Source organism: Misgurnus anguillicaudatus, chromosome 12 (assembly GCF_027580225.2).
Source record: "Misgurnus anguillicaudatus chromosome 12, ASM2758022v2, whole genome shotgun sequence".
NCBI classification, from domain to species: Eukaryota; Metazoa; Chordata; class Actinopteri; order Cypriniformes; family Cobitidae; genus Misgurnus; species Misgurnus anguillicaudatus.
In genome coordinates this window covers 26,031,127-26,103,215 of record NC_073348.2, presented here as the reverse complement: position 1 = coordinate 26,103,215, position 72,089 = coordinate 26,031,127, and positions in this window count along the sequence as shown.

Below are 72,089 nucleotides of genomic sequence, written 5' to 3'. Positions count from 1 at the left end.
GAGTCTACAACTTAGGTCCTCAAGCAAGCCTGGGGAATAAAGAGATTGAATTTAGCAGATGGACAGAATGATCACATAACCAAGAATTCCCACTTTATCAGCTTTACTGGGATCTGAGACCAAGAACAAGGAAAGTGAAAACAGAGCTAACGATATTCCCAGTCACATCCCACCCTCCGCCCGGCAGAAAGAGGAATAGGTCTTAAACGTGCATGAGTGGTCGATCATGAGTGAAATTACTCTGTATACATTGCACTTTATCTAGACTGGTCCACCAGTGCTGGCCGCCTCTGCCAGCCAAAGCCAAATAAAGATTCCCAATGACTATGTCAAATCTTATTAGGCCGAGGGAGTTGCTCACTCCCCACATCCAAAGATGCAATTTTCTTTCATGAGAGTTTATTTATTTTGTAAACCCAATTCTATTTTTACTATTGTTATTTATCAGGCCTTTCTTCTATTCAGGGATTAACAGCAAATGTGTTTACAGTAAGATTACCGCCCTTGACAGACGACCTCATCCTGATTTAAAGACTAAAATTGCACTGCACGGACCGAAAGACAACCCGGCCAAACTCCGAGCTCTGATGGAAAATGAAAAGCGTTTAGATGCTGTCACAGGCTCAGTAGCTAATAAATAAAATGTGACGAGCGCACGGCATGCTAATGTATATTTGGTGAGAATTATTCGAGAAGGGAAAGTTCTTGCCACATTTAGAACATCTAGACCTGAACCCTGAGATGAAAAGAATCTCTTGCTGAATTTAACCTTGGTTGTTAAAAACTTTCTTGATACTTTATTTTAGCTTTTTTATTTTGCTGATGGCAATACTTATACTTAGTACAGAAAGAGGATTTAAAGCTTGTACCTAATCATTATTGCTTACCTGAGATGAAAATACAGGCATAAAAGCATTTCAGCTTAATATAAAAGTCAGATCTTCAAAACACGCTATGAACATACTTCTAAGGCATCATCTTTAAGTAGTACTTCTATATCCAAACAGGAAAATGTTAATTAATTATAACATAATTAACATGAAATCAACCAAAGCAAAGGTTTAAATGTCAACTCCAGCACCCATCTGAATCTTCAATAACTAACTGATAGCATGACAAATTAGAATTAAGTTAATTTATTTCACACTAAAAACAAAAGTGACTTTTAGGCCTGTGATATAGGCAGTGTTTAGCAGAAAATGTGTTCTGTACACTGTAAAAAATACTTTGCTGCCTTAATTTTTTTTGTTAAATCAACTCAGATTTACAAGTCATGTCAACAGAGATGAGTTGTCATAACTTATAAAATATAGTTGAGAAAAGTCAACTTAATTATTAATCACCTGTAGTTTTAACAACTCATCTCTAGTCAAGATAAATAATAGTAAGTTGAAATGACTTGTAAATCCGAGTTGATTCAACAAAAAATTTTAAGGCAGCAAATTATTTTTTACAGTGTAGTAAATGTAAAGGCCAATTCACACTGATACAAAAAACCTAAAAAGTGTTTGTTGGAGTATTTTGGGTCAGTATGTAACCCCTGTTGGCAATTGTTGGATCCAACATATTCTCACGGCAAGTCGTGTAATAGTCACAAAAATTTGATCAATCTATTCGTGTCCTTGGCACGAAATTAGGCTTTTATTCGTGCCTTGAGCACAAATGTCTTTTTCGTGTCACTCGCGCAAATTTCCATAAATAGTTTTTCGTGTCCGTGGCACGATTTTCTTTTTCGTGTCATTCTATTTATTGTTTTTTTTTATTTTTTCCCCCCTATTTTTAAATCATTGTCGATTGTGGTTGGGGTTAGATTTGGGGTTTGGGTTAGGATGTACTTTTTTGTATAGGTTTCTACATGTTTTCTTCCGCTTTTAAAACTATTCTCACCTGGAGTTGGGGTTAGAGTTGGGGTTTGGGTTAGGATGTCTAAAAATGTAACAGAAAGTGATTCTAACCCCAACCCCAAGCGACAATGGTAAGAAAAAAACTGAGAAAACAATACATAAAATGACACAAGAAGAAAGTTGTGCCATGGATACGAAAAACTATTTACAGTATAGAAATTTGTGCGAGTGACATGAAAAAGACATTCGTCCACAAGGCACAAAAAAGCTGAATTTCATGCCATGGACAGGAATAAATGAATAAAATTGTTTGTGACTATAACACACCTTCCTGTGAGAACCGTCTGGTTGGATCAAAGTAAATGAGACTTTAGAATGTTGGGATTTGTTGGAATTGGTTGTTAAGCCGCCTTTCCACTGCATGCGACAAACGACGGCCGATAAGCCGGAAGTCATTCATTTCCTATGGGGAATCGCAAAGGTGTTGCGTGAGGGGCCGACCATCTGCGGATGCGTAAATATCGGATCCGTTTTGAGCGTTGGATCCGTTAAAAAATTTGAACTTGTGCGACTAAACCGCATGCGATATGCTGACCGGAAGTTATGATTTTCATTGTATTCCAATCACAAACTGTGTGTGAAGTGAAAATTATTAATCATTTTGGTTTAACTTTATTAGTAACACTTGAATCCTTAAAAAAACACTTTTGATTACTGATAAGTAATACATTATTAATTTAATTTGTGTACCTTATTATTTTAATCTTGTCTTTATATGTTCTCTCTAAAAAATATTTGCAATCTTTGTCATATATGCATAGCTGTTTATTGTTTCATTCATTTGCGTTCATTTATTTATTTCACCATGGTAAACATATTAGAATGAAGCCTCTTGCGTTGGAATGAGCTTCTGTCCATATACGATTAAACTGAAACTTCATTACGACTGCCACTAGGGGGAGAACTCCGACTGTCGTTTCCGTATGTCGTGTGCAGTGGAAAGGCGGCTTTATTGGATCAGTGTGAATTGGCCTTAAAGATACAATTTTTTAAGATATTTGCAGTAAATATCCAAAAACCACTAGTTTGATTACTAACAATATCTATAATGTTTTCAACTACTTGTGAATTATGAGAAAATTGCTTCCCTAAACAGTGACATGGGGCAGTGCAGTCGCCTGTAAATGACATTAATATCCACGTTACCCTTTGTTACCACCTTTACTGACGTAAAAACCACATGACAACAGTGTCGTGGACAAATGCGGGAGTAATAGCGTATTTCGGGCCACTCGCTTTTTATAAGTTTGTTAATCTGAACACTTAATTCTGTGCTGTGTTAACGCACCATCGTATTGGACTAATACTGTAACATCTATGACTAACAATTGCGTTTTAAACAATGCATGAAACCTTACATAATGAAAAAAAACAATGTCATCAAACACAACATTTATAAAACTTGATTACTTTACCTTATGTGTAACATGATTTCTCGTTCCCGTCTGATTGATGGCTATCAGCGTTTGAGGTAAAGACAACAAATCCCATCAGTCCACGCTCCTTCAGAGCATCATTAATGTACGTCATTGTTATTGATTTGATCTGGTGCCCTCTAGTGGTGCGGATTATACAAATTGCCTCTTTAGCACTGCATGTTGATTTGACAGAAATAATGTCATTGTTTCATGTGAACTGTGTCATTTTTTCATCTTTAGCAGATAACTGAAGAGGTCTTTAATGTAAAATTTTTCCCCTCACACCATTTCAGTTCACTCATTTAATTTGGCAACCACAGCATTCCCAATTCTTCTTATGCAATTCTTCATCCAGGAACGCAAAGTTATTTTATAAAGACCTTCTCAGATACACAATAACACTGCTTAATTACTACTACATGTAATTTAATCAAACCCATGTGTTTTTAGCTCTTTATAAGTGAAAATTTTCACAGTTGCTCTTGACTGTTGACACCACAAAGGCTTACAAGAATCATCAGTATGCATTACTTTACATTACATTGATGCATGTGGCAGATGCCAAAGGGCATATGTCACGTTGTGTATGCAAGTTGTGTTTATCAAAACATGTGCCAGTAAAATAATTGTACTTTTTAATATTAACACATATTCCTTTTAGCATAAGAGTTCATAAGCAACACTTTTCTTTCTTTGTGCTTTTGTTACTTTTGTTCATCAGTCAAAATCTTTTTGTATTGGCTCTTTTTTGTATGGATGTTGATTAAATCTCAGAACAAAGCATGCTTTTGTGCACCACTTGTCTGGAGTCAGTCTTTCCTATTATGCATAATCTGTTAACAGTGGATTTAAAACTTAGACCTGTCACGCAAAAAACCTTGATAAAGGCAAAGAAAGGCCATACATACAATATAACCTCATTTGTTTTAACTTCTTTTTTTTTTTAAATGTCCCTTTTGCTTTAAATTTGTTTTAATGGCAAATTTCTTAGAATTAGTGCAAGAAGAGTTAGACAAAAAAAGGTATTGTGCTTCTGACTAAAAACATTTGAATACATGTGAAAAAAATGACAAGAATTATCTAAGAACAAAAAGTAGACCTGCATTTCTAAACCTACAGTGCAAAAGCAACGAAAGTGTGATTGCAGACCCCTGGAAAAAACGCGCTAATTTTAAGCCTGTAACAAGCCACAAAGAGTAACTATTTTAAACACCCATTTGAGAGATGAAAAATAATTTAACGCCTCCTCTTAGAACCAGATTTATTTGCTGCAGGCAAAGGTTACGGTTTCAACCCCTGATGGAAAAAACAGCAGAAGGTGATGTTTTATGGATCAGACCGATGCAATAAACACTGATGTTTAAGGTATCCCACAGCTCAGAAAAACCCATCTCTGACATAGTAATTGTACTGTAGGCTGATTTCCTCTCACCCTTCCATGTCAGAAGCTCTGTTAGGGAACAATCATGGAAAACGGCTTTCCGTGCATTAATTGATTCACTTGAGGCAGCAGCTGTTCTCACATCTGCCAACTAAACTTAACATTTCCACTTGCTACACTTAGCGAGATATTCCATGTGGACCTACTTGTTATTGTGCTATGCTGTTTCCACATTGCTCTCTACCATCATTACATATACAAGTGAAGGTTTTCAGATCTAAATCCAAACTAGTTTAAAGACATGTACTGTATCAAGATCTGACTCAAACTGGTTTAAAGAAGGAGCTGTATCAATTCTGATTTCAAACTGGATGAAAATGCATCAGTGTCTGAATCCAGACCTGTTAACCAAGTGAATTAAGATCTGAACTGGTTAAAGCTGTATCAAGATTTAAAGATCTGTATCAGGATCTGAATCAAGATTTAAAGAAATGTATCAAGATCTGAATTCAAACTGGTTTAAAGAAATGTATAAAGATATGAATTCAAACAAGTTGAAAGAAGTGTATCATGCTCTGAATTCAAACCAGTTTAAAGTGTATATAATTCTGATTACAAAACGGACCGTTCTGGTTCTTCATTCTGATTGGTTGAAACGCGTTCTAAATCATGATAAAATACACCGGTAAACCCACGGTTCAGACCGTATTACATAAGTATCACTGCACCACTGTTTAGCAACAGTACTGATTTATAAACACCACAGTCTTTTAATCATATTCTTAATAAACACCACAGTCTTTAATCATATTCTTAATAAACACCACAGTCTTTAATCATATTTTTAATAAACACCACAGTCTTTAATCATATTCTTAATTTTTCTTCAGTTGCACATTTAATGGCGATATCCAGATAAATGTCAATAAATATTATTGAGTCATCTCGTCAATAAAGAGAAAATGCTTCTCTTTATTGTTCTTAAATCTCAAATACATATTTCCGCTAACACTGACACATTCACTCAACACTAAAAACACAGTGTAAGATTTGATCAGGCTCTGAATCTGATCTAAAGTTTTTCACAAACATTTTCAAAAAAAAAAAAAAAGTTTAGCTGAAAATTTGAGAGGTGATAAGAGGACAAATGAAGGTAGGATGTATTGCTTGAGAACTTTGTTGCAGCCACACTTGATTCTGAGGAACTACTTTGTTTGGCGGAAGAGTAATAGTTGTACTAATATACGGACAACCGGCACATCCGGGAACTTGACTGTAAATTTCGTCACCGCCCCTTTTCGGGGGATAAAAAAGCAGCGCTTACATTGGCTTCCATTCAAAATAGCGAAACAAAGCAACGTTTCCACACAGCCGGCAGGCGTAAACAACTTATGAAATCACTCAGATCAAACATGCCGAGCATCCATCCGTCCATCCTGCCCGCCATAGAGCGCGAAAGGTACATCAACACATCCAATTTGGTCAACACAAAAACATGTCCCCTTCATTCTCACAGCGTCAAATTTTGTGTAACAACGCCATCCAGTGATTGCTGGAAATATCGCTAAGCCAGTTAGTTGTATGGCTGGACGGAAAAGTGCACTCATTACTCTAAATATAAAGACATAATAAATAAATACGAAGTAACTTTCAAATACGAAGTAAAATCATTCACTTGCTTCCCTGTTGACTCGATGAGGTACGAGTAAATGTCCGGGTAAGACACCTCTGGCCAATAGGGAGCGTTGTTACACAGATTTGATGCTGGGAGAATGGAGGAGACATGTTTTTATATTGACCAGGTTGGGTATGTTGATTTATCTTTCGCGCTCTATGGCAGGCAGGATGGACAGATAAATACTCAACATGTTTAATCTGAGTGATTTCATAAGTTATTTACGCCTGCCGGCTGTGTACGAAGGTTGCTTTGTTCCGCTATTTTGAATGGAAGCCAATGGAACGTCTAGTGCGATTTCCCCCAAAAGTGGGCGTGAACCTGTTCAGAGACATTCTATGACGTTGCGCCGGTTGTGCGTATAATTACCACTTATTTGTGTTTTATTTTATGTTTTATTCCTGCTATGCATATAAAGTAACCGTTTTATAAAAGCAATAAGCCCCGTGAAGCAGTGGTGTTACAGTGCATTTTATAACAGCTAAGGCTTCGCGTCGTGCATAACAACACCCCTTAGCTGTTATAAAATGCACTGTTAACCCACTGCTTTGCGGGGCTCTTTGCTTTAATCCACAACAGCTGAAAGAAGTGTATCAAAATCTGAAGTTAAACTCGTTTAAATAAGTGTATAAAAGATCTAAATCCTAACCAATTTAAAAATCTTTTAAAAGACTTTTATTGTGACATCTTCAACCGGCATTCACTGTATGTTTTAAAAGGGGAATTCTGTTAAGGAAAATGTATCGCTTGACAGTGAACTTTGAGCTTTATCATTTTGCAGGTATTATTTATGCTCTAACAGCAACATTACACACTAACTAAAGTTTGAAAAATGGGATCAGGAAAAACTGGACCTAAGAACACTAATTCACTGAGCTATGAACAATAACTTTTGTGGCCAAGAGCAAGGTACCAAACCTATACTGTAAAATATTGCATCAGCCCTGATACTGTAGCCTTTTTAAAGAATAAAAAAATGCCCCCACAGTATGTACAGCAATGAAAACATACACAATTGGTACTTCGTTTCATGTCAGTTGTACCAAAAGCACCTCATAAAGATTCTTTGATAAATTGTAAGTTTTTCTCAGAAAAGACCAAAGATCAATTTCTTCTGCCTGCTGAGCAAAGGGTTACCGATTGCTCCTCAGAGACAGGTTTGTTCTGTTCTGCTCAGCTCGTATCATTTCAACATGATTCGCAAGTGTGTTTTTGCTGTGTTTCGGTAGATTTCATCACTCACCCGGATGCTTAATGCGAGGAAACATATTTTGGGTGAGAAATTTTGCTGGAAGGTTCTAGGCACTGAGCATCTGGGTTACCACAAAGATCCTGATGCAACGCAAATCAAATATTTATCTTGATTGAACGCTCGGGGAATACAATGGAGACAAACTTCTGAGCCTAAACCAAAAGTCTGGATCTTGAACATTTAGGGAATACAATATAATTTTAATAAAACAATTTTAATATTGCAATATTTCCTCTTTCATTTCCAGAGAGAGTAATGGCAAATATAGACATACAGACACCCAGAAACACAGAAGTGAAATATAAAAAGATAAAACATTGTTATCTCACCCAAAATAGTATCATTTCCAAAATGCAAAAAGTAATCATTCCTGCCTTTAATCATTCAGCAACCGCTATACAGTAAATGTCAGACGCCATTGTGACGGCAATTCATCTCCGCAAAAACTTGATTATCAGCATGATGTCATTGACCACGGCCGTGAACAGATATCAAAGCAAAGTACGTGTCATTGTCAGCGTATGAGGGCCGTCCCATATCAAAGCCGGTTTCAAACGGTTCTTCAGCAAAACGAAGACATCAAGAGGGTGAAGCAATTGTTGAATCGCCTCAGATTAAATTGGCTGTTTAATGTGGCGGGCCACTTTAGAGGAGACGGTTTTCGAGTGTCATTACCAACGCGGAAGAGGGGTCGCCATAAGCGCGGGATGCTTCAGAGATGCTAATGGCTACAGATAATAAATAGTTGAGAGCCACGGGAAGGCCACAAGCTTGTCTGAGCGTCTGTCGGCCATGCAAATATTCCCTCCTGCTTTAACTTGTACTGCACACTACCTCCTACGCAAAAGAGAAACTTTTTATACGTTAACCTCTGAAAAAGATAAATGTAAGGTGCATTTGACAATAAAAGATTTGTTCATTTTTTGTATCAAGTAAAGGGCTACATTTTGACCGCAGGATAGTGATGTGCAAACACAATAGAGGATCAAGAGCTTAAACATCACAGTATTCTGTAAGTGTGTAGGTGTGATGACTAAGATAATATGCAATTAACCAGTGAAATATGAAAATATATTTTTGTTGCACATCTTTATAAGTAAAGTCCCTAAAAGACTTACAGAAGTCAGTGGGGAATTCTTATCATGCACATATCAAAACAACGACCTTCATATCCTAAAAAAGAACAACCACCAAAAATCCTCCAGCAAAACAATGCAACTTTTTTCGCTTGGATGCACCGAAGGAATATCTGAAGTGAGGTGTACACGTCTATGAGCCGAGCATTGGATATATCAATCTTTTTAGATAAAAAGATCAGGAGACAGATGCACCTGTGTGTATGTTAGTGTGTATTAAAAGTGGAAACTCAGTCAGTGGTTGTTGGAAACAGCTATCAGTCGATGATGACTGGTGTGATGTATGATTCTCTGCTGACCCTCTACAGGGTAAAACCGGCTCTGATGGGCAACACATGCCAGGGTCCATTACTCAACCCTCTCTCTTTGACAGCTGAAAAGCATCCACCCTAACTGATTTAACACAAACAGGGAGCTCTGCCTTTGCAAGAATGTTTTTTTTACTTTCTAGTAAACACGCGGGTTTATGGCTGATGTTGTCTTGACATAGGTGTTATGATGGAGCACTCTTTATTAACTACATCGGGACAAAAGGCATGCACCGCTTGCGCCTGATGCTGCGTGCACCGGCACAAATGGGTTAAATCTTCCTGCATTTTTAAAGGTGAAATATGTGGGGATGACTAAAATTGCGTGCTAATCTGTGCCATATGACAGGCTTTAAAAAAGGTGATAGTCAACCAGCATCCAGTACCAAAACAAGCTCTTAAAGGACAAGTTCGGGCCCTGTTTTCAGATTGGTTATGATGATATAGAATGGTTTTGACTGAAATTTCGACATATGCGGCTGCCCCGAGAATTTTCGGGTGTTTGTTGTTTCAACTCTCACCTCTACAATGGGTGTATAGGTGCACTGGAACAATCCTTCCTAAAATGCATTAAACTTTCGTTTACAAAGACGTGAAACTCACCGAGTGGTCAGGGGGTGTTCACTGATATGCTCACACAAAAATCGCTGCAAACGATGCTTTCCAACAGGTGTTTTAGCATTTATTGTAAACTAGTGGACCTATTTTTCCAAATGCCTCACACCTGTATATTCTTCCATTGAGAGCTTGAATAATAGACACTCCAGCCCAGTTGGTGGCGATAATTGTGTAGCTGTGTTGCATATGCATTTCTTGCATTTTTATAGACGTATACTGTGTCTTCCTGTCCATCTTATGTCCACTCACAATGCAGTACAATGTGTTGCTTTTGGCTACAACCTAAAATGATGAAAATGCTTGGATATGAAATTTTACTTTCCCTATTTCTCACTCTCTCTCACACACTCATACACACACAAACACACACACCATAGGTTTTGTGGTAACTCATGGTTTTACAAATAGTAATCAATACACCAGTTTACCATGATTACTACACTTTTACTATAATACAACCATTGTTATTTTTTGTAAGGGATATAATGGTAAAATGTAGAATGGTTCCTGTTAGACAAAAGGTAAAGTGTTTGGGACAGTGGGGGCAGACAAGTGTTCATTCTTGATATATAACATGTTGTATCCTTGCGCTGTTACAGCAAGTGCCGAAGGCCAAAACTCCGACATGCATCCATCACATATGTACAGAAATATATACAAACACACTCATGCACTCACAGGAGTCCCAGATAGGAGAAAAATAAAGTGAAGTTACATAGCACATTCAATTTTCACTCTCTCATTACCTCCGGGTCCAGTGGACCCGAACACCACACATGTAATATAAATGTGTAGGGGGGGTGTACAGTCATTATAAAGTTGTTTATTTTTATGTTCTTTATAGAAAATGAGCCAAGGCCAATGAATCTGAGGTTGAAACAACAATTAATTGCATAATTTTTCTTTTAGTAAACATTAAAAACGGGTCCCACAGACCCGAACACCACACAAGGGTTAAAAAAATGCATATTTCTATCGTAAAAATGTCAAGCTCTGGCCTGCCATCTCCGTTTCAAACTAAAAATGTTCCTGCTAATGCATGCACGCACGCATAGAGTGCGTAATTCTACATGACTATGTTCAGTTTAATTCAGTGCATTATTTCTTTAAATATAATAAATTGAACTGAAAAGTCACTTGCATTACTTATTTTAAAAAGTAACTTAAAAATTAATGTGTACATTTATAAAGTAATGGGTTACTTTACTTGTTACTTCAGAAAAGTAATATTATTACGTAATGCACATTAATTGTAATGCGTTACCCCCAACACTGTTCAATACTAGCACACAACATATACCCAACTACAACCATGAATAAAAACCAAATTTGTTCTTGCTGCAGTGCTGGCTGGGCGCACACATTCCTTTACAAATCAAGATTTATTATAAAGCTCTCTGAGGATAGTTGGGGAGAGCCAATTAAATTTACACTAACTAAAATGTGCCAACTACAAACCATAACATACTTCACAGTATATCATGAACATAACTATCCTTGACTTACCAAATTTCCAGATGAATTTCTATAGAGGAAAAACAATCCGGAAGAAAGGTCAATGAAACAAATAGCAAAAAAGCAAAATAACAAAACTAATTAACACAATTAGGAAAGGAAACAAGACTGCATTAAATACTAAAAACTTCAAAATAAAAGCACAAATGAAATGTCAAAATAAAAGAATAATTTACATTTATGTATTAGGCATGGCAGATCTTTATCACCTGTGTTTATTACCTTGGATACCAAACTCATGACCGTTGCATTGTAAATGCAGTTCTCTACCACCTGAGTCACAGGAACGCGTGTTTGGGGGAGGGTCCCGGATAGGCCTTAATACCTTGTTCACACTGTCAGTCCAAATCCGGGCAAAAAACACATGAAATACGTTTTTTCTACATCCAGAGCTGGTTTGAAATCCTTTTCACATCGCATTTCTGGAAATCCAATTCAGACTTATTGCATTTGTGTGGCTTTTCAGTTATGTCATGCTATCACGTCATGTAAAACGTAAACACGTCAGACGTCGCTAATTGTCCTGCCAGTGCGACGTCATTGCCATAGAAACAGAGCAAATAACCCAGAAGCAGCAGAATGCTCCAGGACGCAAAGATCGGATCTGCAAAGTTGTGATACACAATATGGACTTTTTGGAGCGGTTTCCCGGACCAGGATTAGCTTAATCCAGGACAAGGCCTTAGTTTAATTTGGAAATATAACTAGTTTTAACAAACATGCCTTTCTAAAACATTACCTGTGTGCATTTTGAGGTAAAACAAAGGGCACTGATGTATTTTAAGATATGCAAGTGCAAGTTGTTTTTAGTTTGAAGAGCTCTTAAAAGTGTTTAAGTCTAGGACTAGTCTAATCCCTGTCCGGGAAACCGCCCCTTAGAGTTTGTCAAATCTGTTATGCACCAAAATCAGATTTTGGACTGACAGTGTGAACAAGGTATAAGTCTAGTCCAAGACTAAAATGCTTATTTGTGCTGCCCTAAGCAATTTATGCCAATATTTTTTCTCAAGATGCACACATTAACGTTTTTGCAAGGTATGTTTTCAAATCTACTTTATTGTCTAGTCCTAGACTAAAACAATTAAGAGCTGTCCAAACTGAAAACAACTTGCACTGACATATCTTAAAATACATCAGTGTCCTTTGTTTTGCCTCAAAATGCACACAAGTAATGTTTTTAGTCATGCATGTTTGTTAAAACTAGTTATATTTCCCGATTAAACTAAGGCCTAGTCCTGGCTTAAGCTAATCTCTGTCCAGAAAACCACCCCACAAGGTTTAAATGAATCCAAGACTAGGCCTTAGTTATATTAGGACATTTAAGTAGTTTTACAAACAAACCTTACAAAAAACAATACTGGTGTGTGAATCTAGAGACAAAACAATGGCACTGATCTATGTTAAGATATGGTGTTTCTAAATTAAGACAGCTCAAACAAAATGAATGCATTTTAGTCTGGGACTAGGATAAGTCATGTCTGGGAAACCGCCCCTTAATCTAAATCCTGTCCAGGAAGCCATCCTATTAAAATCCTGTTAAGTTTGCAGCTAAATAAACAGAGCTTCACTTATCTAAGCTGGTATATTGTTACAGCTACATAAGAATTATAAAACACAGGACATGATGGTAAACTGTCCTTTGTGCCAATGGGTGATATGCACATGAGGTTTGCCTTAATGTTGAGAGTGGCGTGAGAGCTGTATCTCAGTCGTGGGAAAGCTGTAAACTGGGGCACATCATCAGTAGTGTTCCTTTGAATCATCTGGAGTCTTACTTTACAGCACTTGAATTCTTCTGTGAGGCTTGTAATTGGCAGCTCAACGATCCCTTTACCATAAAGACTGATGTTAGTCAGACATCGTGGGAGTCCTAACCATTTCTTCACATAAGAAGTCATGGTTCGTTCCATCTTCTCCACAGTTGTTATTGGAACCTCGTATATAGTAAGTGGCCACATTACTCGAGGGAGAAGTCCAAATTGCAGGCACCAGAGCTTGAGCTTCCCTGGCAGTAGGGTCCTGTTAATGTTCTCAAGACTGTTAGTGATGTCCTGCCTTACTTGCTGCACTTGGTTTTTGTCCCTGAGACTTGCGTCGAACCATCTCCCCAGGCTTTTGACAGGTTGCTCAGCCACTGTTGGTATTGGGTCGTCACCAATGCAAAACTTCACGTTTTTAAGCTGTCCCTTGACTATTGAGATGCTTCGTGACTTGTTCGGCTTGATTTTCATCCGGGCCCACTTGATGTTCTCCTGCAGTTTTCCCAGTAACCTCCTGGTACATGCTGCAGTAGTAGTCAAAATGGTCATGCCATCCATGTATGCTCGGATAGGTGGAAGGCGGATCCCGTTCTTAATCCGCTCCCCCCCACTACCCATCTTGATGCCCTGATGATTACCTCCATGGCCATTGTGAAAGGCAGGGGTGAGATTGTACAGCCTGCCATTATGCCTTGCTCTAAGCACTGCCATGAGATTGTAAAGTCAGCTGTTGTGAAGCACAGTTGCAGGTCTTCATAATAGGCTTTTACTAGCCTAGTGACTGATGATGGAACTTGAAAGAAGTTAAAGGATTCCCAAAGGAGGTTATGGGGAACTGCTCCAAAGGCATTGGCCAAGTCAAGGAAGACGACATGGATGTCTCTTTTGTCTTTCTTCGCTGCTTGAATCTGATGCCAGATCATACTGGTATGCTCTAAGCAACCAGCATACCCAGGAATGCCAGCCTTCTGTACTGATGTATCAATGTACCCATTCTTCTCCAGGTAAGTGGATAACCTCCGTGCTATCACACTAAAAAAGATTTTCCCCTCAACATTAAGAAGGCAGATTGGCCGGAATTGACTTATATCAGTCGCATCCTTCTCCTTAGGAATTAACACTCCCCCGGCCCTTCGCCACGCCTTGGGTATTGTTCCTTTCTGCCACACTATCCCAATTAGCCTCCAAAGATAGCGTAGTACATCTGGTGCATTCTTGTAGAGCTTATACGGTACTCCATTTGGCCCAGGGGCTGATGCTGATCTTGCACGACGTACTGTACTCTCCACTTCCTTCCATTTTGGAGGGCAAGATTCCAGATTGTATTCAGGAGGTTTAATAGGTGGTATATCATGTGGGATAACTAACTGTCCATGCCTTTTCATGTCATGATGCATTTCTCTCAGATATTCTTCCAATTCCTGCTTTGGAATTTTCAGGATTCCGCTTTTTTCCTTAGCAAAGAGGTCTTTGATGAACTTGAAGGGGTTTTTATAGAACCTTGTTCTTGTGTGTTCCTTCTTCCTACGACGTTTCCTTAAGTTCTCTGCTCTTCGCAAGGTTGCCAATCGACACTTAATGTCCCCCTGGAGTAGCATGAGCCCCTCTTTCTCTGCATCAGAGGCCTTCTTCCACTGCTTCCTCAGCTGCCTTCTCTCCTTAACCAGCCTATCGATCTCTTGCTGCCTCCTGGATTTGGCTGGTGTTGATTTTTTGTAGTTTCTCCTTATCTTCACTCCAAAGCACTCTTCTCCATAATGATAGATAATGTCACCCATCCTTTCCAGCTTTTTCTCTGCTGTGCCCACCTGTTGCTCCAGGATTTTCGCCAGGTCATTGTTGATTATCTCCCACTCTCTCTTCTCAACAGCTTTAGGCCATTTCACACACGGTCTGTGCCCTTTGATCTTTTCCTCCTTAGGAGGTCTCTGTGGTTGGGTGGGTTCCTCCACCAATCTTTCTGTGCTTGTGTTCTCTTCAGTTACAAGAGTACTGATGCTCTGCGAACTATGGTTTTTTTCCCGTCGCTGTGCTTCAATCGACTGACTTGACTGGTTGCTTCGTAAGAAGTACTGGTCAATGCGAGGCCCTTGTCTCTGCTCTCTCAAGCACCCTCTCCTTCCCTGGTGGGTCCTCAACCCCCTGAATGATGTCATTTTTGCCCAGCCACAGGTGCACACTTGCAGTGAGTGTCCTGCTGCTGTTGTGGTTGTCTCATGTGCCAAGTTCTTGCTCGTAGTCATATCCATTCCTGGGTCTGTAACCATATTATCAGTCATCGAGCCATCTTGCGCCCCCGCTCTCGCAGGCTCTAGGGGTATGTTCCTTTGTTCACTTTCTGTAGCATTTGGCGGGTGTCTCCAATAAGCTGAAATAGCATTGGAGACTGCCGCCATGGGTAGCTAGCCCATGACAGCCCCAGTGGGGACTATTCCCTCCAGTCAGCTGTCTCTCCAAGCTGTCACACAGACTTTCCTATGTTGTCAGCTGTTCTTTCACAGCGGTCACTGGACAAGTCCAGATACTCAGAATTATAAAACACAGGACATGATGGTAAACTGTCCTTTGTGCCAATGGGTGATATGCACATGAGGTTTGCCTTAATGTTGAGAGTGGCGTGAGAGCTGTATCTCAGTCGTGGGAAAGCTGTAAACTGGGGCACATCATCAGTAGTGTTCCTTTGAATCAGGGGGTGTTTCGGCCTTTCAACACTAGACACCCTCATCAAAGGTGGCCAGCTACAGGGTGATCAAACCTGAGCTTGTGTCCCATCCCCACTCATGAGATTGCCTAGATGTTTGAGTGGCGCAACCCACGGGCCTATGCAAGGCAGGGGGGTCCTTTTCCCTGAGTCAAGCCTAAAGCTGACCGCATACCTAGAGTAAAATTATTGCTTATTATTTATTTCGTGTTAATTTATAGTAAGGAAACTTCATCAGTAATTGAAATTTAAAAATGAAATCAGTTGTACTATAGATAGTCCTAGGGTGGCCATTCATGCCAGTTCCGCCGGACACGTCCCGAACATGTTTTCGGGTTCGTTCTCCGGAAGTCGCGTTGCTCGACCGCATACGTCATCGAAGTTCTCACATTTCAGTTAAAATACATTAGAAAATTAAGATTTATTTCTTTTAAGACATACAATCATTGTAGTTTAATTCTTACCTTGAAATGTAACGGTTGCTTTTCTGAAATGAAACCAGAAATATTAAACCTTGATGACGTATGCGGTCGACCAACGCAACTTCCGGAGAACGAACCCAAAAACATGTTCGGGATGTGTCCGGCGGAACTGGCAGGAATGGCCACCCTAGATAGTCCTTTGTTTACATCACTATATGTTAGAATGTACAAATTTTTAATGGAACCCTTGTAATTGGCAGGCTCCAAACGATCCCTTCCCTTAACAGCCGAATGTATTTAAAGATTCTTCGCTCTATACATCCCCACCTAACACACACACACACCTGGTGGACAGGTGTTTGGTGATGAGAGCTGACAGATAGGGGGAAAGAAGCAGAAGAAAACAAAGCACTTTAAGAAGGTCCATCATTGCTTTCAATCTCTCGGGGGGCACCTCGGAGATTGTCACAGATCGATAGCTGCTCTGGAGAGACATCAGGGCGGGACGATACATCCTTAAGTTGTTCTGCTCAGCTTTGCACAGACTATTACCAAGCTAAGAACATACCGGAGATTTACTGACAGGAGAAATAACACCGTGACACTGAGAAAGACCAAGAGAGAGAGAAAAGATTGGAAAAAGTGACTGACTTAGTGACTGATTGTGAAGAGCAGGAGAAAAACAGTTTAACTGTGAGCGTTCGGAAGTAAGAGCATCATTTTAAAATCTCCATAGTGAAACTGATCTTTAGTGATAAGCTCGGAGATGATTAAACCATGACAGAAAAGTCAAGCTATAAAATGTTTTTCATATATATATATATATATATATTTTGTGAAGGTACAATTTCACACCCTGCATTCCTTTATGAGTATATTAAGTGCATTAGTCACATGACATTTAGGTTAAGCTAATTAGCTCAAAACAAACAGCAGAAGATGCAGTTACCATGGAAACGGGAATTACAGCAATCCTCACTGCAAAAGCTAGCTAGGTCATGTTAGCTAACTTTCCACCTAACATGAGAACTTTTAAAACTTTATTAAACTAGATGTGTTTTCTGATAATAAAATACATTGAAACAGCTCAAAGCTGCAGAGCTTAATGGAACAGACTGGGTACAGACATGGTAGCTTATTTATTTTTTAATAGCTCAAATATTGTTTGCTTTTATAATCTTGTGACTCATGTCATAGCTGTTTAATTGGCATGAATCATTTTCTGAACTGCTTAGTAAATAGATAATAAATATATTTCAGAAGCCCAGATGGTCAAAAACTCTTATGCTCCATACAGAGTTAATGTATTGTGCCTGTGTGTCGTATAATTACAGAAGCTACATGTGGCAGGTACACGTAGAGCATGCCAGACGGAGACGTTTATGGATTAGCATGAGTTTAATTTAGAGCGAACGAACAATCTCGTCTCTATTTAGTGAGGGAGTAAAGTTCAGATAGACACGTTTCATCTTGGACGTGGCATCAAAGCTTTAATTATATTTTATTCCTATCAAAGCTCTCCTGCCGCTGAACTGCCCTAACACCTTCTGTCTGAGCTCAGCCGGTCACATCTTATGTGACAAAGAGTAAATGACCCTGAGTGTTAACAGATGATGGTCACACTACAGTGTCCTCATATGCCGGTGTGTAAAACATGAACACGACCTTGTCTGTGAAAACCCAGCTAAGGTTTACTTTACATCACTAAAAATGGATGTTTACTTAAATAGTGCCCTATTTAAGGGTATAGGGAGCTATTTCGGACGCAGCCATAATTAAATCACATTAAAAAGTGTGCTTTAACTTTACATGAGGGCAGCCTTTTAATACACTGACCCAGAGCTCCCGGCTATAGATCTGGAAATGTGTGTGTAGACCATATATATGAAGGGTTTAAGTTGTTTAGATTTCACCCACTCTGTACACACACACACATACATCTTTCGGTTCCCACACACCTTCAGTGTGAAAAGGACCCTAGAAATCCCGACGTTTCTCCTCGCTTCCTTCAGACTCCAGTTAACAGTTTTTTGATTTCCCCCGAGATGACGAATATACCCCTGAACCAGCTGTCTGCATCCACTGAGGTATCTCTCAACAAACAGAAGCACACAAAAAATGAATGTATCCACACAGAGAATTAAACATGGCCTTGCTGGAGAGCTTGCTTGGAGATCTGTGGGTCACCCGGGACTCGGTATTGATCATGTTTGACTGCTAAAAGTCTTTGAGCATCTAGTGTTCCTGATGTTTTTAAAATGCAATATCACTACACAGGGCGCTAAAATATTCATGTCTGAATAAATGAGGTTCGGGGTTGTTGGTCTTGGTGGAAAAACACAGAGTTGATTTTGACTAATGTTTATAGGGGGGTTTTAATATACGGTATTTGCAACCAAACATAAGGTGGGCTTTGGGAAATCAATTGGCAACATTGATTACAAAGACCATGAAAGAGAATCTCATAAAACATTGAAAGTGTTCGCTTGCACCCATGAGCGTGTGCATATGTATGTGTTCAATAGTGCTGACGTAATGTATGCTGATCTCTTGTTTAGCCACCTGTTTGGAGTTGTAGACTAAATCAGGTCTATGGAGACACGTACTGATTGTCAATGAGATGCTGAGATGATTTCATGATAATTCAAATTTTTTTCTCCCATAATGCATCTAAAAGTAAACTATGGCGGTGTTTCAAGAAATAACATGCTGTAACAGGGTTTGTTATGTGAGTGCATTTGCATATTTATATCTGCGATAAAATCCTACACTCTTTAGTGCTAAATAGCATTAAAAGTGGTTCACTGGCCCGTAATCATAGGGGAACCATTTTAAGTGCCATATAGCACCTATGCAGTACCTGTGTAGAACCATATTGTGTTATATAGAACCTTATCTGGTGCTATAGTGGTGCTATATTAGCCCCAGATGGTTTTTCATAGGTGACCACAAAAAATTGTTCCCCTATAATTAAGAGCTTTTAATGATATTTATCATCTTTTTTTTAGTGTACCTGGCTGGATTAAATGCGACAAGTAAATGAAGTGTAAACAGATGAACATGAAGAAAGGTTGATCTCACAGAAATTCATCTTTGACAAGTTGGCTAATTTATATAAACTTGTACATAAGTTAATCATGCAAAAACGTACGTTTATCATAAACAATAACGAAAACCCACCCCTAAATCTTAAAGTCACAGGGGCAAAGGCAAATCGTAAAATTTGGTTGTACGAGTTAATACAAATGGTAATTAATATGAAAAATAGCCACCTCTTAAAATACGTACAAATTACAATGAGCATTGGTTACACAGCTATGCAATTTAAACTTATTAAAGCAACATCTGCCTTATTTTCATAATGCATGTTTACTTAATTGTGATAACATTGTAACTAAACAAAAGCATGTTATTTTCCATTATTATATTTTTATTATTTTATCCAGACATATTCAAGATTGGAGTTATGAAAATGTGCTTAGTAGTAACAAAAACCAATTAAAAAAACTCATCTCACGAGAATTCATACATATTTTACAAGTCGGCTAATTCGTATGAATTCGTACAAAGTTAAACGTGCAAAAACGTACAATTATCATACAAAAAAAACCCAATAACGAAACCCCACCCCTAACCCCAACGTCACAGGGGTCAAGGCAAATCATACAAAAATGTACAAAGTGGTGGTATTAATTAATATGGAAGTGACATATTTGCCAATATATGGAAACCCATACTTGAAATGTGACCTCTGCATTTAACCCATCCAGTGAATAGTGAACACACACACTCCAAGTCATAAACCCCCCCCCCACACACACACACCCGGAGCAGTGGGTAGCTATCACTGCAGCACCCAGGGAGCAATTGGGGTTAAGGTGCCTTGCTCAAGGGCACCACAGTCACAACCCGCCAGTCGTGAGCCTCAAACCGGCAACTCACAGGTTACAAGCCCAATTACCACTAGGCTACAACTGCCCTGTATTAGCCACCTCGTAAAATATGTATGAATTGCTATGAGATATAGCGTTGAAAAAGCACAACTATAATCTAACTGTAACTACAGCTAAAACAAGGCACAAACAGTGCATAAATAACATTATACTGTAAATGCAATTTTCTACAGTGAGTACAATATATTAATTGCCCATCCAATCAAAACAAGTTCCCGAGCTCACTTCTCACTTCTCTATTGTACTACCATCACCCATGGTACAGTCCAGCAAATTATTTTTGAGAAAGAGACTTAGACAAGAGCCCAACACACACAGATTACACAACTCCACCTTGCCTACGGGAGAATGTGAGAATCGAGAAAATTACACTGTGAGAGATACAGCAGAGTCTACAACAGAATATTCTGCAGGAAGGCGAGAGAAAATTTGATTTTTGGCTGAAGTTCAACACCATCAGTTTCCATATGTTAAACCTAGCCACTCACCCTCCCCATTAAAATCCCTCTCTGGATCCCCTCTGCAGGCTTAAAAGAGATTCGTATGGCAGCCAATTACCGTATAGACACCTCCAACGAGACCTAGAGCTCCATCTGTCCACCTGATACCAGGAGAAAAGTAGACACTGACCGGTTGTTTGGACATGAACTCCCTCATTGCCCTACAAAAATACTCTATTTCCCTCAGCCCAGTAATGGCCATTCAAACATCTCTTGTTTTATAGTCAACCCGAAGAAGCAGCAAACAGAAAAAGGACATAAAACTTGGATAAACTTAGTCAGCCGTAGGAAATTGCAGGAGGCAGAACTCATAGCAGGAACTTGGTGGAAATCACTGCTTCAGGTAAAGCTTCTTGACAACAGTTCCTCAGAGTGACCAACTAAAGGTTAAAGTAAAGGGATCTGGTGCAGGTTTTTTCATTCAAATTATAAAAAAGTTAAACCACTTCCTCACTGGGTAGACGCCAAGTTTTAAGCACAAATGCAAGCACAATTCAGTTGTGGGTACTGATAGTCGATAATCATAAACAAAGTTTGGTCTTGAAAGTGTCTTCTGAGGCTCAAACATACTATTGTATATTCAGCTATTATAGCATTATTTTATGTAGTCAAGGTTAAATCCAATAAATAGGCAATGTGTTGTAAAGATTCAAAGGTAAAAATGAATTTCAGCTGAACTGAGATCAGCTGATGCTGCACTAATGTGATGCAATCAACCTCCGGTGTCCAGTGGAGTCAGGGTGCTTCAAAACCTGTAGCATGATGTTGCGTCTAACTGTGCAGGACATGCAAACCCCCGCCAACTCTGGCAAACGGGAACTTGTTGGGCACTCAACGTCCCCATCTGCTCCCTCTTCCCATCAACCTCGGATTAACCCTAAGAGCCAAGTCAAGCAGCTTTGCCCCACAAATGCCACCCAAACCTGCCAACAGCCATCGGCCATCATGGACTGAAAGAGCCAAGAGCCCGTTCTGCCTTAGTAGAGCGTCTAACAGCTCCAAATCGGGCTACGGAGACACACAACCTTTGACTAATCCAAATGTTACCTCACAAGTTGACAATTAAAAGCGCAGCCAATGGCAATGCTAAGATAAAAAAATGAACTTTAAATTAATGCAGGATTTGTATATCAACTGACATACAACCTAAATACTTTAGCAAGGCACTGAATGTTCTGCTGTAGAAGCTAACTTTAGACCAACATATATTTCAGCAATGCTGGTGAGTGCTGATAAAGTTGCCTGACTAAAGTTCTGGTTAGAACACCAGCACACAAGCATCTCGTCCGAAAGACAGCCTACATGCACTGTTCACCCATAGCTTTAGCAGGCGAATGCATGCGTAGGCAGAGACGTGTGCAAATATCAGAGCCGAATGCCTCAGTCTGTTCATTCAAATTGCTGGAAAAGAGATGGTCTCGCAAAGCACAGGAAGAGAGATATAAATTTGTTGTGGATAATTTCGGTCATTCTGCCCCGTATACCTCTGTGTATCTCTTTTTGCATTACAAACTGTAATGGAGGAGAGAGAAGGAATATAAATATATAAATCAATACAAAAGCAGTTTAATATGCCTACCCACCTGCAGCAGCATGGCACAGATCAAGACAGACTCTACTAGCCCTAACTTTCCCCCTCTCTCTCTCTCTCTCCTCATTCCCAGTGTGAAATTGAAACCATATAATATGAGCCATGTCAAAATGCAATCTCACGCCAAATTGGAAGTTGGGATTTCCTATGACACCGCCTCTGGGTCTCAGAGAGAGATAATTACAAAAAGGCAGAGGGATAAATAGAAAAGGAAAGGATGTGATATAGGAGGCAGGTGGGGGATCAGGGGGTGAGTCGACAGAGGGGCTTCTGGTCATACGGATATAAGTAGTGTCAATAGAGTCGAGACAACATTTTGCTGCGGTCTACAACTCTAGTAAACAGCCTCTTTTACCCAGAAAGAACGATGTGCCATTTTAACTGTCACTATGGTTTCACTAACTAGAAGAAAACAAGTGTACATACTGTTTGAAACACATGCACGCACGCACACACAAACACATACACGCACATTTGCAACCTGATCTCACGAATTTCCGTGGCATAGTCACGGAATTTTGTGCTCAGTTTCCCGTGGCATTCTCACGGATCTCCGCATTTTTCCGTGGCCCTGCTATGGACTGTCTTTTTCCGTGGCGTTCTCGCGGATTGGTTGCTCAACTGTTTTGTCCTGTTTTCTTGCCGTTTTCGCTTCGGTTTAGGGTTAGAAATGACATCCCTACCCAAACCCAACTCTAACCCCAACGCCAGGCGACAATTGTTTAAAGTTTAGAAAATATAAAAGAATAAATCAGAAAAAGAGTATAAACCAATAGTTAAAGTGACATACTAACGCAAACACCAAATCTAACCCTAAACCGAAGCGACAATGGTTTGAAAATACGAAAAAGCAGCTGAGTAACCAATCCGTGAGAATGCCACGGAAAAAGACAGTCCGTGGCAGGACCACGGAAAAATAAGCAAAAAACTCCGTGACTATCCCACAGAACTTTGTGAGATCATGTTGCACATTGGCCTACCCCAGTCCCTAACCCCAACCATCACAAAAACCTGCTGGCTGTCTTTAATCAATGACTTCCCGTGTCCCAGTAAACCATGTTTATAGCATGATAAATATATCATTATACACTATTCATGTCCCTGAAAACCACACACACACAACGTCTAGTCAGTACCTGGAAGATTTTTCTGGGATCAACATGCTGTGTGAATGGGGTTTTGGTGTTATAGTACAGTATATACATTAAGCACATCTTTAGTAAACATGTTCAGATGAAGTGTTTTGCATTGCAAAGCTTTTTTATACATTTTAAATTGAATTTTTTCCTGACCTTGTTTTTCTCAAATTGACTTTGACCAGCCTGAAAAGGCCTTCTTTTAAATAACCATTTATCTACCATAGAGTTTGTGCTTTAAAAAGCAAATGTTAGATCTTGTTTGACTAAAACAGTGCTGACGTACAGATCAAATACTCAAATGTTTCAATAACACAAGCTTAATGATATGCTTTGAAACATATGTGGCACTAGTAGACTGAATAACCTTAGGCCAGCTATTAACTCCCTCCTTATCAACAATTATCATATTAAAAGGTGCTTCGGGGACCACAGGTCAATACTCTCCCCTAGGCAAGCAGTGTATTAAAAGGATACAAATGAGTTCTATGTCAATATGAATTATGTCTTCCAGATATAATCAATAAATGCTGAAATAGCAAAAAGTTGTGCTCTAAGGAATTACCTTTATTTTGAAGATGAACTACGGTATATAAGTTTGTGAAGGTGCCATCCATTATTAAAGACATTGGTTATGTTCTCATTCAAAGATTATTCAAGTAATTCATATTTTTGAAATAGTATGGGCTATACTGTCAGAAAGAAAAATGGTCCAAAAATTGTCCCAACTTGTCATTGGGCAGTACCCATTAAAAAGGTCCCAATATGTACCATTTAGTACATTTGAGACCAGTATGAGCAAATATGCACTCTTTGGTACCATTATGTATCTCTGAGGTCCTGCGATGCACTCTATAGGTGCAAAAGTGTATGTTTGAAAGGGTACCGCCAGGGCCGGTGTCAAGGCCGGGGGTGGGGGGTGTTGTTGTGCCCCCCTACACAGTTTTTTTATTAATTTAATATATCAAGAATAATTAAAATTAATTTAAATTTGAATGTTTCATGACTTTTAATGAAATCAAATGAGGAAAATATAGTTGATATATGAAAATAGTTTTTAATGAAAATAGACCAGTTTCTCTGAGTCTGAGTGGTTGTATTGCAGAGTCTCATGCGTCTTTACGTCTTTAGCATAATGTGACTTGATACTAGCAACGTGTTTTTTCGCAGCATTTTATGGATCGTGTAAAATATGGGTATTAGAACATTTACAACGAACCAGCACTGCCTGCTCCATCTGACTTCATGCAAACACCAATTGGCTCAAACTCGGAGATTAGAGGTCGAGGCAGAATTTTCAAATCTGAAGGACACTGTTTTAAGGAAGTCTAATGTTCGCACACGCCACCTTCAGATTTTTTTAAAGGTAAGTTTGCGTTGTTTTAATTTACATATGTGAAGTGTGGCTATAGACCGTTAACAGCATTGCGACGTGATCATGGTAATACTGAGTAGTTTGTGATCTTCTGCACTTTTTTATGGGAAATGAGCTAACAGTCTGTACCAGTTGTATGAGTGTGTGTTTGCACTGTATTTGCTGTTTTAATGCCTTGTTTTTGCAAGTTATTGTTGCTAATTGCGTGCCCCCCGTTGGAAGCCGCGTGCCCCCCTGTTAGTTATGGTCTGTTGTTGGCTCTGGGTACTGCCCCAGTGACATTGTTTTTTTCTGACAGAAACCAACTGTCATGTTCCAAAACACAGTAACCAGCTTAAAAACATTAAATATAGTACAGTTTGGTATGGGATCCTATACAGGTGACCAAGTTAAGACATTCAGCAAAGGCAGCAACACAATAAAGTAAAAAGAAAGTGGATGTTTTCAAACAGAAGGTCCCACTCACAGGTCTCTGTTTCCCCACACAGCCTTCGAATCACAGCACATGGCATCTCCAGCGAGCTCTCAGTTAGAAGAAAGTTGATGTTGGCCAGAGGCAGTTCAGCTGCTTTCTACTAGGACACCTGGTGCGTTTGTCTAGCTGAGTTTGTTTTACTCTCAGAGGACTTCTGAATGAGATGTAAGCAACAGGGCTGTGAGGAGACAAGAACGAAAATGGGAATGTGACCACTGAAGTTTCTTTGGGTTTCTGCAGCTTCATCTGGTGATCTTGAACCATGAACTGCTAACTTCAGAGGCCTGGGGGTGGGGCTAATGTTCTTGTAAAATGTGTAATAATGCTGCGATGCAACATGCATCATGTTCCTGCTGAACTATAGCTCTGGCACGAGAACCAACACCATTTCAGTTGAAAGCAGTGTGATGCGATAGTTTTATTACTAACTTTTTATGTTTGTGTCTGTGTGTGAAGTGAGGTGTAAAAAGGACATTCTGGCTTTTCTCTTATTGAGGATATACTCACTGTCATGTCTCTCTGTCAGCTGAACGAGGTGAGAGGGTCGAAGAGAAGCACCAGACAGCACGGCAGACACTGAGCAGCTTTCAAACAGGAACTTTAAGATCCCTCCCGACTTTTCCTGACAACATAAACTGACACAAAGCGGTCCCTTTCCTGTTGGCCGTCTCATCGAAGGGACTCCACTGACAGAAGACGTGATCCGTGAGATATCAGGCATTCCCTCTTCAGCGTTTGACAGCTAAAAGCTTCACTCCGAAATATAAGGACAGCAACGGGTCAAAGCAGGTGGAGTCGAACGAAAAAGAACAAAAAACAACTTCAAATCAAAGTTTCCAACAACAACTTTCCTCTCAGAGGAGGAACTGCGCTCTGAGGCAGACAACGAGTGGATTGGTTGAAATGTTTCGCTTGCGAGGAACGGAGGCGCACAAGCGAGGTGAAGGCAAACATTAAAGGTAAAAGAGATGCTCTAAACACAAGGAGAATAAAATATTAAATAGCAAAAAGCGAGATTCACGACAAAAAACAGGCAGTGCAGGGTCTGTCTTTGCCTTTTGTAGAAGCTGCATCAAGATACAAATAGGAAAGAATGAAGCAACTAACCCCAAGATTTTGCACAATACTGTTTATTATACCACAAAAATAGACCAATGGGACAGTTAATGTTTGCGATTGTACAAAAAACATGTATGAACATGGTTCATGTATGTCAGTGGTTCATGTAGGTTGTCTACAAATCGGTAGATTGGTGGTTCAATTCCCGGTTCCACCTGACCAAGTGTCGAGGTGTCCTTGAGCAAGACACCTCACCCCAGCTGCTCCCGACGAACTGGGGGGCGCCTTGTATGGCTGACACCGCCGTCGGTGTGTGAGTGAATTGGTAAATGTGAGGCAAATTGTAAAGCGCTTTGGATGGCCATTGGTCTATGAAAGTGCTATATAAATGTAGTCCATTTAGTCCAGTCCATAAAAAATGGTACCGAAGCTGTCACTAGGACGGTCACGGCCCTCCTTATAAGGTCCGAATCTGTACAATTTAGGAATATTTATGTACTTTTAAGGTAGTAATATGCACTATTAAGGAATTAATGTGTACTTTTGAAAGGGAACAGCGTTTGTACTGTTATTCTGAGAATGTAAATAAAGCATAAAATATATAGAGATGCTTAATTTCATACATTGCAGTACAGTTTGGAAGATGGTTAGGTTAATTAATTGACTCAGTATATAACTAAGGACCCTAATCAAAAAGTTATACAAAACAACCCTAAGTGCGTCTGACATGTTTTCTTGTAAATGAGCATTTTTATCAGACTCTTATGTTTTGGCTCAGTAATTTCTCTTAATGGCAATTAAAAAGGTTGGTCAGTAATTGAAATGCCTTATTTTCACCAATGTCACTTTAGTCATTTCATTGGTATTTAACAAAATTAGACTAATAGTCTTTCGCTGCAAAACCCTCTAAGTGCATGCGAGTTAGAATGTTATATATTGTTGTGACAATACTGCCAACAATCGGATAGGCCTATTTCTGAAAGACCTGAGGCCGGAATGAAGTGGAGTCAAAGCGATAATATTTGATGAACGTATTTTGAAAGGGATAAGTGCCGAGAGCTTTCAGGAAATATCATTATCTCTTTTTTGACGGAGGTGGCATTTAGCGGCTTTTGCATCTGAACTCTTCAATAATTTCTATGAAGATTATACATAACATGTTGGGGCGGCAGTGGTTCAGTGGTTTATGTTGGTTGTCTACAAATCGGAAGGTTGGTGGTCAATCCCCTGCTCTGCCTGACCAAGTGTGGAGGTGTCCTTGAGCAAGACACCTAACCCAGGCTGCTCCTGACGAGCTGACACCGTCGTCGGTGTGTGAGTGAATTGGTGAATGTGAGGCAAATTGTAAAGTGTTTTGGATGGGCATTGGTCTATGAAAGCGCTATATAAATGCAGTCCATTTAGTCCAGTCCATAAAAAATGATACAGAAGCTGTCACTGGGACGGTCACTGGCCTCCTTATAAGGTCCGAATCTGTGCAATTTAGGTACATTTATGTACTTTTAAGGTAGTAATATGCACTACTTTTTGAATTAATGTGTACTTTTGAAAGGGAACAGCTTTTGTACTGTTATTCTGAGAATGTAAATAAAGCATAAAATATATAGAGATGCTTAATATCATACATTGCAGTACAGTTTGGAAGATGGTTAGGTTAATTAATTGACTCAGTATATAACTAAGGACCGTAATCAAAAAGTTATACAAAACAACCCTAAGTGCGTCTGACATGTTTTCTTGTAAATGAGCATTTTTATCAGACTCTTATGTTTAGGCTCAGTAATTTCTCTTAATGGCATTTCATTGGTATTTAACAAAATTAGACTAATAGTCTTTCGTTGCAAAACCCTCTAAATGCATGCGAGTTTGAATGCGATAGGCCTATTTCTGAATGACCTGAGGCCGGGATGAAGCGGAGTCAAAGCGATAGTATTTGATGAACATATTTTGAAAGGGATGATTGCTTTGGGTAAATATCTCTTTTTTTTGGCATTTAGCGTTTTTTGCTTCTGAACTCTTCAATTATTTCTATGAAGATTATACATAACATTGCTACTGCCGTGATCGTTCTGAGAAGCCCGCCAACAGTGTCTCTGCCTTGACTTTCTTTTTGCCAGCAATACTTGAAACACCAGCTGTCATTTTAACCATGAAGTTGGCAGTAATTTCCTGCATGGATTGTTTGTATATGAAAGAGTGCATGAAATTCATTAACATGGCCAATCAATCGATCTCTATCACACTTTATCACAACAGGGCATCAGTTCAATTTTCAGACGAAGCGTTTTGGCAGCTGAGACAAGGCGAACTGCAGGAAGCATTTCTGTTATTTCAAGATTAAAGGGAATTTATCTTGACGCCTGGCACTAACAGACTCTAAATCGGCTTTTAATGGAGTAAAACTTACCAATAGAACATCAGTCCAACTCGCGCTGTCTCTCAACGTCTCGAAAAGAACAATGCTGTCAAACTACTTGTAAACAATCCAGACAAGCACACAATTGGTGATGCACATCATTACGGCTTAATAAATCATTCGCAGCAAACCCCGCAGATTTCTCGCCCTGCCAACACAAAGTGCATTTCAAACATAAGCAGCCTAAAATTAAAGGCTGTTTCCTTGGCAACAATAAATTGCTTGTACTTTGATTTACAGATCTATAGAATAAAGAGCTTGCATTTGGATGTGACAGGCAAGGATACGATTGAGTCTGGAATCCCTAAGGAGCAGTCCACTGTCGGATCGGTGCTGAATTTGGCGGGTTTGAAAGCTTTACATGAACCCATGCAAAAGTTTCTTCGGCAACCTCCAGCTGTGCGAAACGCTACTCGACCCGTTTGTATCTGAAGATCCAACACAAAAAAAGAGAAGGAAAAAGACAGATTGGTTTCAACAAATATAATAAAGGTCAGCAAGAAATCCTAAGCCTCAGTTCTTGCCCTTCCTGCATGCTCCACACATACAAAGCTCCAATCAGCTTGCAAAAACCTTTCTCTGCAATGTCTGAGCGAGATCACTGAAATTCATGGCAGCTTTGAATTGCACAGAAAACTTTTGTTTTCGAGTTATTCTGAACGAAAGACCTGGCTAATGATTCACAGGTGCTGAGATCCACACAGCTCCACACACATTGTGATTAAAATAAAAACAGTAACATAGAGTGATTAAAGAGGAGTTTGTACCCTTTAGAAAGGAATTTCAAAGGTGTTTTTTTTCAAGGTTCTTTTTGAATACACTTATATTTTCACAGAAAGTAGTATCCAGATACACTCCAGACAAAACATGGCTGTAGTTTTGTAATAATAAAGTTGAGAAGGGTGGCACAGTGGCTCAGAGCAAGAAGGTCCCAGGTTCGAGCCCCGGCTAGGTCACGTGGCCTTTCTTTGAGGAGTTTGCATGTTTCCTCCCACAGGCCAAAATTGAAGATACCAAATGGCCCTTCCCTACCCTATGCAGTGGTGTAGTGCAGGGTATACGCAGGTATACGGAGTATACCCAACTCTTTATTTGATGGCATGTGGTATACCCACTTCTACTGGGGACATAAATTAAGAGTATACCCACTTCTACTGGGGGCATAAATTAAGAGTATACCCACTTCTCCAGACACCACTACACCACTGACCCTATGTATGGATTAACTTGTGTAGATCAACTTGTGTGGATAACTTTTAGGAAAGGAAAACAGTTTCAAGGGTAAACCCAAACGCATTGAAACAAAAATATTAATTACCCAATTGATTTGCTTAAATTACACACAAAGTTCTGTCATTCTGTCATTTTTTTTCACCCCTGTGTTCTTCCAAACCCCTATTGCTCATTATAAAATTGTGCATCCGAACAAAATAACAGCTTATGGGTTTGGATTGACAAAAGGGTGAGTAAATAATGACAGAGTTTTCATTTGGAGGTGAATTATTTCCTTCATTTGAATATATGTTTGAAAAGTGTGAAATATTTTCTGGCCTACGGAAATAGGAAAAAACGAAACTGTCGAAATCTCTGTTGTTATTTCTGCTTATTATTTCAAGCATTTTGACACATTTTTGCGAAACAGCATCTCTTCATGTTTGTTCACTCATCTGAAAAATGAACAGAGATCTGTCTTCTCCTGCAGGCAGGAAATTGATGTTTCTACCTGCAATAACCTATTAATGCCATTTTGTCTTTAGTTACGTAGCTAAAGCAAGTTTATTAAAAACATATTTTGTGAATTTTCTTCTCATGATCCTATCTTTAGCGTTAAATAATTCAAATGTATAAAATGGTTATAAAATAAATATTGTAAAATAATATTTAGATCTCAAAGGTACATACTGCAACCCAATATCACGAAATTACGTACATATAGGTACGTATGGACCAATGTGACAATGTCACGTTTTGCCGCGTTTGAGCGTGAGCATGTCACGCTTTTCGGTTTGTGTCACCGTCACGTATTGGTTACTCAAATTTTTTGCCCTAATTTCTTACCATTGTCGCTTCGATTTAGGGTTAGATTTACATAAAATGACATCCCTACCCAAACCCAACTCTAACCCCAACGTCGGGCGACAATTGGTTAAAGTTTAGAAAATATAAAAGAATAAGTCATGTATCTTTTTTTATAAACCAATACTTAAAATGATACATAATGCAAGCACCAAATCTAACCCTAAACCGAAGCGACAATGGTTTGAAAATAGGACAAAAAAGTTGAGTTACCAATACGTGACAGTGACACAAACAGAAAAGCATGACATGCTCACTCTCAAACGCGGCAAAACGTGACATTGTCACGTTGGTCCATACGTGCCTATAGGTACGTAATTTCGTGATATAGGGTTGACATATTGGTACTTAATGTATATCTGTTACTATTGATAAATATAGGGACCTTTAAAAGGGTATAGTTACAGTGACAACTGGGGTTTCACAATTTTTCACAAAAAAAACCCCATTAAGATTGTTACACTCATTGCTTTGGGTTTGTGGATTTTAGTTCACAGAGTACTTACAAAGTATATTATATCCCCAAAACTTTTGTCCTTTTTGATCACATACATATATTACTATCATCTGAAATAGTAAAGACTGATATTTTTTATAACGCAACTCATCTACAATAAGATTTAATTTACATTATTTTTTAATCTTTATGTTGTTCCAAAAAGTTTCTAAATATTTTCACTGTAACAAATGAATAAAATTGGCACATATAACTTGTTGTCAATATTCAGAGTCTTATGTAAAACTGAAAATATAAACAAATGGTTCAATTTATTAGCAATAAATGTATTTTCTAAGAATTTATATTTCAAATTTTGACTGCAAATGTTACATCTGCAATACTGGAATTGTTTGTATATTTAATTTTAATGTTCAAATTTACTGCCATGGTAGTTAATAATAATTTTGATACTTTCTTGAGTCTTTTGAAAACAGGGTCTATTTCCAGGGATGGTTTACCCAAAAATGAAAATTCTGTTATTATTTACTCACCCTCAATTTACATTTCTTTGTTCTGCTGAACACAAAGGAAGACATTTGCAATCAAGAACATCATTGGCTGCCATAGTAGGGAAGAAAAATGCTATGGATGTCAATTGTGCTGAAAAACAGTTTGTTTACAAAAATGCCTCAAAATATCTTCCTTTCTGTTCAGCATAACAAAGAAATGTATACAAGTTTGAAACAAAAGTTTGAATTTTCAGCATAAAATGCCAGTATAAAAGAATACCAGTATAAAAATAGGACAGTACATATTGCCTCTTGCCATAGTTGCCCATCCATTTCATGTAGAGTATAATTGTTAAAGAGTGTCAGACCTTTGAGTTTAAATGCCCATGTTTGAATGTAAAGAGTGCTGGGCCCAGCTGGGGCTTCGGTGTGCATATTCATGGCAGTGTTAAGAGTAATTACCGTTGGGAACCGCTTATTTGGGATCCGCTGGGAGTTTAAAGTGCTCATTAAAACTTGAAGAACAACAGCGTGATGGGTGCTGTCAAGTGCCCCCTCAAAACACTGTTCTTAATCAACGAGAGAGAGAGAGAGAGAGAGAGAGAGAGAGAGAGAGAGAGAGATAGTCAAACAGACAGAAAGAGGGAGCCATAATGAAAAAGAGTGCAATCTATTTTTGATGATCTACAGATTAACATAAATGACCAGACTGCACAATCAACTACTTTTACAACCTGTCAGGTGAATAAACGAAAGAACGATTAAAAAATGTTAGCAATGTCCCCATTGGAAAGAAAATATTAAAGCTATTTAATATATCAGATGACAGCACTGAGACGAGCTTCAGCTAACTGTTTCAGAAGTTCTCAACAATGTGCTTAAATTTGAAGAAAAAGTTCATGGGTGAAAAGGGATAAAATGTTTTTACCTTGAATACATTATAAATAAGTCACACTGGTTCAAAGCATCGGTCAAATGCATAAATGCTGTATAAAAGCCAAAGATTTAAATATGAACTCAAAGTCTTCATAGCAAAGTACCTTAATTATGCCAACCCCATACCATACTATACAAGCTTTTTACTTTTACTGTATATCGACCATTTTCTCATTTGTGTCCACCTATATTTCTTCAAAGCACTTCTGGGAGAAACATCTGCGACGAGGTAATACTTAAACGTTACAACCGAGAACCTCATTAAATCCCCTAAGCAATAAAAAAGTATTACAATTTTCCCTCTACGTCTTTAAGGATTAGCTAACAAAGAGGCAGAATTAATATTACACGAGGCTAAGGAAAGAAAAACAATCAAGCTTTGAATGTGGTTATTTCAAGGCTTTAAGCTCACTCTGTTAGTTCTGACGGGCCGCATGCTGCGATCCAAAAGACTTTTTTCAGAGGTCTGTCAGCACAGCTGGACATAAGGACGGGAAAATATGACCCCTGTGGAGCGAAGGGAGCAACTTAATCACCCCCTGAGCAAATCCTTTCAGAAGGCCATCGCCTATTCAGTCCGGCGGTCAAACAGACCGCTTATCTCGGCTCTGCTGGAGGCAGTGACTTGCAGAAAGGATATGCGGGGAACGCCGCACACTGCCATTTCAGATATAATAACAAGCTTTCCGTCACTCTCTAATAACAATGATTTAAGGCGACCGTGGTACAAAAGCTTTGCGTGCCTCAACTCCGTCCATTCCCTGAAAGATTTCATTCAATAGAGATGCTACACTTTGCTACTCAGTCCTGTCCTTTGAAAGTGAGCATTGAAGAAACTCAACGCTTTTGAGGAAAGGGGCTTCATAAGATGTGCATGGGGAACACGAAAGTGATTGTTAGAGGAACGAAGGTGCTCGCATGGATTTTTACCAACCCACCCGCAGCCCCCGGGTGAGCCGAGACATCATGACACAGCGTTCCTGCGCAAATACGCACGGATGAAAACACAGCTCCGGTTTCAGCCCCTGGCGTCCCCCATGAAATCATAAAGGAATCACAAAGGGTCTTTCACCATTTAAATAGCTCTCGTGCAAACATCCAGAGGCAGTAAAATCCAAGATCACAAGTATGGCTTAGCTTTGGAGTGGAGAGAGAGGTAAACATTGACTCCAGAGACCAAAAAAGTGCTGATGATTTAATGTCAGCAGAATTTGATTGTGGAGTATAGTAGCCGCCACTTTTGCACTAATGGGCCTTTAATTGAAACATTGGGTGGTTCATCAGTTACAAGCACTTTTATGTCCCAGAGGTTGTTCCTATTAAAGAGTACCTATTTCATTGCTAAAAAAAAACTTTATTTTGTGTATTTGGTATAATACAATGTGTTTGCGTAGTTTGTGGCTACACATTATTTTTGTAGCTCCAGATTTCACCCCCTTCCTGAAATGCACGGATTTGAAAAACTCTGATTGGTCAGCTAATCTGTACGTTGTGAATGGTCTGAATACCTCTGACGTCAGCCGGAAATGTGACGCTCCTTACCATGTTTGAAAGGTTCACTCACAATGCAATGCTAACAGGAGTTAACTTACAGGCTGTGAGTCTGAAGCGGGAGGAATTATGATAATGTCGTTCTTGTCTACATCAGCAATCACAGGAAGTAAAATGTTGCCCACAATCTGTGTGTTTGTTGTAGTCCAAGAAAATTGAAAGGGTTGTTCCTATTCTCCTATTGAGTAATGGGTGTGTTTTGGGAGTAACGTGCAATAAACCAATGAGAGTATCAGCTCTTATCCTCTTTAAAAGCAAGTTGTGCTGGCGCCATGCCTAATCCCAATTTAGAAAGCGGAATTTGTAAACTGAAAAACTAAGTGGAGGAAGAAGAAGAGTTTAAGAATAATGTTAATGTAAATAATGTTGTTCTTTTCATTTTTATTGAAATTGATATTTTTTAAGTAAAACCTTTAAAAGTCGTTTTCTTTCAGTCATAGAAGTAATAGCAATGGTAATCTCATAAAATAATTTGCATATATGCAAGAAAAGGTTTGAACTCTAAAAATACTTTAAGAAATTTAAGAATTTACAAATGTGCGGAGAGCCGTTTCAGCACTCGGACAACGCCAGCATCATCATATACAATAAATCCGTGAGGTAGCATTTAAAAAACATTTAAAAATATTTGCATTTGTTTAAAGCAAACCATTTAATTACTTAACAGGCTACAGGTCAACGTTTTATAATCGGTTCTCATTTATGTCCAAGAGACTCAATAATAATCTTTTACATTTTAATCCTTTAATTTTTCATATTTAAAGGTGTTTTTGTACTGCTGCGCATCCATGTTTGTGATAAGCAAACCAGCATTGTCTTCCCGTTTATAGGCACGTATTACTTTACTTTTGTTATTACTTTAAATAACAAAAACAATATTGCGCCATTGACTTTAGACCAGGTTTTTCTTGGTCAGTGGTGTGGTCTATTTTAGTTGCCTCAAAATAGCAACGCGCCAACAATGTGCCTGAACAATGTGCCTCGTTTTCAGACCAGAACGCCCATGGGCGCAAAATTGGGCGCAAATCCATTTGCTATTTAAACAACGTGGTGCTAAACGTAAAAATGATCATTGCACAGGGTTGAAATTAGCAAAAGACACTTGCATTGTGCATTGCACTGCATTGCGCCGGGTGTATGACAGAGCCCACAGTCTCTCACTACCTCTAATCAGACTTATAGATTTTCATGACATCTTTTTGCACTTTAGCTTTATATTTATTTTTAAGCTGTGAGGAAAACTGAAAGTTACTGGCTATTTTAAGAAAGGGGGAGGGGCCAATCAGTATGCCCCGCCCATGCAACTTTCTGTATCAGTGGAAACGATGCCAACGCATAGAACACAGCTGCACATTTCACAGCACTTCAGTCGGTCTTTAATGAAATCAAAGTATACAAATATGATTTCAAAAATGTGCTACATAAACCGTTTCAATGTTTACTGTCAGCATTTCCATTGGACACAAATGGCAAAATTCTCTTTTATGTAAACCCATTGTTGGACACTGTTAGTAGACAAGAAGTGGGAGTATATTGTTTTAATGAAGTTCATTTTCTAAAAGTTTACAAAACTAAAAGATCTTGTGGTTGAAGAAACACCCCATTATGAATGAGAAAGCCAGAAAAACAGAGAAACTTCTTGCTGACCTGCTGCTGACACAAACCGCATCTTCATCGTTAATTCACCCAATTAAAGAAGAAAGATGAGGACACAAGGCCTGTTTTTGTCTTCTGGATTTGCCACCGGGGACTCTCAGGGGCTCAAGTCTTTGCCTGACTCAGATAGTTTAAGATATTGACCTGCTCTTTTTCCTAATAGTGAGTTTTTTCTCACGCTTGCTTGGAACCAATAAGGTCAATGAAGCTATTGGTCTAGTATTTAGCACACATGCTCCAGATGCATTAAGCAGTGGTACTTGTATGGGAGATGGGGGTTTGATTCCAGCTTTGAGTTGTGTCCACCATGAGTACAATTATACTACTCAGTTCATTAAGCATCAACAGGAATACTGTAAATACAGAGACACATGATTTTTGAAACAAATTGTTATCCAATTATTTTTATGAAAAACTGCATCCATTAATAGTGTGTTAAGTCCTCTTTCATGCTTTATTCAGATGGGAATTTCTGGTCTATGCACCTTTATTCTCTATTAAACCAAATGTTTACATTAGAGCTTAGTTAATATGGAAAGAATAGTTCTGATTATTTAGTTTTATACCACAGGGTGTTGGATGCTTTATTCTGATTGGTTGAGAAATATTTCAAGGGTATGCATTATTTTTCGATAAACGCACACCTATCCTGTCAAATGTCTTAAAATAAACACCACAGCAATGTCTTAGCAATTTCTGTGGTAACCATAGTATAAGCGTAATAATTGCAGTGCATTAACGCCTTGGGTGTGCATTATTTTTGAATAATTCAAAGGATATAAGTCAATTATTCCTTACTAATTTGATAAGCAATGCTCATCATAAAGTTCTTATTGAAATGTTTGACTTTTGCTTGCAAACTTTTTGTAAAAATGAAAACAAGAATCATCAAGCAGTGACTTCTGTTATGAGGGAAAATAAGAGAAACTAATCAGTTTATGAAATGTCCAAGAGGGATTAAACAGTCACCAATCAGGATATCTCCTCAGGAAGCTGATGACACCACAGCATTCATAAAGTCATTTTATAACCAAATCCTATTTTCTTTAGCATTGTGTAGAATAGTCCAGGTGAATCTTTACCTGGGGCTTCTGGAAAACAAAGAGAAAATACACTCATGAATAATAAGTGTCTGATGCAGCGCAAGCATGCTGGTGAATCCTGGTTCGGCACTGGAAGATGGCTGCCTCCTGCTCTCTTTCCCTCACCACTGGTCTTGAGTGCAAAAGCTGCTCTGTTTTCCAGCAATTGTGAATCCACTGCAGTGGCTATAAATAAAGATTTATCTGCTAAAAGCAAATCTATCTCAGGTGTAAATAAAAAGCTATAAGCCCCGATTTGGAGATGATGGAGAACACTATTTCAGCCTTAGACCAAGCAGAAATCCATATGCAGTGAGGAGAAACAAACACATATCTTTTCAAACCAACGCTTACAGGTTTAAACTATAAGAGCCTTCTAGTACTTGCAATCTTTCTGTCATCTATTATTTACTATTTATTTGTTAGTGCCTAAATTTTAATTTCAGCTTGTCTTTGCAAGTAAATATGAAGAGTTTGGTTCCAAAATGCAATAAATCCATTTTGACCAATTTGGGTAAAAACGTGTTTTCTATACCAAGAAAGTGACAAGACGAAAACCACTATTTTCTGTTACAAACATTCACATAGCATCTTTAGGCTATAATAACATTAAAAATTTAAATCCATAATTAGATTTTCAAAGATTTATTATAAAAACTGATTATTTTTTCCACAAAATGCAATAAATCCAGGACAAGTTTTTTTTTTCAAAATGCTATAAATCTATTAAAGCAGTATACACTGTAAATGTGCATTCATCTTTGCGATGTTATATTCATTTAGTTGACTAGTGATATACACTGACAAAAAAAACATTAATGGCATTAACCAAAACACTAACTTTGTCATATTAAGAACATTGCTGCTGTCATCCTTTGGACGTCGTCGCTGAATTTTTTTGACAGCGATCGGCTGTAAAAAATTTAGGTCCGGCTTGATTTTCGTTGACATTGAGTAAAATAATGGAAAGTTTTTCATAAGATCCCCTGGGGTCAATGTGTTAGCATGACAGAAGCTTGATGCTGTCGTGTGAGAACAAGCCTATGTGTTTTATATAACTGTCTGCGTATAATAAACCCAACGAAATGAAGAAATAATGATTAATAACAATTTATTATATTTATTAATTAACATTACCATTAATTAATTAATTAATAGTTTCTTATAATGTTAATGATATTACAGTGGCCAGTCTTAACATATACAGCTCGTCTTGATTTCATTATTTTATTTTGCCGAATGCGAAAAACATTCATATCTGAATGAACAAGACACAGGAAATACAATATACGCGCATTAGTAAAACCTTACGGCAGATCACGTTGGCCAAAACACGAAATGAACCGCGTTTTCAAAAGATATTGCGGGCAAACACAGACATTTGCATTCGGACGGGATTTCTCAGAGGACCTCTGAGTTCGGCGAAAAACATGTAAATTGCTCTGGAATTTTTACGGAGGTCGTCAGAGAAAAACACAGAGGACCTCTGAGAATTTTTCTCAGATCGGCTGTGAAATGGTTTGTTCCTTCTCGATTTTCTGTAACTTCGAGTAAAATAATGGAAAGTTTTTCATAAGATCCCCTGCGGTCAATGTGTTAGCATGACAGAAACTTAATGCTGTCTTATGAGAACAAGCAACAGCCAACATTTTTCTGTCGCCCGATTCAACAAGTGGCTTACGTTTCTTTCCCGCTACAGAAAACCAACACAGGTTTATCAATGCCATCAAAAGTCTTATTTTGTTTTCGTTTGTTTGTTGATCACAAAGTACAAGGTAGATGAGGAAAACTAGGATTCTGTGTGTATTCAAAGTGCCACCATTATTGTTTACAATGGGTGGAATGGTGCGCTGTGATTTGTTGAGCGGATTTATTGCATTCTGCAGAGAAGGAGGAGTGGCGTTTATTGTGTTTTGGGACAAAAGGGAGAAAAAAATTACAGAATTACACTGCGAATATTGGATTTTGCGTAAAATTAAGAATTTATTTTTAATACTGATCAGATACAATACTGATTTTGGCGGTAACTCGTTTAAAAAAAAAAATGGTGTTCAAACTCTTCATATGTTTCTTAAAGAATATGAATATGAAAAAAAAACCTTAACATGCATAAGCCTAAGCTAAATTTACATATATTAAATATATATTAAATGAATTCACTTTACTTCTGCATACTTAGCAATAAGTTATTAGTAAGACGTATGTTTCAAACAAGAAAAAACAACTCGCCAACAGTGTAGAAAGATATTTTGTAATGTAATCAGTTCAGATTGAACTGTTTATGTGTTTCTTGACATTCGTGAAGACAAATTGCAACAGCATATAATCATGCAGTCATTTGGCAGACAGGGAATGGCTCAATATGAAAAGGCTCAATATAAGCTCACTGGTCCTAGGCTTCCTAGCCATGAAAAGCATACCAAGATTTACACATAAAATATTTGAATCCTAGAGGCTGAAAAAGTGACACATAAGCTCACTACCAAACAACCACCACCTGCATCTCACAAATGCGTTTCACAGGAAAGAAAACAACCTGTGTAGGTGTGCAACTTGACAATGCTTGACAACACTTCTGCCAGCGCATGCTAACCAACTGCTCCTCATACATATCACAGAGGCAGGCTGCAGCATAATCAATTCCTGGTCCCCATGACAGCACGTTTTAAGTTCGATGCAAAAAAGTTACATACAGAAGTTCACCAAAGAGCGCGTTTATGCATTCCTCACAGGCGCACCTGCATCAGAATGGGCTTAATTGGTGTATGGCATCTCATTCAAATGTACACTCTAAATAACGTTACTTTTGTTTTTTTCCTCACCACCCTATTTAAGCATTGCATTTATCCAGTCCCCTGTGAGCAGCAGTCTGAATAGAAATGAGCTTTATCAAAAACAATGTCTGAGGAAGGGAATATTAAGAAGGCTGGAATAAATGAGGCAGCAAAAATTAGTGCCTCTCTTTCGGCGGAAGGCAAAGGTGATATGACATGTTTACTTATAAGGAGAAATGCAGAAAGCCAACACAATTACCTGGCTTGGCCCTTAACAAATGCAATTTCGGATTTATTTTGTAAGAAGGTCAGAGGTGGTCCCTGACCCGGAGAAGTCACGAACGAAATTAAACAGAGATTCGTGTCTCTGAGTGTAGACATAAAATATTTCACATATCACAGGCAGGCACATCATCCTTTAATGCTGTACATTTTGTACACTGAACATAATGACCGAGAGGGCCCTAAAGTGCCAGCAGCATCATCGTCTCTGGCAGGCCAGGAGAAAAAGGGCCATTATCAGTGATGAAAGCAATCAATCAAACTGATTCATTTCCAAAGCAATAAATACACTAGTGCATCCAGGGCTGCAAGAGACAGATATCAGGCCATAATGAGCCTCACTAGGGCCTAAAACGAACACCTGTGGTACATCAGCAGGTGCAAAAAACAGAAAAGAGGCACTTTACCTCAAACATGTCCATGCTGCAACAATTATAAAAACACAACTAAATTAAACGAAAGATTTCACTCAATGATCAGAAAGGTCTACATTTGGAAACCTGACAGAGAAGATGGCATCATGAACAGTCCAAACGGTGGTACAATTAAAAAGACCCTATGATTTCCTTTGGTGTGTAAGTGTGTACATGTTAACTATATGCAAAGGGTACGAACCTCAAAGTAAACAATGATGCGAGTTATCGTCTCCAACGTGAATCTCTTTTCTCAGACTACAACAAACAAACAGATTGTAGGCAACAGTTTACTTCCTGGGATTGGTGACATAGAAAAGACCGACATTATCATAATTGGGTGATTCTCACAAAACCATTGAAACACCACGGCACTAATGATTTTAGCTTTAAAATGTGTAATATAGTAACATTAAAAAGCATCAGAATTAACACAATACTGTGTTCTACCTTGCACAATGTGTGATTTCAACATAAGAATTTATCATTGTAAATTTTATCTCATTTTCTGCTGAAATTCTGATTACCGCAATGTGTCCGGCTGTGTTTGAACATGCGTTATGTTGTAATTTAATCAAATTAACACAAAAATATTAAGAAAAAAAATACATGGATGTTTTGCTAGACTACTTTAGATGACAGAAAAAATATTTACTGAATATTCATGTATAATAATAATGAAGAAAAATTAGGAAAATGATGTGTCCATGCCTGATGTTCTCATCCTCCGCAACACTTTTTGAGAACAGTTTAAGCACACATACAGAATTTTGATAAAGTTTGATTTTGAGTGACCAAGCACATGGACCAGTTACTTCAAGATGGCTACCAGGTAAGATCATTTTTTTACAGTTAATTTGAAATATTGTCTTGTCAGGATGCTTACACGACATTTTGATTATCATTACCGCAACAGATGCTTATTAAATGTTAATTTAATTAATAGAAGCATAATACTTTGATTTTAAATGCATGTGCAGAATCTCCCAATTATGTTCTTTCAGGTTTGTCATGTCATTTTGAAAATATGTCAGTGTTGATGTTTTCTGACTGTTGCGGTAATGAGATTTTTTAGGACTAATTTTTTAAATTATGTTACAAAAAGTGTTAAATGATAAGTAAAAGTTTTTAAATTAATGTTCCCATTTACTCCAGACTTTGTTTTTCAATGTTTTTGAATGTTTTTTGAACCTTAAACCATGCAAACACATTGTATTATACCAAATACACACTTTTTAAGCAGTGAAATAGGTGCGCTTTAAAAACAATTTTTTTTTACTAGAGGTTTGCTAGATTTGAACATTGTCTGGTTGTTAAACATTTATGCCCATCTTTAATATGATGAACTACTCTACTAGGACACCTATGTTAACTTAAGAGGAAATCAATTTTTACATCCACTAAATATGGTCAGTTGGTCAAAAAAAAGAAGAAAAAAAAATCACCTTTGGTTTGCAGATGCTGCTTGTTTGTATTTAATTTATGCATTTTAAGTGTGACTATTGATTGTTCAAATACTTAAAATTACCATAATCAGCAAAAGTGTGACCAGGCCCGGATTAATACTAGTGCCCTAGGGTGACCGCATTTGAAGTGTCCCACTAGGAGCACTGTAGCCACTCACTGAAAATTATAGGAGCGCAAGCAGAAAATTTAGGGGCATACCTTAAATAAGCCTGCAATGCAATTATTCACTTCTCCCCGCCAAATAACTGTATAACGCTTTTCGCAAAATGTCGCCATTGGCAGCTGCCCATGTTGCCCATGTCTAAATCCACCACTTCACACTTGTGGGCTTGTGATCTACTTGTCTTTTAATATGAAATAACAACTAGAACAGGGATTCCCAAAGTGTGGTACGCGCACCCCCAGGGGTATGCGAGCTGCCACCAGGGGGTATGCAAAAGGAAAAATGTAATGGCGGTCCGTTTCTTTAAGTGAGATTTTTCCATAAAATAAATGAATAAAAAAACATGAACAGTAAAGATTTCATTTGCAATCGCTTTTATTTTAAATAAAAAACTATAATTTATTAGATTTTGATAGAAACGTAAAAGACAGCTGCTGTCTTTTTCTACGCACTGCTCTTCTGTTATGCACTGCAGCCGCTATATGCGTGCCAACTCGTTTCATTCATTCCATATATATTATAAATATGCTTATTACACGGCTCTCTGGAATGCTTGATTCTTATTGGTCAGTTGAGACATTTGCAGGTTCGTTCTTTTCAAATAATAACCGCTCCAAAATAATAACGCATAGCCGGTACTACTTGCACAAGTAAAATCGCTCCGCGCCAATAAAGATCAATAAAGATAACTGTCTGTTTGGCGCCATCTTGTGACAAACACTCGACAACCACGACAAGACACAGACAGCTTACTGAGACTGAACTTGACAAAATAGAGCATGACAGCTACGAAGCCATCACACAAAAAATACAGACTGGGCATTAAAACTTCTCAAAGACTGGCTAAAAGAGAAAAAATGGAGACAGACAAGTATGAAGCAGAGGATCTTAATAAGGTATTACGATCATTTTATGCATCTGTGCAAAGTTTCGCGGAAGGATAAAAATGTTAATTTAAAACAAATATGCCAATAAAACGTTTCAAATTCATATTCATGTCCAGTTTTTTTTCTTATGTGGCAAGTAGCCGTGTAATAAGCGGGATAATGTAGAGGCAGCCGGTAGTTATTGGGAAATAAGCCCCTTCAGTGTGATACAAGACCCTCCGCTTCGCGTCGGGTCCTGATCACACTGTCGGGGCTTATTTCCCAATAACTACCGGCTGCCTCTACATTATCCCTTACTTAACTGGCTGAAATCAGGGAAACTGTCAAGTGGAACGTCTTATGATAGTTGTTAGTTACGAAGGAGGAGAGGAACCAATAGCGATCTACGCTGAGCGTAGCTGCGTCTGGTCGTATTTATAGATGGTGCAACAGGCGTAAATATTTTTCACAATGCCGGACGTAGCTAAGCCCGATGTAGCACTGGTTATTTGCGCATGATTAAACATGAATCTTTATGGCATGAAAACAAAGCTTTTTTTTTGAAGTGGGGATTGGGGTGCGCCAACCTGGTTGGGACATAGAAGGGGGTGTACAGGAAAAAAGTTTGGGAACCGCTGAACTAAAAGAAATTAAAAATTTGCAGGTAGCACATGCACAAGTAGTTATTAAAATTCTTGCGCTTTCACAAAACTTGGTCGCAGTCTGGAGCACTTGGGCACTCACCCTCTCTGGTTTATGGATAATCCGGCCCTGACTGTGACCCTGCCTGTTGAAAACTAGGCTAAAGTCTCTTAAAAAATCAAAGTTTAAATTTACAACCATGTATTTCACTACGATTTCAATTTTTTACATGGTCTTACACAGTCAATATTACAGTTTTTCTCAGTTGCTTTGGAGCATGTCATTCTTAAAATGTGCAAATAATAAGTGCAAATTTGTATGTCAGTGAATATGTCAGTCCCATTAAAATGGCAAGTCCTTGTGTCAGTGTTCATGAACAAGGCAGTAAAAAAGGTTTAGCCATGTTGTCAAAAAATAACAAGAGCACACAATAATTGGTGCAATATAAATAATAGAAAGTTACTCATCCGTGTATGTGAAATATTGATTGCAAGAGATTAGACAGAATTCACATTTACACCTTTACTTTTTATGTTAAAACTTCACTGAATAAATAATAATTTACAGTACAAATACAATTGCGGATGGAAAAACAGCAGACTATTGTACATATTGAGAATTTTCTTTTATGTTGTGCACGGCTTGATGATGTGGAGTGTTTTGAAAAAATAATTTCTGAACTGAGAAATGCTCCAAAGCGACTGAGAAAAACTGTAAAGATATTTTCACAGAAAGCTCTTTACATTATGCAGGATGATTTTAGTAAAAAAAAGTGAGGCAGGGTCACAAATATGTAAATACACAAAGGTGACATAGCTGATGTGGCAAATAAATTAGATAAGCATGTTTAAATATATAAATATATAAATTGCCCCTTCCAAAGCACCAACTCTTTTTTTTTAATTCGGAGTGGGAAGGAAATTTTTTGAACTGCAAAGTGCATTTGCATACTTCCCACATAGAAAGCAGTTTTTTTTTTCAAAGAAAGTTCCCTGTCAAACCCTCCCCATGAACCGAACCCCCCTGTGACAATATTCTGCTGACAATGCCTGACTTAATTTTCACTTTCTGTCTCTCCCAGCCTCACAAAAACCCAATCCACGAAAGTCTCAGGTGCACATGTGCCTAAGCCTGAGAGAGTGTGCGTGTCTATCTATGAGGCTCTAGACATTAAAGCGAATTTTTAACAAGGTATGACGACAGGCTGCTGGTACTGGGGAAACATGCCAAGCCCAGACGCTGTCTCTCTGTGTGCGATCTCGCCCTGTATTCACAAGCTCTGGCCAATTAGCTGCTTGCTCTGTCTGCCGGCCTGCTTGACAGTCCCATATCTTCCACCACGAATCCTATATGAACATTAATAATCTAAAAAAATCAGGAATTCATGGCTGTCACAGAAAAACTGCTCACACAGTGTATGTGGCAAATTCAACTACATCAATCCCACAGAATCGAGCCGTGACACTGAGATGGTGCTCTGGAAATTTTAAAGTAGGAGGTGCATGTACAAAACCAGAGTTTGACTTTTTAAATATTTGGCTAGTTTGCAAAAAATTCATCATTATATAGTCAGTGTAGACCGGGGGTGTCAAAATCACCAGATCAGGGCCAGAGGGCCAGATCCCAAAATAAACTTTATCATGCTGAGTCATTAACCATTCAAACTACAATACTAGGCCACAAACTGCTCATAAGTAAATAATTAAATTTACCTACTTGAATAAGTCCTCATAAATTAACATGAACACAGTAATACATTAAAGCAATACAGTTAGATAAGGAAAAAAATGCTATGACTGGGTTTGTTCTGCATTACCTAATAATTATCATTTTCTCTCTAAAATGTCTTTTATGCTGAAATTATTTGTTATTCAAATGTGACAGATATTTTTTACACCTGATGTTACTAGATCGTTTTCATTTCCCATCGTCTGGCGTACTTCTGTGTATCCTATTTTTACCACATTAGAGCACATGAGCGGGGATGAGCGGTTTGAATTTCTGCTTCCCGCTCACTTGAGTGTTCGCTAACCCCACTTCACCGCTCAAAGTCACATGGGAGAAGCCTCTCCCATAATGCAAATTTCCGCGTGATTGTCTCGAATAACTAAAATTTCACGAGCAGCTTTCACGGGCGAATAAAGCTAGTAAACTTAAATATTAAGGCGTGCAACTACGCGCGAATAGCGGCTTTTTGCTGCCTCTACTGCGCCTGGCGTGAATGCACAGTTATGCCTGGGAAACAGGCTGACAATTTTGGTAATTATTGAAGTGGGGTACTTCTCAATATGCTTCCTCATCTCCTCGCTCCTACATCCTAGGACCTTATCATGTAAAATGCAAAAATGTTGGTATTAATCATTAAATTATTGTAAATGTAGATTCGTTTCAGATAATATATTTAATATTTATGTATAGACCACCGACCTATATAAATGATCAGTGGTATAGACAAACACATATATTAAATTTACAGCACTTTTAACTCATTCCCCGCCAGCATTTTTTGTGATTTTCACAAAAGTTTCACAAAATGCCTTCCAGGAAAATTTTCTTCTAAAATATATAAACATCCAAATAGATCAAATGAAAGAACACACCATCTGCTTTCAAACAAACAAACAAACAAAATAGGGGAAAAAAAACCATTTCATCCTATCTATATTTTTTCTCTACTTATAAACTCTTAAATATGGGTATTTAGCCAAAAGCTAAAATAATTGCATTTTTGTGAAGGACTTTTGTTGGAGATCAGATTCAGAATGATTATCAAAACATACACAGTTTGAGTTTAAATTTTTTTTTTGCTTCAAGCCTTTTATAAATTGGGTAATCTAATGGATAATTGCGGTATTACAGACACATTAACATAAAACCTCATCAGAAACAAGTTTTTTTTATGCAAATGTTTTCTCTTAATTGACGAGTTATCTCGCCAATGGCGGGGAAAGGGTTAAAGGTGCAGTGTGTAATTTTTAGAAGAATCCCTAGACAGAAATGCAAAATAATATACAAAACTATATTATCAGGGGTGTATAAAGACCTTTCATAATGAACCGTTATGTTTTTATGACCTTAGAATGAGACATTTTTATCTACATACCGAGGGTCCCCTAACATGGAAGTTGCCATTTTGTGCCGCCATGTTTCTACAGAAGCCCTTAATGGACAAACTTTTTTTACCAAGCTGTCTCCGAAGATGACATGTTTGTCTGGTGGTGGCTACCGTAGCTTCTCTGTGCGTTTTAAATGCGATGAGTGAGCAGTTTACTGAGCCATTGGTTGCAATTCGCAATCTCACCACTAGATGCCACTAAAATTTACACACTGAACCTTTAAGAATGTCTTCATTTTAATGTAGTCAGGCTGTGAACTCTTTTTTAATGCACTTGATAATTTGATAACAAAGAATTAATTTTATACAGAGAGTTAGAAATGAGGAAATACCATTTCACTTAATGCTTTGTCGCCTCCATCATCGCTTGCATCCTAGGAGGGTGGAGCTAAGACGTGAGGAAAGGAAGCAAGGAAAGGAAATGAGGATGCACAAATATGAACTGAGAAGTGGTGTGAGCGCTGTCAGACCGATCGATCCAGCCTTTGGATAAAAACCAGCTCTGTGCTCTGACTATATTTCGCACACTCCGCTCCTCGCTTGCTCCCGGCTACACTCCGCTCACATTCTCTGACTCGCGTACATCTCATTGTTACAATTAATGAAAAACATACCAGTCATTCGCTGACTTCACAGAAAAATACTTCCTTTCTATATCGCCCAAAATATCCACACCACTGGACGCTAATTCGCTTGTGAGCAGTGGCGGCTCGTGACTGCTCATCCGAGGGGGGGGGATTCAAAATAAGTGTTTGGAGTGTCATGTTAGTTGCTTGTGTTTTCAAAATATGTGTTTGTTGCGTCATGTGAACCATGTGCATCACGTGTTTTGTCAAAATAAGTGCCTGCTGCACACGCGTCAAAACCGTTTATGATAAAAGAGATGTTCATGTTCACAAAATACACGCAAGACACTCCCTCAACTGTAAACTCTGATTACACATGAGACTATGCGAGTAACGTGAGAGTCTCTTTTATCATAAACGCTTTAGATGCGTCTGCAGCAAGCACTTATTTTGACAAAATATGTGATGCACACTGGATCTCTCAAAGCGCAGAACACATATTTTGAAATAAGGAACCACACATGACGGGCTGCATACATGTTGTGACGAACTTTGCATCCAGCGCAGTACTCGTGCAAAGTACTTACCTTCAATGGCATTAACTATTATTGCATATTTCCTTTAAAACTTGTTCACATGTCATTAAATTGTATAAAAATGCTGTTCTTGTTGCATTTACACAGCGGGTAACCAGCAGATGATCTCAACACCCCACGTTTGCGTAACACTAACCAGTGAATCTGGTAGTTTGTGTAATCTAATATCTTGCCTTTTGGCGTTGTCATTGTAGTAGAATAAAAACATTTACGTAGTCAATTTCACAGCAACGTCATCAGTTAAACTAAAAAAAAGTGATCCAACGATATCGTTCTTTGTATCTTTATCGTAGTTGTGGTGTGAACTCTGCTATTCTCTTTTTAATATAATACAAATTTTAAAACTATTTTTATAGTTATCATTATAATGTGAACGGCACTTAATTCTGGAATCCTGACAGTGCGCTAGTGCGAAATACGGAGATCACATTTAGTGCGCATCGTGTCCGCAGTGCTTGTAGGGACTTGTAGTGCAATGATGCGCATTCTGAATTGATGCGGCCAGGACCAATTGCGTGGGCCGAATGCAAATGCCCAGTGGGCCTGATATAGCCCGCGGGCCTTGTATTTGACACATGTGGTGTAGACAGTGAATAAGTCTTGTATGAGTCAATGACTGACTACACTATTCAGCCTTATAAATGGACATTAAATATTTATTTGAGTTTCAAGTCTCAGTGAACCAGAAGTCACGATCGACTTCCGTGTTGTGAAAATTCATGATCTAAAACAATTCAAAGCTGTAGTTTGCTAATTTTTTGATTATTCAATGTCATATTTGTGTCTATAATTTACAGAAATTTAGTGATATTTTACTAAAATTTAATGGACCCTATTGAAAAAATTGGTGAAGGCACACACACAATTCATCCATGAGATGAAACTCCAGTCCACCAAATGGTGGTAATAAATGTTCAAAGGCGTATGGCCAGTTAGACCATGAACTGGATTTGAGCTTATGAGACCATAAAGTCTGGGGTCATAGGTCATGCCATTGTTTATTTAGCACACATTGAGAATATTGGAAGTATGATGTGTTCCCTCAATGAAAGTGCTTATACAAAAAGATTATAAGCGGGGTACATAAAGAGTATTGTCACCACGGTCTCCACAGCATGAACAGAGTTTGGTTCAAGTATACATTAGGTAGGCAGTACTGTGAAAATCATTTACATTGTCTTGACAGAGGTTTTTTCTTTTATCCTTAAGGTTGCAAGAAAAAAACATTTTCCTCAGGATTAGCTCAATAGTCTTCAAACTCTCTTTATACTCAATGAATATATGGTTACTATATTACTGCTACAGTCTCATCATAGCCCAGCTTGGCAGGTTTTTATTCATCCTGAATGAAAGGCTTTACCTCAGTTAGTATATATTATATAATTAGAGTTATAGAATTGTAATGTCTTAAAGGAATATTCCATTTTCTTAAAAGAAAAATCCAGATCATTTACTCACCACCATGTCATCCAAAACGTTGATTTCTTTCTTTGTTCAGTCGAGAAGAAACCACGTTTTTTGAGGAAAACATTGCAGGATCTCTCCCATCCCAATGGACTTAAACACCAACAATTAACACTTAACACGCAACAGTTTTTTTCAACAGAGCCTCAAAGGACTACAAACAATCCCAAACTATGCACAAGGGTCCCATCTATCAAAACGATTGTCATTCTTGACCAGAAAAATAAAAAATATGCACTTTTAAACCACAACTTCTCGTTTAGATCCGGTTCAGCGCGACCTAACGTAAATGCGTAGTGACGTAGGGAGGTCACGTGTTACATATATAAAACGCACATTTGCGGACCATTCTAAACAATAAACTGACACAAAGACCTCCCTACGTCACTACGCATTTACGTTAGGTCGCGCTGGACCGGATCTAGACGAGAAGTTGTGCTTTAAAAGTGTATATTTGTTATTTTTCTTGTCAAAAATGATAATGGTTTTGCTAGATAAGACCCTTATGCCTCGTTTGAGATTGTTTATAGTCCTTTGAAACTTTGTTGAAAAAAACTGTTACGTGTTGAGTTAAGTGTTAATTGTTGGTGTCTATTAAAGTCCATTAAAATGAGAAAAATCCTGCAATGTTTTCCTCAAAAAACATAATTTCTTCTCGACTGAAGATATCAACATTTTGGATGACATGGTGGTGAGTAAATTATCTGGATTTTTCTTTTAAGAAAATGGAATATTCCTTTAAGTACATAAGAATGTAAAAGAAAAGGACTGTGCTAATAATATTTTCAAAAGTAAGTTGCGGTCCTCTTGTTCGAAGGGATTTTAGAAAGAATTGAGAGGTGAGGTGATATTATTACGGCTTTATTTGGGTATCTAGTCTGTGCTACGGTACCAAACTGAAAAAAAAGAATAATGGGACAAATTTTGTGTTGCTTTATATAAAATAATAGCTTTTTTTTGTCTGAGGTATGTACCGTTTTTGCTCTCTCGTGACCTTAAATAAGTAAAACAGGTGCTTAATCTGTCCCAGGTCTCCCAAGATCTCTACGTTCATTATGTGCAATAACCTGGCTGGAGCCAAGCTGAGGAATTGAATTATTTCCCTACTGTTTTTCTTAGCACAACGAGTGAAAAATTTGCTCACAAATCATATCTCTCTCTCCTATTTCTCTCCATTTCCCTTTTTTCTCTCAGCGGCATCATATTCCCTGGTGAAATGCAGTGAGAGGACAAGACAGCAGCACAAATTCCCTGGGTAGGCTAGCCGAGGCGACATGAAAGGGTCTCAGATCTGGTAGCGAGGTTATTATGGGCTGTGAATCGGAATCAAAAGGCCATTTTGGAGCTGTCACATGACCCCTGGGGCTATGTCGCCGTATCGCGTTGGAGACATTTCCTTCTAGTGTCCTCCCTGGAGACAAGTTAAACAAGACCTCACCCAGGAACACTCAGACAAACTCGAACCCTCAGACATGGAGATACAGAAAGGCAGAGATGCCAGCTTTACGGGTTTGTGGTCTGTGAAAGACTTTAAGTGAAAAAAATAAATAAATACGGACTTATTGAAGTTGTTTGATGTGTGGATTGTAAGTAATGGAACAGTGTTTAGATCTCATGGCACTGATGTTGTAATGGACCTGATTTTTTAAATAAGTACATTAGGCAGCTCAAATTCCGAAATGGTCCATTTACATGTCAAGATTTACATATGCAAGTCAGGATTTGCATACGCACGATTGGATTTACATACATATGCGTGGATAAGTGGTAGAGGGTCACTTCTTCCACATCAGTTTCTGACAAGGTCTTTCAACTAGCGTGGCTGCTTTGAAAAAGATGCAGATTACCGTAGTCATGTTATCATAGACTAGCTTTTACATATACACAGTGAGAGAATAGCACTTTTTAATAAACTCATGAGCACATATTGTTTGTTTTGCTGTCAGCCACAGACTCTTAATTTCATGCGCAGAAAAAAAGAGACCAAGTAAAAACATCAATAAAATTATGGTTGCATGTAACATAAAGGCAAATCGAGCCAGTTAACTACCTGTATCTGCTGTACCATGGCAAAGATACATAAAATCAGTTATGGACATTTAGATGCTTTAATGTACCTTTATAATATTTGCCTAATTTACAAGAAAGTTAAAGAGAAAGAGAGGGAGAGAGACTTGTGTGTGTGTGGTCTAGATGGCCCTTTATAAATGTGGACTTCAGTTTTTTAGAATGTGCAACTATTGCACTAGCGGTGTTGTTCACCCTTTTGTGATGAAATCAATATCAGCTAGGGCTCAGGCTGAGGGCCATCCTCCCGGTCCACAAACACACGATAATCAATTGTAAGTTTATCCACAAGGGGGAGTATTCCACTCATGCTAGATCAACCATTTCTCTCACTTTATTCCATTATTTATTTGTTTACCTGAATACTTTTTACAGTAATCAGAAAATGTAATCAAACACGTGTGTACTTTTTTCTAGCCTAAAGCTATTTCTGCTGTGATGCAAACAGCACCTCTGACACACTGCTGTTCAGAGCATTTGACACAGAGAGAGAGAGAGAGAGAGAGAGAGAGAGAGAGAGAGAGAGAGAGAGAGAGAGAGAGAGAGAGAGAGAGAGAGAGAGAGAGAGTGTATGGATAGACAGGCAGAAAGGGGTATGACTAGATAGACAGACAGACAGACAGACAGATAGGTGTATGGACAGACAGACAGACAGACAGACAGAGTTATATATTGACAGACAGCAGGTAAATGGACAGACAGACAGACTGACAGGGGTAGACAGAGAGAGAGAGAGAGAGACCGACAGACAGGGGTATGGACAGAAAGACAGACAGACCGTTCAACAGGGGTGTGTATAGACAGAAAGACAGACAGGGCTATGGATAGACAGAGAGACTGACAGACAGACAGGGGTATGGACAGGCAGACAGGGGTATGGATAGACAATCAGACAGGGGTATGGACAGACAGACAGACCGACAGGGGTATGAATAGACAGACAGGCAGGGGTAATGACAGACAGACAGTCCAACAGGGGTATAAACAGGCAGACAGACAGACAAACAGACATACAGACAGACGGATGGGCAGACAGACATACGGAAAGACAGACGGACGGGTATGGACAGACAGGCAGACAGGGGTATCAATAGACAGACAAACAGACAGACAAGGGTATCGTTAGATAGACAGACAGACAGACAGACAGACAGGGGTATCAATAGACAGACAAACAGACAGACAAGGGTATCATTAGATAGACAGACAGACAAACAGACAGACAGACAGACAGATAGATAGACTGACAGACAGACAGACAGACAGACAGACAGACAGACAGACAGACAGACAGACAGACAGACAGACAGATAGATAGGTGTATGGAAAGACAGACAGACGGGGACAGAGGTATAAGACAGACAAGCAGACAGGAGAATAGAAACATAGACAGACAGACAGGGACATGGACGAACAGACAGGCAGGCAGGGGTACGGACAGACAGACAGACAGACAGGCAGGCAGACAGGGGTATCAATAGACAGATAGACAAGCAGGAGTATGCATAGACAGACAGACAGACAGACAGACAGACAGGGGTATCAATAGACAGACAGTCGGAAAGTGGTATAGATAGACAGACAAACCGACAGACAGACAGGGGTATGAATAGATAGAAAGACAGACAGACAGACAGACAGAGGTATATATATGGACATACAGGCAGACAGAAGAATAGATAGACAGACAAACAGGGGTATGGATGGACAGACATACAGACAGACAGGGTTATGGGAAGACAGACAGGGAAGGGTATAGGCAGGCAGACAGACAGACAGACAGACAGACAGACAGAAAGTGTTATGCATAGACAGACAAACAGACAGACAGGGGTATAAATAGATAGAAAGACAGACAGACAGACAGACAGACAGAAAGTGTTATGCATAGACAGACAAACAGACAGACAGGGGTATGGATAGACAGACAGACAGACTGGCATAAATGGGTATGTAAAGACAGACAGACAGACAGAGAGAAAAAAGAAAGACAGACAGAGGTATGGATAGATAGACAGGCAGACAGGCATAAAGGGGTATGGATAAACAGACAGACAGACAGAAAGAAAGAAAGACAGACAGATGTATGGATAGATAGACAGACAGGGGTATGGATAGAAAGACAGGCATAAAGGGGTATGGATAAACAGACAGACAGAAAGACAGACAGACAGACAGACAGAGGTATGCATAGATAGACAGACAGACAGAGGTATGGATAGATAGACAGATGGGGTATGGACAGACAGACAGACTGACAATGGTATGGATGGATGGATGGATGAATAGATATCATTATGAGGGAAAACAATCTGAATTTGTGGCCCATTGCTGCATTAGTTTGAGCACATGTGAATTAAAGGTGTATATAGGTGATTTTTTTGGGATGTGTTCAGAAAACCTGTTTCAAACAGTCATTATTTTTGCATTGTTGTTTTGTGCCACCAATAATACAAGGTAATGTAAAATGAATTCCAATGTGACCTTTGAATTTGTCGCATTATTCAATGCATGTTAAGCCTGTAGAGCAGATGGCAGTTTGAATAATATGCTCTGATAACTCTTGACGTTAAGGAGATGACAGGAGTTTATATTGTTTATATGTGGAGGCGCGTATGGATTTTGTAATCACTGTTTTCTCTCAGTCACAGTCTGCTAGAGATACTCAGTATGTTTGTGGGTGTAAATGCAACGCAGAACAGATTTATAGGTAGATAAAAGGCAGACAGAGAGAGAGAGAAAGAGAGGGAGGGGTGGAAAGATTAAGCAGAATTTTATGTGGCTTTGAACCAGCCTTGTGAGATAATTGATCCAAATCACCAGTCACTCAATGCTGCATTTTTATAGTATTATAAATGCCCGTTTGCTGAGGTCATCATCTTCTGTAACCCTTATCTTATGGCAAATAACAAAAGTAACCAGACGTCTGCCGTTTTGCAAATTTTTTAAACAAATAGATTTTTTTCTGCACTGTACCTTTTTGTACTTTGATTTGACCAGTGAGATAGAATTATAGTCCTTATGTAGGTTTTGACGATAAGTATTTCACAATCTGCTCAGTTAGTGTGATTTTCACACACAACCATTTCTTGGGTTTACAAAGAATTGTGTGAAAAGGGAAAAACATCCAGTATGCGGCTGTCTCGTGGGCGAAAATGCCTTGTTGATGCTAGAGGTCAGAAGAGAATTGGCCGACTGATTCAAGCCGATAGAAGAGCAACTTTGACTGAAATAACCACTCCTTACAACCGAGGTATGCAGCAAAGCATTTGTGAAGCCACAACACGCACAACCTTGAGGCAGATGGGCTACAACAGCAGAAGACCCCACCGGGTACCACTCATCTCCACTACAAATAGGAAAAAAAGGCTACAATTTGGCTCACCAAAATTGGACAGTCGAAGACTGGAAAAATGTTGCCTGGTCTGATGAGTCTCGATTTCTGTTGAGAAATTCAGATGGTAGAGTCAGAATTTGGCGTAAACAGAATGAAAACATGGATCCATCATGCCTTGTTACCACTGTGCAGGCTGGTGGTGGTGGTGTAATGGTGTGGGGGATGTTTTCTTGGCACACTTTAGGCCCCTTAGTGCCAATTGGGCATCGTTTAAATGCCACGGCCTACCTGAGCATTGTTTCTGACCATGTCCATCCCTTTATGACCACCATGTACCCATCCGCTGATTGCTACTTCTAGCAGGATAATGCATCATGTCACAAAGTTCAAATCTTTTCAAATTGGATTCTTGAACATGACAATGAGTTCACTGTACTAGAATAGCCCTCACAGTCACCAGATCTCAACCCAATAGAGGATCTTTGGGATGTGGTGGAACAGGAACTTTGTGCCCTGGATGTGCATTCCACAAATCTCCATCAACTCCATCAATATGGGCCAACATTTCTAAAGAATGCTTTCAGCACCTTGTTAAATCATTGCCACGTAGAATTAAGGCAGTTCTGAAGCCGAAAGGGGGTCAAACACAGTATTAGTATGGTGTTCCTAATAATCCTTTAGGTTAGTGTATTTTTTTTATCCGTGCCACGTTGCACTTACCGACTGTGGTAAATAACACGTAAAGTCAATAGTTTCACCGAACTCTATGCTCAACATAGTCTGTGCCATTGTGCCTTTGAAAAGTATTTATGTGAGTAATCTGGACGTGTTTGTCAGGTTTCTTGTCCGCCGAGAGGTTTGCAGTGAAACAGACAGGATGTGAATGATCAGGGCGTATTGATTGATTTAGACTGAGCTCATGGCACCTCCCACTCACCGTACTTCAGTCACAAACACAAGCTCTGTGAGTCACAGATCTAATGCTTTTCAGAAGAGACAGCAATCGGCATTGAGTCTTTGCAAAGTGAAAGCTGTAAGCCCCTGATTAAACCTCAAAATTTTATAGTCGATTTTAATTTAAGAGCAAACATAGCGTTTCTATAGGAATTGTATTGAATATATCTCGCTTATATTGCTTTCCAGATCATTTTGTAGGCGTAGTGTGCAATTTTGCTGCCACTTTACATAACATACAATTTCTATTACCTAATGCAATTGCAAATATACTCTAATAGGTATAATAAGTGTACATGTTTTCATGTTTTGAATAGCGCTAGAGAATTAAAGTGTTTACATTTACAGAAAAATCACCATATAAGTTGCTTAATAAGTTGTATATTAAGCTGATATAAGAGTGTTTAACTTAAAATGCATACAGCATCGCTTCATTATCCTTTAGCTTTACTGCTGTAAACATGAAATTGTTTCTCTAGTCAGATGTGTTCACATGGAGGAGGAGGGGGGCTTGGTGAGTTGAGACTCAAGCAACATGTTCTTGTAAACAGGACATGAATGTTTTACTTAGATGAGAGTTGTGTTATTGGTGTGACTCCTGGGTCTTCCCCACTGCTTTGCATGCTAGGTAAATGGATTGAGTATATGAGCAGACTCATAAATTGGATGTTCATTAGAGAGGAAAAATGTGGAGATAAAGTGAAAGTGTTGCATGAAAATATAGAAGTGGAAATAAAGTAGATCAGTATAATAATATTACATAAAATCAATTAAATAAAGTCAGTTTCATTAAACAGTAACATGTTTTTTGGAATGCAATGTTGGTACTGTCATTATTTTTTATTTAGGTGTCACCCACCATTTTGAGGGGGGAATTGAAGTGCATCTTCAAATGAATATAACTCTGGCAGTTTTTGGTCTAGAAGCATAATCTTGGTCTTGTTTTAAAGAAGACAATTTAAGGTTTTTCACTGGAGTGTAAGGAGGTGAATATTAAACAGAATTTTTTTATAGCAGTTTACATTTATTTTAATAAATAAAAATAATCCAATAAAATATTAATTTTATAAAAAAAATTATAAAAAGGTAAATATCTCAAAAAAGTAATAATGTAAACATGAAGCCATAAGTCTAAAGCAGTTGTGAGCCAAATTTCAAATTAAAATTACAAAAAATTTGGTTTGTGTCACACTTTTAGTGGTTTTGCCAACAACGGCCACTAGGTGTCAATGGTTTGCTGCATACTCTTGTCACAGATTAATAAATTACTATCACTGCATTATTATTCCTGCTAAAACGTTTTAAAAATGAAAAACTACATGAATGAAAACTACATTCTTAGAGCTTTTCAACAATATATAGTTTGTCAACATTTTTGTAGATGTATGCTAGGATATAGTGTTATGAATATATAAAATTAATATGCATTCCTATGGGGGGGGATGTAACAAAAAAACTGTCACTACATTATTTCTATCATCAGATGACCTTGACATATGAAAACTACATTCTGAGAGCTTTCTAGTGATATATAGTTTATCAAGATTTTTTGGGGGTTTAGCGTAGGGGTTTAGTGTTAGAAATATGTAAAAACAAATTGGGCCTACATGTGGGCCCGTGACCTTTTAGAAAATGACTCTCACTACGTCATTTCTTTCTCAAAATGGTGATGATATATGACAACTACACTCTTAGAGCTTTCCAATGATATATATAGTTTGTCAAGATATTTTAGGTTTAGATAGGGGTGTTACAAATATATAATAACAACATGGGCCCACGTGTGGACCTGTGGCATTTTAGAAAATGGCTCTCACTATGTCATTTCTTTCCCAAAATCCTGATGATAAATGAAAACTACACCCTTAGAGCTTCCAAACGATATATAGGTTGTCAGGATTGGATAAGAATTCAAAGGCAAAACACTAGGGCTGTGTATCGCCAACAATTCCCCGATACGATACGTATCCCGATACAAGGACCCCGATACGATGCGCATCACGATACAAGACTGTTTTGACTTCTATTACATTTTTGTTCAGAATTTAGTAACATTATTATTATTATTATTATTATTATTATTATCCTTTATTGTACATTGAATAAGCAGTGTTGTAACAGTTGTGTTTTTGCCATTCATTTATTAGCTATTAGAAATACTTAAAATCCCAGAGTTAGTACTTAACTTGTGTTTTTTTTAAAAGCAGTTTTACAAAGATGGTGCCTTACTCTTGTCTCTCATTATTCTACATCTATGAATATATCTATAAACATGCAGTCAGACTTACTATTTAATAGAAATCAGATTATTAATGTGACAGTTATAGTTTGAAGTAGCTCTGTATCTCTTCTCTAGACGTACACTTTTCACATGCAAATCTTTGTCGTGTTTCTTCTCAAATGCGTTAGTACTGTTTTATAAGAGCGTGGCTAATAAAGCCCTTTGCAGTAGTATAAGATATCTGCGCTTTCATACTGAACTCATTGACTTTAATGCGCACGCGAGAGAGAGAGCGCGGGTACACGCAGACACGTGCGCCAGCGAAACATACACGCAAAGTGAAAGTATACCCCGCTACCTTTGACTCTACGTACTCCGCGGGACACATGCGTTCTTTCCATATGGATCACGGATCAACAGCAATTCGTCACATTACTTTCAAAAGTGCATCCGAATCGATACGGAAGGTCCTGTATCGATGCGCGCATCGTCAGGCATCCGTGACGATGTATCATCGTATCGATATTCTAAACACAGCACTACAAAACACTTAAGTAAACGTAGGCGTCCCACTGGCGGGACAGTGACATTTAGCAGGATATAAATCTTTTGAAGCACACTCTCTTCATAAATGAATCAATTACTCTTTCTACATAATTTATTTTATAAAACACTGTTAAAATGTCTATTCTAGAGGCTTAGACCTTTCCAACAATATATAGTTTGTAGTGATAGATTAAAATTCACATCAACAATATTGAAGTAAACTTAGCTGTCCCATATACGGGACGGCGACGCCTAACATTAAACAGCTTAACGCAACTAAAATAGTAAATTTTATGGTATTTTGTGGTTATCAGGCAGAATGTGATACCAGTTATGAATCCGATAAAACATATTTTACATGAACTATAAACGTGAAACTTTAATTTATAACCGTGCAAACGATGACATTTTTGCAAACGTTCAAACAAAGGTTATCGTTTTTCACAAACTCAGGTACACGATGAAAGACGAGCATCTCTCCAGATGCCTGCGCCCGCTGTCCAGCATTAGCGTGCATATAAATGGAAATAAAATGAGCTCAAGGTGTACTGTATGGTGAGCACACCTTTAAAGTGTATGTTGCAGGTTAACCACCACTGTCGATTAATGGGTACATAAATCACTCAAGATATGTGTATAATTTTTAAAATGTCTCAAAAATGGTCTTAAAGACCACTTTTTTTAAGTTTTTGGTATTAACGTTTTTTTTAACGCAATTCTGCGATGACGTCACGTTGGGGAGAAGTGGAGACAGACTCAGCCAGAGCCATAGAGATAGATGAGACATTTATTGCTGTTTAATACTTACGTATATAATTTGGAAATCATATATACATCGTAGGAAATATATAATGTGTTATACTGCAAAGTTACCTTGCTAATTATTATTTATGATATATGTGGAGATAAATAAAACTTCGCAAATCTGCTGATTTGATCCATTCATGTCCTGACCACCAGGCTAGAGATTTTTAAACATCCTTAATCCACACTTACTAGTCTATCAAATAATATCTCAAATATATTGTTTTGTGAAATAAAAGGATGCTTTGTTATATTGTTTATGCGATTATAACGAATCACACGATCATTTTATATGCAGCAGCAGTCAGCAGCTGCAGCACACTCGGATCCGACCGCATACATACTGTAATAAACAGGCGTTCGGCGGCTTTTTACATCACGACAGGCTAAGCCATTTGAGGAGGAACCGCTCATTGATCACTGTATTTTTATAAATCCTGTACATGTTTGGACCTGCCGAACAGGTTGAGCACTTTTATATACTTTATTGAGCAGAGAGGCGGCCTGCACAGTTTGACCAGCGGGCTGCGGGAACCGGCGCACATCACGCCGCCAGACGGTGTTGCTAATATAACTCGAAATGTATAACTATTATTAGATCGGCCCGGGAAAGTCCCGACTCTCTCGATTGCCATTCCGCTACTGGCTGTAAGAAAGTGAGTGCGTTTGGGTCGCTGGTCCCCGCGAACAGACGTGACGTGCTTCACTCACCTTCCAGGATTAGAGACATGCTGCCAAAACCGTTTGTGCTGAAGATCGCATAAAGTTACACCCATTTCAGGCAGGATCATGGACCCCCTCAAGCCAGCATGCACGAGTATGTTAATTGTTTGTTTACTTTCTACAAGAAGATATGCTAACCTTATGCTATCTGGCTGTCTGCCTATCTCTCTATACTAGCCTATCCATCTGTCTGTCTGTCTATCTATCTGTCTATCTATCTTATCTATGTATCTATGTATCTATCTATCTATCTATCTATCTATGTATGTATTTATCTATTATCTGCGCTATCAGAACTGTACTTTACTCGTCTTTCTATAGTCATTCTCAATGCTCTCAAGGCGGCTTTGGTCAATTCTCTCCCCAGCGTGACGTCATACAGTGCGTTGTGAGGGAAAGGAGAATCATTGCAAATTGCTGTACTTTTTCATACTTTTTCGGGTTTTGTGATACCCAACAACATAAAATACAATGGATAACAGTTTAAATGTTTATTATCAACAAGCAAATTGCACAAATTCGTTGAAAAATTTTACCTGCAAAACGCCCTTTAAAGGCAGCATGTAATGGGACACCTGATGCTGATCCAGCAAATTCATTTGCAGTCCTTCCTTGAGCACGCACCACTTTCTTCTTTTAGGAACCAACCTCAGTATGTTTACACAACAATGATGTTGCACTAAAAATGGAAACGGTATCCTTTTGCGTATTTAAAGTTTCATGTAATAAAGATCGTACTCGAAATGTGACCATGCATGCCAGGCCAAAAGCATGCACATCACATATTTGCTTTTTTAGCTTATACAGTACAGAGATGATAATAATAGTATCATTTTCTGGTTTTAGTTCAAATTGATGTTGTGCAAAAGGCCTCTAAATAACTTTTCTTGTTTTATCTTTGATGCTTACATTTGGACAAACACAACCAATTTGATGAGCTCACAATACAACAAAATCACAATACTTTAGCTCATAGTGGGTAGTGTAATTGATTTCCTAAAATAGTTTCCTTTCTGTGTTCAAAATTCTTAGAAGACCCTTTATAAACCCTTGTTCTTTAATTGGGTACAGGAAATCTTTGCAGCTTCTAGTGTATCTAGAGCTGTTTTTGGTTGCTTTCTTTAAAAAAAGAAAAAAGAAAGGAAAAACCTTAGGGCTGCTCAGACAATGCTTCAGATTTTTTATAAAGCTCTGAGTAGACATACATTAGTATTGAGTCATCAGGCGAAGTGGAGCTGTGACACGGATGAGATGAGCAATGCATTGCAGGCAAATGTTTTTAAAAGCCACCGGCCAGAAGTCTGAAGCCCTTGCATTTTATTTACGCTCACCACTTTCAGAAAAATATGATATGCAAAGCAGTTGTATGTAAAGAGGACTGTGTGATTACCGGCACATACAAATGATATCACCGGCTAACATGCCACTAATATAAAAGATAGTCACAGTAAACATAAAAAACACAGTAAACTTAAAGATGCATGGTTAAAGATACTAATTTCTCCTAGTGTAGTAGAGACCGCTGCAAGTAAGCCTTTAGCTCAATTATTTCAAAACATACTGTATGAGCTTTTCCAGTAACAACATATTTTTTAATAAGTTCTGGTTGCTAAATTTTTTGTAACACTATGCCAATACTCAAACATGGTCTACTACAATTGTTCATTACAACATCTACCCCTTAGCCTCTAAAATTGCATTCTTTCCTTTTTTTACCCCTGCTTTTGATAAAGCTTGTCCACACACCCCAGCTCCCACACCGGATGTGAATTAACCTCACGAGGTGTTTAATGGACATGTTCGACTGATGTTAGTTGCTCCTTTCTTGCTACAGGATTGAAGCTGAATTTTAGTGAGGGCAGAGAGGCAGCAAAATGGTTTGATTAACTGTTTTAATGCATTTAAATTACAACACTAATGGTCTTATTAAAACGAACGTTTACATTGCTGGAAACATTTTATGTTCGCAGTGTGCTTACTGTATATTTGAATCTTTTTTTAATTTAATGATTCTGTTTATCCAATTAGAACCTTGCCTGACTAAATTGCTTGTTATCAAATGCTATTTATATTTCTCATATTATTATTGCTTTGGATGACTCAATGTAAACATGATGCTCAACATAAGTCCCATCAGTTTGATAATGGTGGGCGGGTTGAGTGATGGCCCTGCATTAATTGGACCGGTGTTGTGCTGTGGTGGGTTGGTGTTTGCTGTGGTACAAGTATGGTAGCTGTGGTTTAGCAGATGGCGGGTTTGTGCCCAATTAATGGGAAGCCATGGGGACATGTTGGGTTATCTTGTCTGATGGTGGGGAAGAATTGAGGTGATGCAGAATGGCACTGGACTGATGATGAAATTCAATATGGTAGGAGTTTCACATGCTTATTCTTTATGCTTTCTACATTCTAAAAATGGCTATTTTAACCCATGCTGGGTAAATATTGGACAGAACACACCGTTGCATTAAAACTGACCCAATGTTGGTTGTTTTAACGCAACTGCTGGTTTATTATAACCCTTGGTTGCATAACAACAACTGAGTCATTTTAACAAGGCATTTGCAGAAATATTTTTTGAAATATGTTAACAAAAAATATTCTTCATCAATAAACAGTACTGTGCAAAAGTCTTTAAATACTTGACACTTCAGCTTATACCTTTATACTGTTTTTAATACTAAATACACATTTCCTGTATTTTCTGGTTGTATTATAATAAAGAGACTGATAAATAATTATATATGTTTACTATACAATTGCAAAAACAACAAATCTAATGGTAACATGGTGGCTTTTGCACAGTACTGTATGTTTTTGCATTTTAAACATTTATATTCAAGTCGCATTGGAAGAAAAACTTTGTTTATGTTTCAAACATGTTTAAAAATGTCATATATATATATACATAGAAATATATTTTTGCATATGGTTGTAAAAGTAGAAATGCATTTGTTCCCCCTAAAATACATTTTGAAATAAATGTTTATACACACACCTAAAGGACACCTAAAGAACACCTGTTCAATTTCTCATTAATGCAATTATCTAATCAACCAATCACATGGGAGTTGATTCAGTGCATTTAGGGGTGTGGTCCTGGTCAAGACATTCTCCTGAACTCCAAACTGAATGTCAGAATGGGAAAGAAAGGGGATTTAAGCAATTTTGAGCGTGGCATGGTTGTTGGTGCCAGACGGGGCGGTCTGAGTATTTCACAATCTGCTCAGTTACTGGGATTTTCACAAACAACCATTTCTAGGGTTTACAAAGAATGGTGTGAAAAAGGGAAAAACATCCAGTATGCGGCAGTCCTGTGGGCAAAAAGGCCTTGTTGATGCTAGAGGTCAGAGGAGAATGGGTCGACTGATTCAAGCTGATAGAAGAGCAACTTTGACTGAAATAACCACTCGTTACAACTGAGGTATGCAGCAAAGCATTTGTGAAGCCACAACACGCACAACCTTGAGGCGGATGGGCTACAACAGCAGAAGACCCCACCGGGTCTCATTCATCTCCACTACAAATAGGAAAACTAGGCTACAGTTTTGTTTTCTTGGCACACTTTAGGCCCCTTAGTGCCAATTGGGCATCGTTTAAATGCCACCGCCTACCTGAGCATTGTTTCTGACCATGTCCTTTATGACCACCATGTATCCATCCTCTGATGGCTACTTTCAGCAGGATAATGCACCATGTCACAAAGCTCGAATCATTTGGTTTCCTGAACATGATAATGAGTTCACTGGACTAAAATGGCCCCCACAGTCACCAGATCTCAACCCAATAGAGCAACTTTGGGATGTGATGGAACGGGAGCTTCGTGCCCTGGATGTGCATCCCACAAATCTCCATCAACTGCAAGATGCTATCAATATGGGCCAACATTTCTTAAGAATGCTTATTGAATTGATACCATGTAGAATTAAGGCAAAAGGGGGTCAAACACAGTATTAGTATGGTGTTCCTAACAATTCTTTAGGTTATTGTATAAAAAGGTTAAAAGTAAATATATTTTCAAATGCAAAAATATATTTTATTAGTCTTCACTTTCTATGTTTATAACATATTTTTGGCTAGAAAAATTTATTTTTTTGCCATATGGGAATATTTACCCAGCAAAGATTAAAAATAACCCATCCATTTTTAAAGTGTAACTCACTCACTCTACCAAATGCCATATGCACCAACATTCACAGAGTGACATACTGATATTGAATGATAGTCGTACTAACGTGAACATGAAGCATCATTACACAAAATCATGTTAATTACTGATCTGGAAGTCACACCAACCATGCATACTAATACGAACACATACCCGACTTTATGAGAAAAACAGGTGCACAGCAGGAAGAATGACTATATTTGATGTCATTAGTCAAACAAAGTCTCATAACAAAAATAATTACTAAGAAACTGCACAGATTAAACAGATGGTATTCCGAGAAAAAGTGCGAGAATGAAAGATGGAAAATAATAAATATTAGAAAAATTATTCACAGACCGTCTGCAATAACTGTTAATTTTCGGTAGCGATAACTCGCCGTCTGACAGTTTGGCTGTAAAATATTGTGAATGTTTGAGCTCAGTGCCGTGATGCTTTAACAAGCACAGTTTTACACTGTTTTCATTGCTTACATCCGTGCAGTCTTGAATACCCTGATGCATGGAAGCCTGGCAACGTTTGGTAGCACTTATCTGTTGGTAAACAAAAAATCGGGCTTTAATGATGATGGTCTTGGTGGGGGTGGCAATTTCTTGCAAATGAGATTGTAAACGGATAAATTTGTACCATTCATATAGAAACCTAATAATTTGCACGACTCAGGAACTAACCACGTTGTGGGGAACTGATTATTATAAGAAGTTACAAGTAGAATTTTTTTCATAAAATTATATTGTACAGTGACTTATACACGAGACAGTTATGTCAATATTACGCTGGGTTATTTTTCAACACAGCATTGGGTCAAAAAGGGACGAGCCCAGCCCACTGGGTTGATTTAACCCATTGTTGGGTCAAATATAAACATTTTCTGGGTTCATTTCAACGCAGCTTCTGGGCTCGTCCCTTTTGACCCAACGCTGGGTTGTAAATGACAGATATTTTACCAATGATCAAGAAGTTCATTCTAAGTAAAATACACTATTGTGTCTACTACAAATAAAGGAATTTGGATGTGGCCATTGAAAAAGTGTTTTGTCCTCATCTATAACAATAGATTTTCCATCAAGAGCTCTACAGACAAATTCTGTGTATGCATTAATGACTCATTCTCTCTCAAGTGTGTATTCTCACTTAATTTATATAAAATCACTCCTATTCGTTTTAAATGAGGTGTTGGAGTGCCCTTTAGCCTACAAATAATTAGCCTGCCACCTATTTACTTTGAAAAGAAATCATTGAGACTCAAGGAAGTGAGGGTGTGCTTGGCAGAAGCGCTGTAGATCCGGTGGAAAATCTTCAAGGAAAGCAATTACGAGTCTTTTATACCCTTCAGATTCCACGGCTGAGCTATGAAGCTTGCTGACCTTTAACAATGCATATAATGTGTAAATTGCATGACATGGTTTTAACGTTATTTTTAAACATCATATGGTTCTGCTTTGAAGATAAATTAGAAAATAGTTTGATTTGGCGCTTGCATTTCACAGATGAGCAAAATTCTTAGAAGAAGATGAGTTGACCTCAGTTCCTCCTTATAGGATTTCCAGGCACACAAATTACAGATGAATTAATGTTTTTTTTCTCTCTCTTTTTTTTCAGTAGAAAGAGCTACGTTCTCAGAAGGGGATCTGCAGTTATTTTCATGTCTATCTTGCTAATGGCGCTTTTCCATTGCATAGTACCACGCGGTTTGGTTTGGGTCAGGTCGGGTCAGCTCACCTCACTTTAGCTTGGTTAGCTTTTCCATCGAGTTTAGTAACACTTCGCAGTGGGAGGGATTATAGGCGTGTCGTTAAATTTGCGCAGTATCATACAATTGAGAGCATTGTTGGAATGCTAAACATCCCCGTACATATTTCTCAGTCAAATATTGACCACCACAAATAGATGTTTGCACATTACCTCTGTCTCACATGACAGTTTCTGTACAAACACTGGTGGCGTCGTCAGTCGACGTGCTCCGATGAGCTTCATTTAAGTTGCATTTACACATATAATGCGCACGTGGGTTGCAAATGTGCCGTTACAAACTGCAAGTCTGGAAAAAAAACTGGTATTGTGTTCCTGGTTCTCAACTTGTGGATGTTTTTCATCCCTAAAAGGGAGTTTGGGAACTTATAGCAGAGCACAGATGACAACATGTTTACTCGAGACAGTGCAAGCTAGCACGAAGGTGAAGCTAATCTTTCACATTATAGCGATGACGCTGGTAGTGACGATTCTCTCAGACCAATCATTGTTCTACAGTGTTTTCGCGTCACGTTTGGTATCAGCTCGGATCGAGGTGGTACAAAAAAAGTATCGGGTACTATGTACTGCACCCAATGGAAAAGCTCATAAAAATTAAGCTGATCCGACCCAAACCAAACGTACTATGCAATGAAAAAGCACCATAACTCACTGGATGAATCCTACCACCAGAGTTCTTGATGTTGAATTCTTCAATAACTCTATTATTCTTATATATTATGCATTATTTTTTCGATAAATGCACACTTGACCTATCAAATGTCTTAAAAAACTTAAAAATTTGATAACTAAACCCTAAATCAACTTTTTTTAGTTAATGACCTGTAAGAATGGGGCTTTATTGGTGCTGTTCATTAATTTGGGTAACTTTTTTGACATTTGGGTATAAAGTGTTTCAATGCTACAATATATGGTGTAAAAACGTCTGAGTGCTGCCCTCTTCAGGTTGAACAGTGGCTACTGCAGTTGAATTATTCTATTGGATGTTGCGGTACCGTGTGGCGCAAGCAGTACGACCCTACGTAAGCAGGTTTAAGCTCACCATGCCCTTGTTACGATCTCACCACACACTTGGTACAAGCTCAGTTCGTCCCCTCCCACTTTTCTCGCATTTTTCAAATATTGCCAATGGGTGGAGTCAGGACGAAACCAAACCAATGGGTTGTAATTTAACCTATGTTGGTTCAATTTATTTTAAAGATATCAAAAAATTGTGAGGTCACTGTAGACACAAGTTGTTCATCAAAGGCATAACTGAAAATTTTGCGTAGTTTCAACTCATTGTTTAACCCATTGTTCAGTGCCGCGCAGAGACCTTTAAATGGGCGAGCACTCAAGATTTACAGATTTACTGAAGATTTACGTCATTCATGATTGTGTTTCCATTTCTGATTTGTGCACTTGCATGGGGCACCTTTCAGGTGGGTCACCCTTCGTCCGTTTGTGAAAAGGGAACTTCATGGGCATCAAAAAGGGCACATTGGGCAAAGCGACCAAACTCAATGTTTATATTTGTTAGGTCAAATATGACCATTCTGGGTTTATTTTACCCAACGACTGGGTTAATCCCTTTTTGACCCAATGCTAGGTTGAAACAACTCATTAACTAATGTTAACAAATACAACCTCATTGTAAAGTGCTACCATTATAATTGCATAGGTTGCAATTTATTGATTTTAGTCTACAATATGTCAGTTTATCAAAATGCTCTTTTGACTTTTGATTGATCTTGGCAGAGTGCAGTTATCTTATTCCTTGATTTTTCAAAGCGAGTATCATTCTTATCAGACATCAGACTTTACCCCTCCACAGACAGGCTGAGCAGCCAGACAGGAGTCTAAGTCCTCTTGTTCAGTGCAGAGATGGTCACATATAAAGGTACTTTCAGCCTGACAGAGAGAGAGATTCTTCTCCAGGCGCTTAGATCTTTGAGGTGAGAGACAGAGCCAATGCTCCCATTCAAAGATTCCAAAGATCATCTTAAATATTTATTAACCCCTTTTGGCTCTCTGACATTTATACGGACATCAAAGAAGTCAGTCTCCAAGCACAAACAGTGGAATAGGGTCACTGCTGATCTGGCAGTGGATTTCTTTAAGGGCAGCCTCGACCGAAATCAATGATTGATAAAAACAAATTTGTCACTCTATGAAGGGTTCGTGCGGCATGTGTATGCGACATTGGATGCGATTCTTCGTTTCTGATCCGCCAGTCTCTTGAAGCAGACGTTCTGGTCATTCGAATGACGAAAATAGTGCCTTGGTTCAGAAATATAAAGATCTTTCACTAGTGTACAGCTCTAAGCTTCGAAGTTTCTTTATGACAAGCTGTAATCAATTTAGCCAGAACAGCAGTTTGCAGGCGGTACTTTTGTGAAGTTCACTAGGGACAGAGTCAAACAATATCTTTTTCTCCATGGCACCAGCGCTGCAAAAATAGATGAAAAGGTTGCAGAGACTTTCATGGAGTGTATAACCTCAAACTCATTGCAGAAACCTTGAGAAACTTTCAAAAGGACAAAAAGGCTTTTAAATGCAATCGGAGGGTACAGTTACAACTACTTCAAAAATCTCAGTCTCAAACAGGCGAAGAACCAGATGAGTAATTTTCATTAGATGTCTGGAGCTGTGTTGATTTCTTTCCCTGTTGTTTATTCACGAATAGTTTCTACTACAGACAAGCAGTCCTGCTGTGATATCTATAGCTTCAGCTTCACGTGTCCTTGGTTTGCTTTGTCATGCTTTGTTTATCCAGTTTCTATCCTATTCTCAACTACAGTAATATGAATTTTAAAAACTGTTCTCCTCAACAGCGCCCACTTTAGTCTTGCTCTAATAGTGCGAGTGCATTTAAGGTAATTGGTGTTTAACTCCTGAAAATTACACATCCAAACATTTTACAGACATAATCTTGTTCTATTTTGTACCGAGCCCCTAAGGTGACATTGGAGTAAAAAAACTATCGAGTGCGCACCTTAAACTCTCAAGTTTAGTTTCACGTGCGCGCACAATAGTTTCACGTGCGCACTCGATAGTTTCACGTGCGCACTCGATAGTTTCACGTTCGCACGCGATAGTTTCACGTGCGCATGCAAAACTAATATTTATTTAATTTTTGCTCCATGTCCCTTTAGGGGCTCCATAATTTTGGAAATAGGTTAGGATTTATTGTTCAAAATGAATCAGAATATAGACAATGAGTTAAAGAGCTCTATATTTTGAAAGATAACTACAGAAATAAGTCATATACTCATTTATTCACTGCAAGGCAGGGCACAAAAATTATTCTGCTTAGGGCCCCCAGATTTACAGAGCCGGCCCTGTCTGTACCTAAATGGTAAATATTAGGATCTTTTGAAATTGTCCTGCCCCGGTGACAGCCAGGAACCATTTTCTGACCATTTCTTCTTACAGTGAATTGTGAAATGTAATTCAAATATTAAACCTTGAGTCTTTTAGCTTGATAATTGGTTGTTGAGATTAATTTAATTAATCAGTTCACACACAAATGAGTCACAAAAAACCCACCTACCTTATAAAAGCTACAGAATTCAATTTCATTTCAGTCTCCGATTTGCTTTCGGAAAGAATTATAAGACTATATAGCAAATCTAATTAGATTTCATCATGGATTCGTGCACCAAAAGTTCAAATTCACTACCGAGTTACCGAGCTCAAATTTTGATAAATATCTTATTCGTTCCAAAGTTAAACTTGTTGAACTTTTTATTTCCCCAGAACGTCCTTCTTCTCCACAGGAGGTGGCTGTAATGTCTGCTAACCACGGAGGGCTGCTAAGAGGGCCGTTCTGCCCAAAGCGTTTCGGATTCATAGGTCAAAGGTTGCCATCATTAAAAGTGCCAACACAGAGTTTTGATCTCCTCCGGTCCCCTTTTGCCTGGGCTCCTTAATTGAGATTTTTGTCCTCATTATCTAGTCAAGCTGAGGCCTAATGTCTATACATAAACCTCTCTCTCGGAGCAGAAAACTTGTAATGAATGCATACTGCGAAAAAGACAATTTCGCTCAAATTCGGTGGTTGCTGTCTTTTGATACCCAGACGGCTTTGGCTTCAAAGTTTGTGTGAAGAAAGTTTGCAAGTTTGATCTATAGATTGCCTACAGAAGTATAAATATATGACCACATGACACCAAAATGACCTTAATCTTGAAGTAATGCACCCGGACGACGAATGCATAATCTAAACCAGTGGTCTCCAGCATTGAGGTTGCCCGCACAAAATCTGAAGTTGCCCACCAAAGCACATTTTTATAAATAGCCTCAATTTTAAAGGTGTTGTGTGTAAATTTTAGAAGGATCGTTTAACAGCAATGCAATATAATATACACTCACCTAAAGGATTATTAGGTTTAACCCCCTTTCGCCTTCAGAACTGCCTTAATTCTATGTGGCATTGATTCAACAAGGTGCTGAAAGCATTCTTTAGAAATGTTGGCCCATATTGATAGGATAGCATCTTGCAGTTGATGAAGATTTGTGGGGGCACATCCAGGGCACGAAGCTCCCATTCCACTACATCCCAAAGAGGCACTATTGGGTTGAGATCTGGTGACTGTGGGGCCATTTAAGTACAGTGAACTCATTGTCATGTTGAAGAAACCAATTTGAAATGATTCAAGCTTTTTGTGCATTATCCTGCTGGAAGTAGCCATCAGATGATGGGTACATGGTGGTCATGAAGGGATGGACATGGTCAGAAACAATGCTCAGGTAGGCCATGGCATTTAAACGATGCCTAATTGGCACTAAGGGGCCTAAAGTGTGCCAAGAAAACATCCCCCACACCATTACACCACCAGCCTGCACAGTGGTAACAAGGCATGATGGATTCATGTTCTCATTCTGTTTACGCCAAATTCTGACGCTACAATCTGAATGTTTAACGGAAATCGAGACTCATCAGACCAGGCACACCCGTCGCTATGGGCGGGCCTTAGGGGGCCGGGCCCGCCCTCAAGGACGCTTGTGCCCCCCCAGTATTTAAAAAAATACTGTCATTTTAAATTATTAATGTTGCTAATTTTGTGTTGCATTAATGTTGTATTCTTTATAATTAAAACATTAAAAATATAAAAAACAATGGTGTGATTTTGTTTGATTGATGGGAATCTAGCTACACTGCAACAGCCTATCACAAGGCTACGTATGTGACGTAGCCTATGTCAGTGTAGCCGCTCAACAGTTACCGCACTTTTTTGAAACTGGATGAGTTTTCACTTAGCTACTGCTGTAAGATAGATATTATCCGCAAATGGTTAAAAGCCCAACAACAGTCTCCAAAAGACGCACAGCAGTCAGACAGAAAGAAACTCCGGTGGCCTTGCAACCAATTTGGCGAGCTGCTCCATTGGTTTTACTTTGTTATCTGACGACGACACCAACGTAACCGCTAAAATGTACATTTATAATTGACTGACATGTCTGTCTCAACGAAAATGAACCTTCCGACAACCACACAATGTCGCAAGCGCTCTTGGCAAACAGATGAGAGGTTTGAAAAGGACATTGAGGCACACAGGCGAGAGAGTTCGGGTCTTCTCGGGTCCGTTCAGAAAAAACACATTCATTTTTAAATTACCCGAGACCCGATGCCGCTATTGTTGTGCGCGACCCGTGTCCGAGGCACATGTGAAACTTTTAGACCCGAACGCGATCGGGTCTCGGGCCGGGCCGGACCTCGGGTTTTCGGATCTAAGTGGACCCGTGAAGACCTCTACCGTGGAGCCCGACCCCGGGCCTAACAGACTACTACATTCAGAAGATATGGACACTTTATTAATGAGGAGCTTCTGCTCGGAGAAACGCCGCCTGCCGCTGTACTGACAGGAGGGAAAGGAGAGACGACAGCGCTGCCTCCACAGTACCGTAGGTTCAAAGTCTGCGTGCGTGATTGTGTGTGTGTGCGCGCACGTGTCTTATGGCAATGCATATCCCTCTGTTGACTGCTTTAAAATGCAATGTTTGAGAGATGTCTCTGGTGTTACATGTAATATGTTGTATAGATTTATGGATATTCATAAAATTGTTTCTATATGTAATGTGGTGTGTAGGCTATAGGCTATCTGGTCATATTGCTGATGGTTGTTTAACGTGATGATTACGTGCTGCGCGAATAGAGTATATATTATTATAAGTATACTGTAGGCTAATAATAAGTGTGCCCTCCCATGCATTTCACATGCCCCCCTTAAGACTGAGGTCTGGCGACGGGTCTGAGACCAGACAACATTTTTCCAGTCTTCAACTGTCCAATTTTGGTGAGCTTGTGCAAATTGTAGCCTCTTTTTCCTATTTGTAGTGGAGA